Below are 72,089 nucleotides of genomic sequence, written 5' to 3'. Positions count from 1 at the left end.
TTGTATTGCAATTTACACTAATAAAATATGTTGGAAAAAAAAACCATGCATTAATATTCATGGAGATGCATAGATGAAAACCAATGTGCTAGTCAAAGCCTAGCATGGGTTAAGACAATCTTGTATTATCCTAAATTTACAGATTTAACCAGTATGAACTGTAAATGTTTTTATGCAACATATGTGCAGTGGTGTTTGCTACATAATTAGTGTAACCATTACCTGGGGAAAAAAAAATCCTCTCCCATGCAAAAAATAAATTATAGTAAAAGGTTTGTTTGTGCCTTAATTTTGTCATGAATTTTCTATTATAAGTTAGACGCATGGTGTTTCCTTCATAAGCCAACTTGTGACATTCAAACTTTTTTATTGTGATCTAGAAATGGAGATGTAGATATCTGTTGACAGTATTTTGAAAACTAATCTAATTCATTTTATGTTAATGATTAATAAATTATAATTAAAAACTTCTCTCAGAGGCCCCGATATTCAAAACATCGGCAAACTGTCAAGAAATTGCCTGTTTGGTTTGCCAGGCTATTTATTCAAATTAGTTAGTTTTCTGCATGAATTGGTCAAAAAATGTCATCTCATCTTCATCAAAGTCACAAGTATAGACAAACACAATGTGCTTAAGCTAACAACACACATCAATTATAATATCTAATTTATTTATTGAACACATCACATTAAACATTTACTGTGCTGTGGAAAAGTAAGTGGTAACTTGGATTTAATATCTAGTTGATCCTCCATTGGCACCAATAACCTCAACCAAGCATTTATAGTAGCTGCAGATTAGACCTGCACAACATTCAGGAGGAATTTTGGACCTCTTTTCCTTACAGAACTGCTTTTTTGGATGTCTGTAGTGAACAGCTCTCTAGACGTCATTTCACAGCATTTCTATGGGGTTAGTGTCTGGGCTCTGACTGGGTCACTCCAAATGTTGTTTTTTCTCTTTTTAAGTTATTCTGTATGAGATTTACATTGATGTTTAGGATTATTCTCCTGCTGCATCATCCAACTTCTACTAAGATTCAGCTGACACACAGCCACCCTGATATTATCCTGTAGGATATCTTGATGAACTTGGGAATTCATTTTTCCCTTGATGATGGCAAGTGGCCCATGCCCCGAAGCAGCAAAGAAGCCCTAAATCATGATTCTTCCTCCACCGTACTTGTCAGGGACCTACCACGCTCCAGGGCCAGCCTTTCCAGTCTCAGCAAATGCCAAGAATAGCTTCTTCATCTCGGCATCCCACGTAGAGGGACGCTGAGACGTTGCTGTGCACTGCCTAGATTTAAAGGGACCATGTCCTAATTAAAGGAACTCCCACATGACTCAGGTGTGGGAGTTCCTATAAAAGATCACCCAGCCCATCACTCTGGGCTGAGTCATTGCCTACCTACCTTGTTCACCTTGCTCCTGAGACCAAAGCATACTTACTTGATTCCTGTGTATGCTAACCTTTCTCCTGAGACCCATGCATACTTACCTGATACTTGTGTATGCTCTTCTTGCTCCAAGAGACTAAGCATACTTACCTGGTACATGCGTATGCCCACCTTGCTCTAGACACCATGCATACTTGCCTGAAACCTGTGCATGCTCACTATGTTCCTGAAGCTGTATCTATCTGGTATCCTGTGACAGTCTCACCAACAGAACCCAATGGGTAATATCTTGTGCCTGCTGGTAATCTTCACTAAGTTGTTCCAAAAAAAGCAGCCCAGTCGAAGTGGCAGAAGAACTAAGTGGCAGTCAGCAAAAAAGTTGATACGTTTAAAACAAATATCGGAGCTGTGTGTACAAAGTGCTACAGTGTAGCGTGTATCCTGATCAGCACCCTGCTCCGTGGCGTAAGGTGGGTGTGGCCTAACGCATTTCACAGAATAGTTCTGCTTCGTCAGAGGCTTTGTGTTATTTATATATATATATATATATATATATATATATATATATATTTGTATTAGGTTAAATTAACTAAAAAATTAAATAAAATATACAAAGGGTTTTATGTCCCAATGTGAACAAAAAATGAGCCGGCTTCTAAACTTACATTCTTGCATTTCAAATAAAGATAGCAAGAGAATTAAGAAAATTTGATAATAGGAGTAATTAGAAAGTTGCTTAAAATTGCATGCTCTATGTGAATCAAGAAAGATAAAATTTGAGTTCAGTGTCCCTTTAATACCAAAAGCATGTAAAGTATAAATGTGGTACTCACATGTGAGAAAACACTGTCAGGTAGTGCTGTGAAGGCAGACTAGGTATTGTAGTCACCAGCTGACTAGACTTGTTTGGTCTCCCAGGATGGTATGCTGTGATTCCTAGGTTTCAAGGTTTCTAATAGCAATCTAGTAGATACTACTAGAATAAATGTAATAATAAAATACAAATTATAACAATAAAAACAGATTAAAATAGAAACAGCTTGAAGCTGAGAAACGAGTTGCATATTTTAATTTGTTTTTATTGTTATACTTTGTAATTTATTATTAAATGTATTCTAGTAGTATCTGCCTTGTAATACTTTGGTTTCTACATTGCTATTGGAAACATTGGAACCTAGGAATCACATCATACCATCCTGAGAGACCAAACAAGTCTAGTAAGCTGGTGACTATAATACCCAATCAATAAAATCAATGAAGGCCCGCTCCAGCCACAAAACAACCTGGGTGGCATAGTAATAATAATAATGGAGTGTCCACAGATGAGCCTGTGGAATACGGAGGGCAGCCCCACAAACACAGCACGGCAAGAAACAAGGCAAATGCAAGTCCCCAAAGCAGCAGAACAAGGAAAACTTTGTTAACCCAGTTGGTTACTCCCCGCCCTTCGTAGCTGGAAATCAATGCTGCTGACAGGTTACTGCTTGTACATCCACTGAGGGGAATCCTCATCCAAGCGGCATCAAAAGTGGCAGCGATTCACCACTAGCTGCACAAGCCGTGTCTCTTCCAGGGTACTCAATATCGTCACGGACACTCCTTCACCATGTGACACGTCATGCTCCAATCAGCAACGGCTGAACCACTGAGGAGCTGAAAGGTGCCTGGTTGAAGGGAAATGTAGTCAACTGCAGCCACAAGAAAGTTAAGCTGGCACCCTTTCAGATAAAACATTGGATCTTTATTTAGGTCACATATAAAAACAGAAGATAAAGCCTAACATGTTTTGGCTGCATTGCCTTAGTCGTAAGCTTGATCTAAGTTAAAACATTTCAACAATTTATACCGTATCCTTAAGTCCCATTGGGTCTAAAGAATCATATGACTATATACAGATCTGGTATAAAGGTGGACTAAAGCTATTATAGGAATAAGTGGTCGAAAATTTAAACCTTAAACAACTAAAAGCAGCTAAAAAAGCTGGACATAATAGAATAAACACATGCTTATAGAAGATTTTGAGAGAAATTTTCAGGCAGAGAAGGATTTTAAGCGTAATACAATAAAATATTACCGGATCCAGTGATCAGACAAGAAACAAATTCATAAGTAAATCTCAATATAAATTCATATGACTTAATTAACTCAAAAGTTTTAATTGAAGAAACCACAATGAATAAATACATGTATACAGTGGGGAAAAAAAGTATTTAGTCAGCCACCAATTGTGCAAGTTCTCCCACTTAAGAAGATGAGAGAGGCCTGTAATTTTCATCATAGGTATACCTCAAATATGAGAGACAAAATGTGGAAACAAATCCAGACAATCACATTGTCTGATTTAGAAAGAATTTATTTGCATATTATGGTGGAAAATAAGTAATTGGTCACCTACAAACAAGCAAGATTTCTGGCTCTCACAGACCTGTATCTTCTTCTTTAAGAGGCTCCTCTGTCCTCCACTCATTACCTGTATTAATGGCACCTGTTTGAACTTGTTGTCAGTATAAAAGACACCTGTCCACAACCTCAAACAGTCACACTCCAAACTCCACTATGGTGAAGACCAAAGAGCTGTCGAAGGACACCAGAAACAAAATTGTAGACCTGCACCAGGCTGGGAAGACTGAATCTGCAATAGGCAAGCAGCTTGGTGTGAAGAAATCAACTGTGGGAGCAATAATTAGAAAATGGAAGACATACAAGACCACTGATAATTTCCCTCGATCTGGGGCTCCACGCAAGAACTCACCCCGTGGGGTCAAAATGATCACAAGAACGGTGAGCAAACATCCCAGAACCACATGGGGGGACCTAGTGAATGACCTGCATAGAGCTGGGACCAACGTAACAAAGGCTACCATCAGTAACACACTACGCCGACAGGGACTCAGATCCTGCAGTGCCAAACGTGTCCCCCTGCTTAAGCCAGTACATGTCCGGGCCTGTCTGAAGTATGCTAGATAGCATTTGGATGATCCAGAAGCGGTTTGGGAGAATGTCATATGGCCAGATGAAACCAAAGTAGAACTGTTTGGTAGAAACACAATTTGTCGTGTTTGGAGGAGAGAGAACACCATACGTACTGTGAAGCATGGGGGTTGAAACATCATGCTTTGGGGCTGTTTCTCTGCAAAGGGAACAGGATGACTGATCCGTGTACATGAAAGAATGAATGGGGCCATGTATCGTGAGATTTTGAGTGCAAACCTCCTTCCATCAGCAAGGGCATTGAAGATGAAACATGGATGGATCTTTCAGCATGACAATGATCCCAAACTCACCACCCGGGCAACGAAGGAGTGGCTTGGTAAGAAGCATTTCAAGGTCCTGGAGTGGCCTAGCCAGTCTCCAGATCTCAACCCCATAGAAAACCTTTGGAGGGAGTTGAAAGTCCGTTTTGCCCAGCGACAGCCCCAAAACATCACTGCTCTACTGTAGAGGAGATCTGCATGCAGGAATGGGCCAACATACCAGCAACAGTGTGTGACAACCTTGTGAAGACTTACAGAAAATGTTTGACCTCTTTCATTGCCAACAAAGGATATATAACAAAGTATTGAGATGAACTTTTGATATTGACCAAATACTTATTTTCCACCATAATTTGCAAATAAATTCTTTCCAAATCAGACAATGTGATTATCTGGATTTGTTTCCACATTTTGTCTCTCATAGTTGAGGTATACCTATGATGAAAATTACAGACCTCTCTCATCTTCTTAAGTGGGAGAACTTGCACAATTAGTGGCTGACTAAATACTTTTTTTCCCCACTGTATATTAATAATAGTAATAGTGCATACTTGCAAAAGTTAATAATGAGCAATAAAAATTAATTAATTAAAGGGACACTGAACCGAAATTTTTTTCTTTCGTGATTCAGATAGAGCATGCAATTTTAAACAACTTTCTAATTTACTCCTATTATCAATCTTTCTTCGTTCTCTTGCTTTCTTTATTTGAAAAAGAAGGCATCTAAGCTATTTTTTTGGTTCAGAAACAATGGAAAGCACTTGTTTGTTAGTAGGTGAATTTACCCATCAATCAGCAAGAACAAAACAGTGTGTTCACCAAAAATGGGCCTGCATTTAAACTTACATTCTTGCATTTCAAATAAAGATACCCAGAGAATGAAAAGAATTTGATAATAGGAGTAAATTAGAAAGTTGCTTAAAATTGCATGCTCTATCTGAATCATGATAGAAAAAATTTGGGTTCAGGGTCCCTTTAAATATTTAAATTTAAACATAGCTGTGTGATATATATATATATATATATATATATATATATATATATATATATATATATGAAGGCATAAGGGCATAAACCAAACCTACAGGTTAGAGTGACACTGATGTGAGAAGGGATGAACCTATCTGAGTGAAAAAGTTACTCCAAGATGTTTATTAAGTCAAAGGATTAATTGAAGCGTGTATCGATGGTAATTATCCTAAAAGGCTCTCATTTAAATAGGAATCTGTTAATGTTACCGCCTCACCTGGGATATTTTACTTTTTCAATAACAATCCATCTCAGGGTCACATTCACACTATTGTGTTCTAGAATGAAATGATTGTCCAGTTCTGAACAATTGTCCGATCTCTTTATGTTGGACAGATGTTCTCTGACCTCTCGTGCAGTGCAACCAATATACTGATTATTGTTACAAGTGCACCAGATCATGTACACAACATTTTTGGATCTGCAATTTACACAATCATCCAAGGTATATTGTAAGCCAGTCACATTGGATTCAAAGGTCTTATGCATATATCCAAAGCTGCACAGAATGCACTGACTGTAACCGCACTTGTGCATGCCTTTAACCTGTAGCCAAGAACTAGTGGGTTTGTAAGTCTTTAACTCACTAGGTGAGAGGACATTGCCTATCGAAGCACCTCGGCGATAGGAAAAATTGCAGCCTTGTCTGACTATATGTTGCAGATCATCATCTGCCAATAGCATAGGGAAATGTTTCCTGACAATGTTACAGATTTGGTAATAGTCAGATGAGAATTGAGTGACAAAATTAACTTGATTATGTTGATGGTTCATGTTTGTAGTGATGCCCTTAGGACTATCCCTTAAAAGGGCCTCTCTAGCTACTCCTTCAACCTCTTATCTTGCTCAAGAGATGATGTTCTTATTATAACCTCTGCTAAGAAGTCTATTGACCAAATCATTGTTTTTTGTTTCAAAGTCAGTTTGCTTACTGCAGTTTCACTTAATCCTGATGAATTGGCCTTTAGCTATAGAATAGGGGACTTGCTTAGGGTGATTGCTCTTCTCGTGAAGGAGAGTATTGCCTGATATGGGCTTCCTATAAATGTTGGTCTCTGCCTTATCTGTGTCATGATTGAACATCAAAGTAATGTCCAGATAGTTAATTTTTGAATTGTTAAACTCATAGGTAAAACTAAGACCAAGTGGGTTGTCTTTGAGATACAAAATTAAGTCAGGGATTTTTCTACAATCCCCTGACCAAACGGACAATAAATCATTAATGCACCGATGGTAGGTACGTATGTCATTTGCAAAGATGTTTCTATGTCCATAGATGTATAGGGATTCCCACCAGCCCATAGTTAAGTTTGCATAAGAGGGGGGCAATTTTTTCCCCTATGGCAGTCCCTCGAATTCGGAGCTAGAAATCATCTTTGAATTTAAAGAAGTTGTGCGTCAGTAAAAATTGGGTAACTTCAACTAGATAATTAACAAATTCCATAGTGTAAGTATAATTGATTAAAAAGTATTTTAAAGCTCTTAAACCCACCTGGTGGGGAATTGTGGAATAAAGGGAAACCACATCAACCGTCAGTCAACAGTCATTAGGATAACACTGAATGTTGTCAAATTTTTGTAGCACTTGCTTGGTATCCCTTAAGTAAATTGGGAGGGTGAGGACAAGAGGTTGGAAGATACTGTCCAACCACTCGGATAGCTTTTTTTTCCCACAGTGACCCAATGCCAGAGACAATGGGTCACCCTTTCACTTCTGTAAGGGATTAGTGGATTTTCGGAAGGACATGAAAAATCTGAATTACCAGTTGTTGAACCAACAAAAAGTCAAAGGTGTTTTGGTCTATATGTCCTTTAGAAAGTCCATCGTTTAGAAGTAGCCTAAGTTTAGATTTAAAGTTATTAGTGGGGTTATGGGTCAGCATCGTGTAGTCCTCCCTGTTGTTAAGTTGTATATGAGTTTACAGGGAGTGCAGAATTATTAGGCAAATGAGTATTTTGACCACATCATCCTCTTTATGCATGTTGTCTTACTCCAAGCTGTATAGGCTCGAAAGCCTACTACCAATTAAGCATATTAAGTGATGTGCATCTCTGTAATGAGAAGGGGTGTGGTCTAATGACATCAACACCCTATATCAGGTGTGCATAATTATTAGGCAACTTCCTTTCCTTTGGCAAAATGGGTCAAAAGAAGGACTTGACAGGCTCAGAAAAGTAAAAAATAGTGAGATATCTTGCAGAGGGATGCAGCACTCTTAAAATTGCAAAGCTTCTGAAGTGTGATCATCGAACAATCAAGCGTTTCATTCAAAATTGTCAACAGGGTCGCAAGAAGCGTGTGGAAAAACCAAGGCGCAAAATAACTGCCCATGAACTGAGAAAAGTCAAGCGTGCAGCTGCCAAGATGCCACTTGCCACCACTTTGGCCATATTTCAGAGCTGCAACATCACTGGAGTGCCCAAAAGCACAAGGTGTGCAATACTCAGAGACATGGCCAAGGTAAGAAAGGCTGAAAGACGACCACCACTGAACAAGACACACAAGCTGAAACATCAAGACTGGGCCAAGAAATATCTCAAGACTGATTTTTCTAAGGTTTTATGGACTGATGAAATGAGAGTGAGTCTTGATGGGCCAGATGGATGGGCCCGTGGCTGGATTGGTAAAGGGCAGAGAGCTCCAGTCCGACTCAGACGCCAGCAAGGTGGAGGTGGAGTACTGGTTTGGGCTGGTATCATCAAAGATGAGCTTGTGGGGCCTTTTCGGGTTGAGGATGGAGTCAAGCTCAACTCCCAGTCCTACTGCCAGTTTCTGGAAGACACCTTCTTCAAGCAGTGGTACAGGAAGAAGTCTGCATCCTTCAAGAAAAACATGATTTTCATGCAGGACAATGCTCCATCACACGCGTCCAAGTACTCCACAGCGTGGCTGGCAAGAAAGGGTATAAAAGAAGAAAATCTAATGACATGGCCTCCTTGTTCACCTGATCTGAACCCCATTGAGAACCTGTAGTCCATCATCAAATGTGAGATTTACAAGGAGGGAAAACAGTACACCTCTCTGAACAGTGTCTGGGAGGCTGTGGTTGCTGCTGCACGCAATGTTGATGGTGAACAGATCAAAACACTGACAGAATCCATGGATGGCAGGCTTTTGAGTGTCCTTGCAAAGAAAGGTGGCTATATTGGTCACTGATTTGTTTTTGTTTTGTTTTTGAATGTCAGAAATGTATATTTGTGAATGTTGAGATGTTATATTGGTTTCACTGGTAAAAATAAATAATTGAAATGGGTATATATTTGTTTTTTGTTAAGTTGCCTAATAATTATGCACAGTAATAGTCACCTGCACACACAGATATCCCCCTAAAATAGCTATAACTAAAAACAAACTAAAAACTACTTCCAAAACTATTCAGCTTTGATATTAATGAGTTTTTTGGGTTCATTGAGAACATGGTTGTTGTTCAATAATAAAATTAATCCTCAAAAATACAACTTGTCTAATAATTCTGCACTCCCTGTATATTCCATACAACAACACTCCCGCCCTTGTGCGCTGATTTAATTACCAGATCAGGATTTGCATTGAGTAATTCAAGGGACATTTTTTTATCCTTAGTGAGGTTACCTGTGACTTTCTTCAGTTGGAGTGATAGGTTCACCAAATCTGTTTCAATTTTCTTTGGTAATTTACTAAAATGTTACCTCTTAAGTGAATTGGGTAAAATATGGATTTAGGTTTAAAGAACCAGTCAACACAGTAGATTTGCATAATCAACAAATGCAAGATAACAAGACAATGCAATAGCACTTAGTCTGAACTTCACAGGAGTAGTAGATTTTTTTCTGACAATTTTAAAGTTATGTATTTTTCCACTCTCCCTGTACGATGTGACAGCCATCAGCCAATCACAAATGCATACACGTACCATGTGACAGCCATCAGCCAATCACAAATGCATACACGTACCATGTGACAGCCATCAGCCATTCACAAATGCATACACACTTTTTCTTGCACATGCTCAGTAGGAGCTGGTGACTCAAAAAGTTTAAATATAAAAAGACTGTGCACATTTTGTTAATAGAAGTAAATTGGAAAGTTGTTTAAAATGGCATGCTCTATCTGAATAATAAAAGTTTAATCTTGATTGAGCGTTCCTTTAAAACCTATGTGCGAATCTATCACTCCTAACTCCACATTGCTTTCAAGTCTCATTTCTGCCACACTATGCATATCTCTCAGTTCTCCAAAGTTAAACTCATCTTGCTTAGATGTGTGACTAGAGTTTGATAAGTGTGCCTCTGACTCATTAGAGTCTTGTGTTTGACTGGTAGAGAAGTGTTTCCTAAGTGTCAAATGTCAAATGAATTTATTAACATAAACCAATGTTTGAAAGAGATTGTAGGTACAAAGCCCAGACCATAGCTTAAGACTTTAATTTCCATTTTATTAAGCACATAATCAGTTAAGTTGATGACATTGGTGGTATGTGTGTGGTCAGTGGCAGTTACTGTACGTATTTGTTTTGTCCCCTTCTCAGGTGGTATCATACTTGGTTGTGTCTCCTCTTCCTGCCCCCCTCCTCCTCTTGTGGGGTTCATTGGGGGTAGGTGAAAAACCTGATCTATTTCTGATTGTTCGGTCACTTGTTTAGCTGCACCCTCTGTAGTGTTAAGTGTCACAGAGTATTTATTAAGGGGCGCTAGTTTTGGTAAACTGTTGGCCCTTGGTGTGTGTATTGGCAAACGCAACTGATTTTTTAATTGGTGCAGGTTTCAAAATTGGTTTCGGGGCAGTATCCCTAGAGTTACTTATGGTAGCTGTATTGGTTGTTAATCTCACTTTCTGAGTGACAATCTTCCCCTGAATCTGTATCTGCGTTCGTGTCCCTTGTTTCTGTTGCGTCTAAAGCCCTTGTCCGTAGATTTGCCCCTGTTTCTCCTCTGCCAGATATAAACTTTGCCTGTGTTGTAATCAGCCTGGTTCCTCATGCATTTGGCATGTTTAATTTCTGCAAGTTCTTTTTTTAATACTATAGTTTCTTTTAAAAGAATCAAACTCCTTATATTTACTTTCTATAGTGCACATATCTAGTTCAGATTGTAGCACTGTGATTTGTTCTCTTACTTTTAACAGCTGAATATCTTTATACTCAATTATGTAAGACATTAATTGGAAAGAACATTCAGACAGTGAATTATTCCAACGATCTATGAAATCTTTGACCTCAATCATAAAGGTTTGAAATTTTCTAATGTGTAACCCCCCTGGGTATGATCCTTAGACGAATGTACATTTGTCCCATTTCAGTTTTATTTCTTTAACCATCAGATATTCCATTTGTTGGAATTTGTCACCTAGTGGGGTTAACTAAGTAAATCTCAGAAAAAATATTTTCAGTCTTGCTCTAATACATCAAGATCTTCCATAGATGTAAGAGAGTAGAACTTGTTCTCCAGTTGGGAGTCTCTCAAATGTTGTGTCATGCTGATACTGTAAGGGCAAATAATAGGCTAAAGAAAAAATTAAAAGTGCACAAAAGAGAGATGCTAACAGTCCAATAATCCAGATGGAAAATAAACAGTGGTAGCATGGTCAGCGTCTCTCACGAACAACAGTGAGTAGTGAGCAGAGGCAATTTGTGTGAGCAAAAAAGGCCAAGTGCTATCAAGCTCCCAAATGCTTGAAGAAAGACCAATCAAGAAAAGCAATTAGGCCAGCTCCAGCCACAAAACTGCCTGGGTGGTATAGTAACAATAATAATGAAGTGTCCACAGATGAACCTGTAGAATACAGAGGGCAGCCCCACAAACACAGCACAGATGAAAGAAGGAATATGCAAGTCCCCAAAGCAGCAGAACAAGGTAAACTTTGTTAACACGGTTGGATGCTCACCGCCCTTCGTAGCTGGAAATCCATGCTGCTGACAGGTTACTGCTTGTGCATCCACTGAGGGGAATCCTCATCCAAGCGGCATCCAAAGTGGCAGCGATTCACCGCTAGCTCCACGAGGGTACTCGATATCGTCACAGACACTCCTCCACCATGTGACACGTCACGCTCCAATCAGCAACGGCTGAGTCACTGAGCAGCTGAAAGGTGCCTGGCTGATGGGAAATGAAATCAACTGCAGTCACAAGGAAGTATAGCCGGCACCCTTTCAGATAAAACATTGGATCTTTATTTAGGTCACATATAAAAACAGAAGATCACGCCTAACATGTTTCAGATACATTGCCTTAGTCGTAAGCGTGATCTGAATTAAAACATTTCAATAATTTATACCGTATAATTAAAGGTATCTACTAGAAATCTAATCCATACAACAAACAACCACTCAAAACAAGACAGTAAAAGATATAACACATTTTGTGCAGTCCACAAAACAAAAACATTTCAGAAACACTTGATCCAATAACATCAGCCAGAAAGCAAGACAGAATCAGCATAACAGTATATTTTTTCAAAAACACCCACATATATTTTTTAATCACTAAAGTGGTAATCAATACTGAGCGTTATTTGACCTTTCTACACCTTTGATCAATAAGTAACATTTTTGTTTCTGTCGTCATTGTAAGTATACTGAAATACAGCATCTACTTAACTTAACCCCTTAAGGACCAAGGCCATTTTTCAATTTCTTTCCCTTAAGGACCAGGGCTATTTTTACATTTCTCCAGTGTTTGTGTTTAGCTGTAATTTTCTTCTTGCGCATTTACTGTACCCACACATATTAAATACCGTTTTTCTCGCCACTAAATGGACTTTCTAAAGATACCATTATTTTCATCATATCTTATAATTTACTATTAAAAATATAAAATATGAGGAAAAAATGGAAAAAAACACACTTTTTCTAAATTTGACCCCCAAAATCTGTTACACATCTACAACCACCAAAAAACAACCATCCTAAATAGTTTCTAAATTTTTTTGCAAGTTATAGGGCAATAAATACAAGTAGCACTTTGCTATTTCAAAACCACTTTTTTTTCAAAATGAGCGCTAGTTACATTGGAACCCTGATATCTGTCAGGAATACCTGAATATCCCTTGACATGTATATATTTTTTTTTAGAAGACATCCCAAAGTATTGATCTAGGCCCATTTTGGTATATTTCATGCCACCATTTCACCGCCAAATGCGATCAAATAAAAAAAATGTTCACTTTTTCACAAATTTTTTCACAAACTTTAGGTTTCTCACAGAAATTATTTACAAACAACTTGTGCAATTATTGCAGAAATGGTTGTAAATGCTTCTCTGGGATCCCTTTTATTCAGAAATAGCAGACTTATATGGCTTTGGCGTTGCTTTTTGATAATTAGAAGGCTGCTAAATGCCACTGCGCATAACACGTGTATTATGGCCAGCAGTGATGGGGTTAATTAGGGAGGATGTAGGGAGCGTCTAGGGTTCATTTTAGCTTTAGTGTAGTGTAGTAGACAACCCCAAGTATTGATCTAGGCCCATCTTGGTATATTCCATGCTACCATTTCACCGCTAAATGCGATCAAATTAAAAAAAAAAGTAAAATATTTCACAATTTTAGGTTTCTCACTGAAATTATTTACAAATAACTTGTGCAATTATGGCATAAATGGTTGTAAATGCTTCTCTGGGATCCCCTTTGTTTAGAAATTGCAGACATATATGGCTTTGGCGTTGCTTTTTGGTAATTATAAGGCCGCTAAATGCTGCTGCGCACCACACATGTATTATGCCCAGCAGTGCAGGGGTTAATTAGGTAGCTTGTAGGGAGCTTGCAAGGTTAATTTTAGCTTTAGCATAGAGATCAGCCTCCCACCTGAAACATCACACCCTAGGATCCCTCCCAAACAGCTCTCTTCCCTCCCCCATCCCACAATTGTCCCCGCCATCTTAAGTACTGGCAGAAAGTCTGCCAGTAATAAAATAAAAGGTATATTTAAAAAAAAATGAAAAAATTGTATAGCATATTTACATATGCTGCTGTGTAGGATCCCCCCTTAGCCCCCAACCTCCCTGATCTCCCCCAAACAGCTCTCTAACCCTCCCCCTCTACCTTACTGGGAGTCATCTTAGGTACTGGCAGCTGTCTGCCAGTACCCAGTTTAGAAAAAAAATGCCTTTTTTTTATATATTTTTATTTTTTTTCTGTAGTGTAGCTTGACCCCCCATAGACAAACCACCACCCCCTCCCAGATCCCTTACAATAATTTTTCTGTTGATCCCCCCTATCTCCCACTTATCACCTTTTTCTGTAGTATAGCGGTTCCCACCCGCTCCCTCCCCGTGCACACGCCCCCGCCTGCCCGCCGCTCCCCGTGCACGTGCGCGCGTCCATGCGCGCTCCCGACATCCCCGCCCCCGATCCCGCCCCCTCTCTCTTCAATGCTCCATCGATGGCCGCCCACCCGCTTCCCACGTCAGCTCCCACCCACCAGGATCGCTTCCAGCCGCTTTAATCCCCAAAGTCGTACAGGGTACGTCGCTGGTCTTTAAAGACCAGGTTGTGTGCGACGTACCCTGTACGACTCGTGTCGTTAAGGGGTTAAAGTGATTGTAATATTAATAATTTTGCTGGCTGGTATATAAAAGTATTATTAAAATCAGGGGCACTTTCTTGATTAACATTTTTAGACGCTTCTTTTGTTAAATATTTACTATTTAGTGATGGTAAACATTGCGCCGTTCCTCCATCCGCATCTTATAAATTGTTTAGCTGAATGATGATGAATCCGTCTTTAGCCAATCATTACGTGCCCTACGAGCTGGACGCCAGGCCAATGAAAGTGCCCCTGATTTTAATAATACTTTTATAAACTAGCCAGCAATATATTAAACATTACAATCACTTTAAAGGGATACTGAACACATTTTTTTTTCTTTTATGATTCAGATAGAGCATGCAACCTTGTAATTTACTCCTATTATCAATTTTTATTCATTCTCTTGCTATCTTTATTTGAAAAGCAGGAATGTAAAGCTTAGGCGCATGGCCATTTTTGGTTTAGCATCCTGGATAGCACTTGCTTATTGGTGGCTACATTTAGCCAACAATCAGCAAGTGCTACCCAGGTGCTGACCCAAAAATGGACCGGCTCCTAAGCTTTAAATTTCTGCTTTTCAAATAAAGATAGCAATATAACGAAGAAAATTTGATAATAGGAGTAAATTAGAAAGTTGCTTAAATTGCATGCTTTATCTAAATTATTAAAGAAACAAATGTGGGTTTAGTATCCCTTTAGCTGCACTATTGTGTGTGTATAGAAGAATATCTATATAGATTATTTAAAAACTACTGTATCCAAGACCTTCTATTTAAATATGTAGGAATAAGTGTTTCAAACAGATGGCAAATAGAAGTACAGTATGCTTAGATTTATTGTTGCTTTTAAAGAAAGTGCTTATCAACAGAGACCAAGGCTTATAAATGTAAATGACAGTTTGCTTCCATAACATTGCTGTTATGAAGTTTTTTCTTTGTTCAATATATTGAGTTCTGATTTAAAACATTTTGACATGATTTGGTGTTAATTAACACATGAAATGGAAGTGATGGAATGGCTGTGTTAAACAGGAAGAAACATCATAGTTTTACTGTTTTTAATTTCTGAAAATTAGTTGCTAAGTGCTTGCAAGATAATCTGAAACAGATTAAAATTAGATCTCGAATCTCCGGGCCGTTATCTTGTAATTTCAGAACAATAAAAAAACAAAAAAACAATTAATTTATGATCTTGTAATGATGTGACAGATACTGCACACACACCCCCATACACCCCCACACTCACACACCCGAAGACACACACATCAGCCCACACACACAAATACAGACTTGCACACACACATACTCCCACATATACACACACATGCCCACACACATACGCACATGCACACACACATGCATACACACACACATACACATGCACACTCACACATATGCCCCCCACAGAAACTTACACATGCGCACTCACAGGTACACATACATGCCCCCCACACCTGTACACATGCACACTCACAAATATGCACACATGCCCCCCCACACACGTATACACATGCACACTTACACCTACACACAAATGCCCAACATACACGTACAAATTCATACCCACACATATACACACATGTCCCCCACACACACATACACATTCACACTCACATATACACACATATGCCTCCTTACAGACACATGCACACTCACAGGTACACACACATGCCCCCACACACATATAAACATGCACACTCATACATGCCCCACACACACATATACACACGCACACTCACACTTAGACACACACTTACACATACACACACCCCCACACACACACATACACATGCAAAGGAATCAAATAAAAAAAAGAAATAATCATAATGTACATTAAAATAAACCATAGTTTATCAATTTCTTTCTCAATACTATTTTAGGTGATTACATATTATATATTTACAGATTCAGAACAAAAGTTCTCAATCCAAAACAATCAATTCAACCAGCTAATTGTTTAGAAAATATGACCACTTATTGCCTTTATTTTATGTCAATTGCATCCATATTAGTTTGAGGCTCAATGATTGTCAATGGGTTAAAATAGATTTAATGTAACTATTCAACTAATGAGCTGGAAAGATGATGGGAAATAGCTACCGATCAGTCTTTAAATCATGCTCCTAGTCGTTGACTATTAAGTTCACCTTGGTAGAATACTCCTTCAGAAGTCACAGGCTGCTGGTTAGCTAGCACAGTTCAAGCTGATTGAACAGAAATGTCAATGAGAAGTAATGAGAAACAGAGAAAATCAATGCTCATCTTAACACAAGATTTTAACTTATTTCTAGTGTATTAGAGAAAGCCTTTGAGATTGAAAAATTATTGCATTGTCCCATGAATGCTCACATTAAATCATGACAACGAGCACACCAGATCTTTTCCTTTTTTTCAGTCTTTATTGTTTTATTTATTTATATGTATTCCTGTCACTAATTGTGATTAACCAATTAACATTAGTTAAAGAGAGCTTGGTAAATAAACACATAGGCCTCTAGTTATCAACGCGTCTACTTACCTGCCTTCGCCGCCCCAATACGCCCGCCTAAGTTCGCCTACCATGACCGCGCGGACCTGAAAAATCTTGCCAAAGTTATCAATAAAGCTGTCAAAAAGCCGTGCACCAAGTACTGTGATAGTTATCACTCATCCGATCTCGCTGCTCTTTTTTTTTTTGACAGCTTTATTGACATGCTGTCACTAAGCACCCACACTAACTATACTGTTCTACCCCCTATACCGGCGCCCCCGGAGCCCCCCGCAACTAAATAAAGTTATTAACCCCTAAACCGTCGCTCCTAGACCCCGCCGCAACTCTTATAAATGTATTAACCCCTAAACCGCCGCTCCATGACACCGCCACCACCTACATTATACCTAGTAACCCCTATCCTGCCCCCCTTATACTGCCGCCACCTATAATAAAGTTATTAACCCCTATCCTGCGGATCCCGGACCTCTGAAACAAAAAAAGAAAGGGCGCCTCCTAGTGTAGCCAGTATATATAAAGATAAATAGAATGAGATATAGATTTTGTACTCACATGTAGTGAAGGCAAAGATAATGCCTAGATAAGCAGTCTGGAAACTTATCAGTGTCCCAGTTGACTGTGCATTAGAATGCTAGGGCAGCTCCTCTTAGTAGATTTCCAAAATCATCTGAAAAGTAAGAAGATATACAGAGGGCGACTCCTAGTGTGGAATTAGTAAGCAGAGTGTGAACCCACCAGCTTTACCCTTCAGAGATATACTCACAAAGTATAGAGCACACTGTAGTGCTAATGAAGCAAGCTGGGTATATTAAAAGTGGCCCAGCGCACATACCACTCCGGTGAAAGATGGTCCAATGTATTCAGAAGGTTCAGATAAAAAATTCAGGAGACTCCAGATATATATAAAAAACACTTTATATAAAAATATAACAGTGTACAATAAAAATCAGTAGAATTCGCTACGCGTTTCTCAGAGCTACCACTCTGTTTCCTCAGGCAAGTTATACTCGCGGACCTCGGACCTCGGATCCCGGACCTCGCCGCAACTAAATAAATAGTTTAACCCCTAAACCGCTGCTCCCGGACCCCGCCGCAACCTATAATAAATTTATTAACCCCTAATCTGCCCCCCCTACACCGTCGCCACATATAATAAATTTATTAACCCCTATCCTGCCCCCCCTACACCGTCGCCACCTATAATAAATGAATTAACCCCTATCCTGCCCCCCCTACACCGCCGCCACTATAATAAAATTATTAACCCCTAAACCTAAGTCTAACACTAACCCTAACACCCCCCTAACTTAAATATTAATTAAATAAATCTAAATAATATTTCTCTTATTAACTAAATTAATCCTATTTAAAAATAAATACTTACCTTTAAAATAAACCCTAATATAGCTACAATATAAATAATAATTATATTGTAGCTATCTTAGGATTTTTTTTTTTTACAGGCAACTTTCAATTTATTTTAATTATGTACAATAGCTATTAAATAGTTATTAACTATTTAATAGCTACCTAGTTAAAATAAAGAGAAATTTTCCTGTAAAATAAAAACTAACCTAAGTTACAATTACACCTAACACTAAACTATACTTTAATAAATTATTCCTATTTAAAACTAAATACCTATAAAATAAACCCTAAGATAGCTACAATGTAATTAATAATTACATTGTAGCTATTTTAGGATTTATATTTATTTTACAGGTAACTTTGTATTTATTTTAGCTAGTTAGAATAGTTATTAAATAGTTATTAACTATTTAATAACTACCTAGCTAAAAGAAATACAAAATTAACTGTAAAATAAATCCTAACCTGAGTTACAATTAAACCTAACACTACACTATCATTAAATTAATTAAATAAATGACCTACAAATAACTACAATTAAATTCAATTAAATAAACTAACTAAAGTACAAAAAAAAAAAAAGCTAAGTTACAAAAAATAAAAAAAATAAGTTACTAACATTTCAAAAATATTACAACAATTTTAAGCTACTTACCCCTAATCTAAACCTCCTAATAAAATAACAAAGCCCCCCAACATAAAAAATGCCCTACCCTATTCTACATTAAAAAGTTACCAGCTCTATTACCTTACCAGCCCTTAAAAGGGCCTTTTGCGGGGCATACCCCAAAGAAAACAGCTCTTTTGCCTGTAAAATAAAAATACAACCCCCCCAACATTAAAACCCACCACCCACATACCCCTACTCTAACCCAAACCCCCCTTAAATAAACCTAACACTACCCCCCTGAAGATCATCCTACCTTTAGCCGTCTTCAGCCAGCTGACCACCGATGGAACCGAAGAGGTGATCCGCAGCGGCAGAAGTCATCATCCAAGAGGCGCTGAAGAAGTCTTCCATCCGATTGAAGTCTTTATCCAAGCGGAGTCTTCAATCTTCATCCATCCGGAGCGGAGCCATCTTCAGACGTGTCAGATATGTCAGAAGTATGTCACTTAGTATGAAGGGGATCGCAACTGTAGTTCAAGGTGACTTAAATGATGGATTGTTTCACTTGAGTCTCTGTGCTAATATAGGAAATATGCCCAGAATGACTGTAGTGAGTTTGATTTGTTTTCAAAATAATAGTTGCAAAAAGTTGTCTGGGAGTAAATGTTGCAGTTTATAAACTGAGGCTTAAAAACTAATTTAGAGTATAAGGTGTTAATGTCCAGTTCAAATCCCAGAAGTTACGGAAAATTATAATGTCAAAAAGGGTAATGAGCAAACGTAAAAGTAAAGTTCTGAGTTATCAAGAATTTTCAGGTTAATAGCAACAGCAAGTTCACTGTGTGAATGACACAATACAGTCAATGAAGTGTTATACAACAAGTGTTCAGGCAAAGTGTGTACAAGTTAGTAGCAGAGAGTTCAGATGCTGCAGCTTACAAGCCTGTCTCCTTGGTCTGTGTGTTGAGTGACAGCCTGTCTCACTCTAAACCAACCCAGAAGGGGCGTGGTCAATGTTTGTTACCGGAGCCGCTCAGAGTAAGTAGTAAACAGTAATGAGGAACTAGCAGCTTTAACTGTAGATGTTGTTCTGCCTTGCAGCGGTTCTATGGTGAATTAGAAACAGCATCTTGTAGTTTTGCTCAAAGCAGCAATAGCTTGTCACACAGAAACTCTTGCAGTATCAGAATTTAAAGCAGTAATTGATAAGTCTTCAAAATTATACCAGCACTATAGGTTATTTGGTCCTGGGATAGGTAAATCACAGGCCTTAGGCGTAGTATCTAGCTTGAAACAACAATAACTAAGCACATGTTTAAGGTGCACAGAAGCCTTAAATAGGGGAGTGGTGTAGCTGAGCTGGTATGTTTAGGTGAGAGAGAAATCCTGGAGTGGAATCCTGACAAGACGAGCCGACGCGGAGCCATCCTCTTCTTCCCGACAACTAACGACGAATGACGGTACCTTTAAGTGACGCCATCCAAGATGGCGTCCCTTCAATTCCTATTGGCTGATAGGATTCTATCAGCCAATCGGAATTAAGGTAGGAAAAATCTGATTGGCTGATTGAATCAGCCAATCAGATTGAAGTTCAATCCGATTGGCTGATCCAATCAGCCAATCAGATTGAGCTTGCATTCTATTGGCTGTTCCGATCAGCCAAAAGAATGCGAGCTCAATCTGATTTGCTGATTGGATCAGCCAATCGGATTGAAATTCAATCTGATTTTCTGATTCAATCAGCCAATCAGATTTTTCCTACCTTAATTCCGATTGGCTGATAGAATCCTATCAGCCAATCGGAATTGAAGGGACGCCATCTTGGATGACGTAACTTAAAGGTACCATCATTCGTCGTTAGTCGTCGGGAAGAAGAGGATGGCTCCGCGTCGGCTCGTCTGAAGATGGCTCCGCTCCGGATGGATGAAGATTGAAGACGCCGCTTGGATGAAGACTTCAATGGGATGGAAGACCTCTTCAGCGCCCCTTGGATGATGACTTCTGCCGCTGCGGATCTCCTCTTCGGTTCCATTGGTGGTCGGCTGGCTGAAGACAGCTAAAGATAGGATGATCTTCAAGGGGGTAGTAAAATAAATACAAAGTTACCTGTAAAATAAATATAAATCCTAAAATAGCTACAATGTAATTATTAATTACATTGTAGCTATCTTAGGGTTTATTTTACAGGTAAGTATTTAGTTTTAAATAGGAATAATTTATTAAAGTATAGTGTAGTGTTAGGTGTAATTGTAACTTAGGTTAGTTTTTATTTTACAGGAAAATTTCTCTTTATTTTAACTAGGTAGCTATTAAATAGTTAATAACTATTTAATAGCTATTGTACCTAGTTAAAATAAATTGAAAGTTGCCTGTAAAATAAAAATAAATCCTAAGATAGCTACAATATAATTATTATTTAGTTTTAAATAAGATTAATTTAGTTAATAAGAGAAATATTATTTAGATTTATTTAATTAATATTTAAGTTAGGGGGGTGTTAGGGTTAGTGTTAGACTTAGGTTTAGGGGTTAATAATTTTATTATAGTGGCGGCGGTGTAGGGGGGGCAGGATAGGGGTTAATTCATTTATTATAGGTGGCGACGGTGTAGGGGGGGCAGGATAGGGGTTAATAAATTTATTATAGGTGGCGACGGTGTAGGAGGGGCAGATTAGGGGTTAATAAATTTATTATAGGTTGCAGCGGGGTCCGGGAGCGGCTGTTTAGGGATTAAACTATTTATTTAGTTGCGGCGAGGTCCGGGATCTGCAGGATAGGGGTTAATAACTTTACTATAGGTGGCGGCGGTATAGGGGGGCAGGATAGGGGTTACTAGGTATAATGTAGGTGGCGGCGGTGTCAGGGAGCGGCAGTTTAGGGGTTAATACATTTATAAGAGTTGCGGCGGGGTCTAGGAGCGGCGGTTTAGGGGTTAATAACTTTATTTAGTTGCGGGGGGCTCCGGGGGCACCGGTATAGGGGGTAGAACAGTATAGTGTGGGTGCTTAGTGACAGCTTGTCAATAAAGCTGTCAAAAATCCGAAGAGCAGCGAGATCGGATGAGGGGGTAATACATTTATTTAGTTGCGTAGTGTAGGGGGGGGCAGATTAGGGGTGTTTAGACTCGGGGTACATGTTAGGGTGTTAGGTGTAGACAGCTCCCATAGGAATCAATGGGAGGTCGGGCAGCAGCAAACATGAACTTTCGCTATGGTCAGACTCCCATTGATTCCTATTGGATCTGCCGCCTCCAGGGCGGGAGTTTGAAAACCAGGTACGCTGGGCCGGAAAAGTGCTGAGCGTACCTGCTAGTTTTTTGATAACTAGCAAAAGTAGTCAGATTGTGCTGAACTTGTGTGCGGAACATCTGGAGTGACATAAGAATCGATCTGTGTCGGACTGAGTCCGGTGGATTGAAGCTTACGTCAATATATTCTACTTTTGCCGGTGTCTAGGGCTTGATAACTAAGGCGAATCAGCCTCGCCACAAATACGCTGCGGAATTCCAGCGTATTTGAGGTTGACGGCTTGATAACTAGGGGCCATAGGGTAAGATTACATAAGCGGCGTCGCCCGCAAAAGCCGGCGATGCCAGTTTTTATGTGGTTTTGGTATTACATATACGGCACCGCATATAAATGCGGCACATACAGTATATTTCACCGTAACCCCCGTAACTGGCTGAAAATATAAACTAACACCTAAAGCATGCGCAATATCTATCCATCTGTCAACCGCCAACCCCACCACAATAACTAATAAAACTATTAACCCCCTAATCCGCCATTCACCAACATCGCAATCCACCTAATAAAACTATTAACCCCTAATCCGCCATTAACACACATCGAAATAAACCTAATAAATGTATTAAACCCTAATCCGCCATTAACCCACATCACAATAAACCTAATAAATCTATTAACCCCTAAACCGCCAAACCCCACAATGCAATTAACCTAATTAAGCTATTAACTCCTAAACCACCAACCCCCCACAACGCAATTAACCTATTTAAATTACTAAGCCCCCTAACCTAACACCCCCTAAATGAACTCCAATTACCTAAGTTAAAAATACTAAGGTACAATTAAAAACCTAACGTTACTTTAAAAATAAAAAAAAACTAAGTTTAAATAAATCTAAAATTTCAAAAAATATAAAAGTCTAACATTACAGAAAATAATAAACCAAATTATCAAAAATAAAAAAATTCAACCGAATCCCTATGAAAATAAAAAAAGCCCCCAAAATAAAAGCACCCCCTATTCTAATACTAAACTACCAAAAGCCCTTAAACTGACTTTTTGTAGGGCATTGCCCTAAAAGTTAAACAGCTCTTCTGCATTAAACAAATTATAAGTCCCCCCCTAACAGTAAGAACCCCCACCCACCAAACCGCCAAAATTAAAAAAACTAACACTAAAAAATTTAAGCTACCGATTGCCTCTAAAGGGGCATTTGTATGGGCATTTAGCACTTTTACTGCCCTTAAAATGGCATTCAGCTCTTTAACAGTCCCCAAAATCCTGATTCTAAAAAAAAAAAACCCTAACTCTAAAATAGGTACTCACTGTTCCTGAAGTCCGGCGGAGAAAGTTTTCTTCCAAGCGACGTCTTCTATCTTCATCCAGGACCAAGCCGACGCTGAGCAGAGATGAGATAAGCATTAAACAGAAGACCAGCTACTGCAGATCCATCGAGCATGGAGATCCTCTTCGTAGGATCACCGCTGCACATTAAATTAAATTCAAGGTACACATTTAAATATGGGGTACCTTGCATTCCTATTGGCTGATTTGATTCTTTAAATTCAAATTAGCCAATAGAATGAGAGCTACTGAAATCCTATTGGCTGTTCAAATCAGCCAATAGGATTTCAGTAACTCTCATCCTATTGGCTGATTTGAATTTGAGGATCCAAATCAGCCAATATTATTAGTTGCGATGTGGGGGGATTGCGGATAAAAGGGTTTATACATGTCAGGGTTTTTTTTGGGAGGCGTGTTAGACTTTTATGGGAGATTTAAAAAAATATATATTTTCTTAAGCGCCGGCAGTTTCTAAAGTGACATAAGTCACTGGCGACTCCAGAAATTTGTATTTACGCACATTTCTGGACATCGCCAGTTTATTCTACTTACGGTACTTTATGAACTGCTAGTGCCGTATATGTGATTCCCTGATGTGCGAGGTGAAATTACGGGCGACGCAGGTTTCAGCAGTTACGCTGAAGCCTGTGCCACATTTGTAATCTCGCCCACAATATATAGTAGATAGATTAGATAGATGGATAGATGATAGACAGATAGATAGCATTGTACTATCCCTATTTTTATGTGTATATTTACTATAGGCATATAATCCCTTTTCAAAGTTATAAACATTTAAAACAATGGGCTAATGAATTGACATTTAAAAGACCATCATACTAATATTCTTATATATGCATAGTATATATAAGTAAATAAGAATTACAAAACATCTGTATACTAAATAAAAAAAAAAAAAAACATGTTAACTGTCATTTTGTTAGCATGGTTTGCATTGCTTTCCTGTCCAGGGAAAACCTTTTGAAAACCATCTATTGTATGTTTATCTTACATGCTGTGGCCTCTTAAAGACAGATATAAATAAGCAGCTGCACTGATTAAGCAATCACTTTGTAGAATGTAACAGGGTGAGGCTTCTGAAGTCTGGGGTATTTTCATCAACCTGTCATGGGAAGAAGAAAAAAGTGACAGTGTTTTTACTATGCATAATTAAACATTTGTATGGGGGATTCAGTTTGGGTTTTATGATTTTTTAAAACCCCCTATGCTTCTAAATCAATTCTCACTTTTGCTAAAGCCATTTGTACATTACATTTAAACATCAACTTTTTTTTTAATTATTATTATTCTGTAACAGTACTCACAAATCAGACTTTTTAGCAGAACATGCATTTAAGTAAATATCTTTAGTTTGTAAAATTACTTAACACTGTCATAAAGCCACTATATTTATTGCAAAAAATAGTCAAAAGAGCCATCTTCGCCAAAGACAACCCTGGGACCTAGTTGGGCAAATGATTGCGATTACTGTGTTAGTTACATGCAAAATTTAAAAGAGGGTAAATCCCTAACCCTAACGTAACCATAACCCTAAACCTAACACCCCCTAACTTTAACATAATAGTCTACACCAGAATATTTATTGTTTTAAAGATAGATAATCCATTTGTTACCCATTCCCCAGTTTTGCATAACCAACACAGGTATATTAATATACTTTTAACCTCTGTGATTATCTTGTATCTAAGCCTCTGCAAACTGCCCCTTTATTTCAGTTCTTTTGACAAACTTGCAGTTTAGCCAATCAGTACCTGCTCCCAGATAACTTCACGTGCACGAGCACAGTGTTATCTATATGAAACACATGAACTAACACCCTCTAGTGGTGAAAAACTGTTAAAATGCATTCTGAAAAGAGGTGGCCTTCAAGGTCTAAGAAATTAGCATATGAACCTCCTAGGTTAAGCTTTCAACTAAGAATACCAAGAGAACAAAGCAAAATTGGTGATAAAAGTAAATTGGAAAATTGTTTAAAATTACATGCCCTAACTGAATCATGAAATTTTATTTTGGCCTAGACTGTCCCTTTAATATAAAACTAAATACTGTACTTACCTGTGAAATAAAACCTAAGCTAGCTACAATATAACTAATAGTTATATTGTAGCTAGCTTAGGTTTTATTTTTATTTCAAAAAATAAAAAACCTACCATTACAAAAAATAACAAACACCAAAATTACTAAAAATTATTTCTATTCTAATACTCTTAAAAAAAAAAAAAAAACACCCCAAAATAAAAAAGCCTAATCTAGAATAAACTACCAAGGGCCCTTAAAAGGGCATTGTGTGGGTCCTTAAAAGGGCCTTTTGTAGGGCATTGCCCTAAAGTTAACAGCTCTTTTGCTACAAAACAAAACAAACACCCCCTAACAGTATACAAACTCCCAACCCCAAACCCACAAAATAAAAATAAAGTAAAACCTAATCTACCCATTGCCCTGAAAAGGGCATTTCCCTTAAAAAGGGCATTCAGCTCTTCTTTTTTTTTTGTAAATAATTTTTATTGAGGTTTTTCGTATGAAACAACAAAAAAGAGATCCATAAAGTTTGTCACAGATACAGTAAATAAAACGGGTATCTTAACTCTCACAGGTGAGTGCGCCTTTTGTTCAAGACAGCATAATGATCAGGAGAATAGGCGACCGGAAAACCCGGGCTAAGGGAAAAAATAGACAGGTATCCAAGTAGACATTCTTTACAACCTTTAGTTGTCGGTAAGATGTGAGATAAAAATAAAAATAAAAGAGTAAAATCTAAAACCCACAGAAATGAAACTGTACCAGCATAAATGAAACAAAAGTAGCTACTGTATTGGTCACTTTTGGGCCAATTTTATTAAGAATGTTAAGTCGAATGTAGTTACTCAGGTTCAATGTGTAAACATGTAATGCATGGTATACTAAAATGTGATATAGAGTATTAAGGAACAAAATGCAGCGGGCAAGAGCCGCTCGTATAATAGGGAAAGAGGGGTGGGAGAAAGAGAAAGAGGGGGGGGAGGGCGTGTCCCTCAAAATCCAGATGAGATAACTTTCAATAAGTCAAATGACTAGTGCTGAGTCTGAATATATAGGCATCCTAGACCTAGGTAGTGTAGATATGAATGACAGTTCCTATATTAAGTGTCATTATTCTAAGAGTAAATTATATTAATGAGTTCTCAACTATTAAATGGAGAGAGAAAAAAGTGATAGAGCAATTAACCCTACATAACATAATATATGTGAACTATATAATGTCTAAGGAAAGCCGCCTCAGCCATTTAAACCTAAGTTCTGTGTAAGTATAAGTGGGCAAACAATGTAGACAAACCTATAGCTATAACTAATTATTAAGGTGTTAAATATAACTGAGCCAGAATTTACTTTTCTCCCCAGAGTGAGGGGTGCAGCAGCGTTGCCTATAATAATTAAGCAAGATGGAGGTCATAAGATATATACACTAAGCTAGGGGTTATGAAGATCTCAGAACATAAGGCATCATATAATTTTAGAAATACCCCTACACAAGTTATGAAACTAAATACATAGGAATATACAAATTGTATATTATATGAATATGGGGGGTTGTAGTTATTGCTGCTCTTGCTGTGGATTGAATTAACAACTATATAACAGTGTATAACCCCTATTAGGAGCAAAAAGTCTGCTGAGCAGGTTTCTTATAGTAACAGTGTGACATAGAAAAAACTGATTAGGTTATATAAAATATATAAACATGGAAATTAGAGTGGGGCAAACACCCAAACAAGGAGTTGTCTAAGAGCCCCAAGGAGGAACGTGTGTCCATATAATTAGCCAATACCTCTTTTAAGAAAATGATCTAAGGCGGGTATATGAGTCAGAAGAGAGTCACAGGAGTGCTGAAAGTCAATCAGGCTTAATCAAATAAAGTCCGTGTGTTGAGGAACATGCGGTCCAAATATTGCGACGATCTCTGCCTCAGCCTTGATAGCGTGTTGTCGCAAGTCACTTTGACCCTTCTGTATTGTAAAACTATCCCCTATGTCAGACTGCTCCATTTCTTTGGCGCAGCTATGTTCCTGGGAGCCGACCACCCCTCCCCGGGCTATGGTCTGTGGAGTCACTGTAGCGCAATCCTGCCTGTAGTTAAAGGTGCTATAGCCCTCTCCCACATACAGAGCCCTAGATTTCTTGTGCGAATGTTGATCACTGGTAGTTGTGTGCCCATATCGGACCTAAGAGAGCTGTGAGGAGGGTCATGGGTGAAAGATCCAACTTTGGAATAATAAAACATAGGGTCTCTTGTGAATATGACAACTCTCTGTACTTCCAGTTTCTGCCTGGACTTGCTCTCGTTGTCGCCTGTAGACTCAGGAAGAGGGTGTAGTTCACCTGCTTTGGGTTCATTATGCTGTGTAGTAATATCTGCGGCCCCAGTAGCCATGCACGTATCTTGATTTTGTTTACTCCTTGCGCTCCTAGGATGTGGCTGAGATCGCCAAAGTTACTCAGAATCTGCAGCTCAAGATCTCTAAGTAGGAGTTTAATCTGTAGATAAATATCTTCCTCCATATTTGGGTGTGAGATGCCAAAAAGGGTTGTGGAATTTAACAGGATTTTGCTGCTTTACCCAGATAACAGACCCACCGGAGTGTGAGTAGTGCGATGGTAGTATTAGACCGCCGCTTTTAATCTCAGGCAGGCCAAAATAAGATTTCTGCTTATGGGAGCAGGGTAGTAGATATATCGGCGAGCTCCTTAGCTACTGCTTGATTCATACCCAAGGTTAGGTAGGAAGATGGCTCGTAAGGAGAGAGATAATCGAGAAATTATCACATTATATGAGGATCTCTCCCATTTTGCGGCTCATCGTGGCTGTGACTTGGACACACCCCCGGCATTCAGCTCTTTTATGAAATGCCCAAGCCCTAATCTAAAAATAAAAACCCACCCCAAAACAAAAAAAAATACATTACGCAAACTAATAAACAAATTATCAAAAATAATAAAAATTATTCCTATTCTAATACCCATTTAAAAAAAAAACACCCCAAAATAAAAAACCTAATCTAGAATAAACTACCAATAGCCCTGAAAGGGCCTTTTGTAGGGCATTGCCCTACGTTAAACAGCTCTTTTACCTGAAAAAAAAGACCAACTACCATTACAAAACCCCCACCCTCTCAAACCCACAAAATAAAAAAAACATATCTAAAAAAACCTAATCTACCCATTGCCTTGAAAAGGGCATTTGGATAGGCATTGCCCTTAAAAGGGCATTTAGCTCTTTTGCATTGCCCTGAAAAGGGCATTTCGCTATTTTATGAAAAGCCTAAACCCTAAACTAAAAAAAAATACACCCCAAAAAACCTAACACTAACCCCCGACAATCCACTTACAGTTTTTGAAGTCCCGCTTGAATGATCTTCATCCAGGCGGCGAAGTCCTCATCCAGGTGGCGGGAAGTTCATCCAGGCGGCGGGAAGTCTTCATCCAGACGGCCTCTTCTATCTTCATCCAGGCGGCAAAGTCCTCATCCAGGCAGAGAGGCGTCTTCATCCAGATGGCCTCTTCTATCTTCATCCAGGCAGCATCTTCTATCTTCATCCCGGTGGCGCGGGTCCATCCTGAAGACATCCGGCATGGAGCATCCTCTTCATACGGTCGCCGCCGTATACTGAATCTTCAATGCAAGGTACACGATTCAAAATGATATCCCTTGGAAATTCAAATCAGCCAATAGGATAAGAGCTACTGAAATCCTATTGGCTTTTCAAATCTATTGGTTTAGGGGTTAATAGGTAGTTTATGGGTGTTAGTGTACTTTGCAACACTTTAGTTATGAGTTTTATGTAACAGTTTTGTTGTGTAAAACTCATAACTACTGCTTTTAGATTGCGAAACGGATCTTGTCGAAATAGGCTGGAAAGCAAGCTTTTTAGCCTCACCGCAAAACTCGTAATGGCAGCACTATGGAATTCCCATGAAAAAACGTAATTATTACGAGTGTGGGACTGACGTTACAGGCTAAAAGGCTTGCGGTACAGCTATACCGACAAGACTTGTAATGTCTGCAGTGATGTTTTAACGCTGAAATTACCATTTTTTCAGCGTTAAAACCCGAACGCAAAACTCGTAATCTAGGTGTCTGTGTGATATCACATCCCAAGCCTAAGTATAGGTATAAACTTCAGTAGAAAATCATTCACCTGCGCTATTTGCACATTTGTCAGTCCTTTTGGATGTTCTCCATTTTATAATGTCATCATATACCCAGGTGACATATGTTAACCAACATCATTTCAATGTAAAATCTTCAATAGAAATGTGCTTACAAAATGTATACAAATCAATTTTTATTTTCTGTTTACCTTTTCTAGTTCTACAATATCTGCTTCTCTAGGACCTTTATAGTGACAATTAATAACATTTTAGAAGCTGAACCATATCATTAACTAGGTTGGTGTTTAACATTGTCTATCACTCAATCTGTTTTTCTGGCCAGACCAATATGCAAAATGATTAATATCAGATTTCAAATGTGACTTCTGTGTACAGTGAAATAGAATTTTTTGATTAGCTTATCTTCTCATTTTGTCTTAAACTCTAGACTGATATAAATCATTCAATCAAAATAAAATTGTATGTTGATCTACTATTGAAAAAAGCATCCGCACATGCTCTCTAAAAACATTTTTCTCTACTACGCATGTGTGAGTCACAATTAAATATTTCCATGTTGAAGCATTCGTTTTTCACCAAATATAGGTATAACACTCTGTTCCATGAGATGTATCTATGTGCCTAGTTTCATGATGTTGCAGTAGATTTTGCTGTAGCTTTCTCTGAAAATACTCATTTAAACAAACTGAAATAAAAACTAGCTTTTCACATCTAAATAATTATAAAAGCAATTAACTCATTTATTTAAATTGAGATATCCAAACATTGTAAAATTTTAAAAACACACCATTTTACATGTAGTGTACATTTTAATTTAAACTATAGCTACACTACCATGCAGATTTAAAGGGACATTAAACTCCCAAAAAATTATGATTTAGAAAGAGCATGCCATTTTAAACAACTTTCTAATTTACTTCTATTATTTAATTTACTTCATTCTCTTGATATCCTTTGCTGTAAAGCATATCTAGATAGGCTCAGTAGCTGCTGATTGGTGGCTGCACATAGATATCTTGTGTGATTGGCTCACCCATATGCATTGCTATTTATTCAACAAAGGATATCTAAAAAGTAAAGCAAATTAGATAATAGAAGTAAATTGGAATGTTGTTTAAAATTTTATTCTCACCATGAAAGAATCATGAAAGAAAAATTTGGGGTTTTGTGTCCCTTTAATAACCTATCAATATTTTGCTTTAAAGGTTAAATGCTTAGGAATCGAGCAAGCAGGACTTGGGCTTCTTTTCAATTTCTTTACTTTACAGCTTAGCACCAGAAACCCTTCCTCTACAGTAGTTAAACTGTGTTGTTCTTTTTTATGTACTGATTTTATTACAGGACAGGAGACTTCTATTTTGCTTTAACTTTCTTTAATACCAATGCAGTTATTAAAAGTATAACAGCACATAAACAGTTAATATTACAGAGAAAAGAAATGCCAGACATAGTGAACCAATGAGAGCATCTTCTTAACGAATGTAGAAAATAAGAACCAATCAGCTTTCTCATATCCACCATAAAGGGACCAATGACCACCAATAATTCCTCTTTTTTTGCTGCTACCAGAAAGATAAGAATTGCAGCTATTTTTTCTTTATATTGTATTACTATTTGTGTTTATTTTATTTTCTTAGTTCTGTTTTTATTTTTTCCCCCTTTTTGTTATATCAAAGTCATTTGCGCTCTCAGCGCTATCTTTTTTCAATAAAAAAATGTTTCTTTCCTTATGAATTTTTTAATGTCTCTTTCCTTTCCCCTTACCTTCCGTTTCTGTTTCGCTTTAGTTTCCTTATTTTACTTTGAGCCGTTTGCGGTCCAGCTCTCTTCCTTTCTCCTGTCACCAAAAACTCTGGTGGCCATTTTATTTTTTGTTCTAGCCCTATGACGTTGTTTTTCCCGCCCCCTTTTACCTCACAGCTCCGTTCAGCTCTCTATTCACTTCAATCAGCTGTCTTCTCATCATTGCAACATTGTACATTGCCACAAGATTTTTCCTGTTGTTTTAATTACTTAGTTATATTACCTTTATTTGTCAAAGGAACATATTTTATCTGTTTTTAATTTTATTTGAGGTACAATTCCTTTTTCCAGCATATGTTCCCCTCATAATAGCCCCCTTACAGGAAAATCTGTACAAGCTATGATTGACTCCTCTATGTCTAACATGTTTAACCATTTTAATTCCCAAATGGGAATATTATTAGAGGTTATTCAAGCTTCCCATCCTAAAAAGTCACGTAAAAGAAAATTAACTCCTGTTTCTAAAAAATCCAGAAAAGTTTGTCAATCTAAAAGTCTGCAAAAATCAGACTCCTCTTTTCCCAAAGGTGTGGAAACTAAAAATAATTCACCTTCTCCCTCAGGCTCAGAGGGAAAACTGATAAGCCATAAAAGAAAATTGCATAAATATTTAGACACTTCTGTTTCTCAAAGTGACAATGATTTTTCCTCGGAAGATCATTTTAGTCAGTCTAACTCTGATAATTATTCAGAAAACAAAAAAATTATTTCAGATAATGACTCCTATTCAGATAAATCCCCTGTTCCCAAAAGACACACACACAAAAAAAATTCTAACTCCAAATCCAATTCCATTTCACCTTGTAATTTTACTGACAAAGTTGGGAATCCTAGATTTAACCCTGATGAGCTCCAACATCCTCGCTCATCAGAGTGGTTTCCTTCTGAAGATGTTTCTGAATTTGTAGATTAGACGTCCCCTCAAAAGAGAAATTAGGAATAAGATGCGAGCGGAATGCCCTAGCCCTAATTTATCTATTAATACTGCTATTTCCCCGGAAGTGGACCCTAAAATAGTTAAATTTATTTCTACTCCAGGATTTAATGTAAAAAAGGGTCTTGACAGATCATGGAAGATTTGTCAGGATAAGCTCCTGGATTCCATTGGCCCCCTCACAAAAATTCTAGAACTTTCTGATGAAGCTTTAGAAAATAACTCTGCCCTAGACCCGGCATTGGTCAGTCAATGTCATATTGGTAACACTAACTCTGCTATTTCCATTGAGAGAAGGAAATATATTCTCAGAAAAATTGACCCCAAACTCACAGATATGGCTCTGTCTGAATCTGGTCCCTCTGCCAATGGCCTCCTTTTGGAAATGAGTTTATTAAAGAACTTCAATTATGTGAGCAACTTTTCTTCCCTCAACAAGGCTAAGACATCTATGAATTTTTTTTAAAATCCTAACCGTGTTTTTGACAGGCCCAGGAAAGGCAGGGGTCGCTTTCCAGGCAGATCCTATAAAACATACAGACCTCAATTTCAATATCAATACCAATCTCAATACAACAATCAGAGACACTTTCCTGAAAACTTTTCCTCAACATACGCTCAGTTCTTTCCATCCTGTTCCAGACCATGGCAGTCTAGAAGTTTTAAATCACGAACCCGCTCAAGAACACCTTCAGGTTAGTTTGCCTTTATCTCACAAAAATATGTCTCCCTCAGGAATAGGAGGAAGACTTTTTCTTTTTGTAAAAAATTGGGAGGTTATTTCCTCAGACCCTTGGGTTCTAAATACTATTCAAGGATTTCAAATAGGATTTTCTTCCCTTCCCATTCAGATTGTCTTACTTCATCCCATTAATTTATTTTACAAGATACGATGAGTCCACGGATTTCATCCTTACTTGTGAGATATCGCCTCTTGGTCAGCAGGAGGAGGCAAAGAGCACAACAGCAGAGCTGTATATATAGCTCCTCCCTTCCCTCCCACTCCAGTCATTCTCTTTGCCTGTGTTAGTGATAGGAAGAGGTAAAGTGAGGTGTTAGTTATAGATTCTTCAATCAAGAGTTTATTATTTTTAAAGTAGTGCCAAAGAGTGCTACTTTGTGCTAGGGTATAGCCTAGACCAGATCAGTCTCTTCAGTAAAAAGAGAAGCATTTGGTGGCTTTAGAGCAATGGGAGCTGGTGGGACATAATTCTCACTGCGCCTCCCATACTGATGCTGCCCTGACTAAGAAAACCTGAAGGAATTTTATTCAGAATTTTCGTTTCTTCCCAGGTCCATAGGAGGGAGAGTACCTCATACACCTGGGTACTGCCTTGCTGCCAGACAGACAATGAGGTGAGTGCTAACTTGTATTTTCTGGGGTACATACACAGAAATGCTGGCACTTTTCTATATACTACTAATGGACACAAGATGACATATCCTAGAAAGGGTTAAGTCATGGGCAGTTTCTGCAGGCACTGGGGACGTGGAGAAATGGCTCTTATGTTTTTTGTGTGTGGTGCAACAGGTTGTCAACTCCCAACAGCTTTACTTTAATTTAGCAGCCGATCGGGAGGTTTGTTTTCTAATTATGTTTAATATCTCCTTTTCCCAACGGCTTGTCTGTACTTCTAGCTGAATGGGAGGTTTATCTTGTTGCGCATCTAGTCCAGTTCTCTTTGCTGACAGCTCAATAGTCTAACCAAGATGTACCTAGGGAATGTGCATTTTGAATACAATGTGCGCCATGCGGTTCATGCTCCCGGCAGCTCTGTTTCTGACATGAGGGTTACCGCCGGAAGGTTTACATTTGTTACACCCATGATGGGCAGAGTTGGGCTACACGTCATTGCGCGCCTTTTTCCTACAATGGTCCGGAGGTTACCTTTGTTACGCCCACGATGGGCGGAGATAGTCTGCGCGACATTGCGTGCTTTTATCCCACATAGCCTGGAGGCTTAATGGTTATGCCCACGATGGGCGGAGATAGTCTGCACGACATTGCGCGCCTTTTTCACACATAGCCCGGAGGCTTAATGGTTCCGCCCACGATGGGCGGAGATAGTTTGCGCGACCTTGCGCGCTTTTTTCACATTTAGCCCGGAGGTTTAATGGTTACGCCCACGATGGGCTGAGATAGTCTGCGCGATATTGCGCGCCTTTATCACACATAGCTGACATTGTACTCATAAGCCCAAAGCCAGATATAACCTCGTAGGAATCGAGCAAGCAGGACTTGGGCTTCTTTTCAATTTCTTTATTTTACAGCTTAGCACCAGAAACCCTTCCTCTACAGTAGTTAAACTGTGTTGTTCTTTTTTATGTACTGATTTTATTACAGGACAGGAGACTTCTATTTTGCTTTAACTTTCTTTAATACCAATGCAGTTATTAAAAGTATAACAGCACATAAACAGTTAATATTACAGAGAAAAGAAATGCCAGACATAGTGAACCAATGAGAGCATCTTCTTAACGAATGTAGAAAATAAGAACCAATCAGCTTTCTCATATCCACCATAAAGGGACCAATGACCACCAATAATTCCTCTTTTTTTGCTGCTACCAGAAAGATAAGAATTGCAGCTATTTTTTCTTTATATTGTATTACTATTTGTGTTTATTTTATTTTCTTAGTTCTGTTTTTATTTTTTCCCCCTTTTTGTTATATCAAAGTCATTTGCGCTCTCAGCGCTATCTTTTTTCAATAAAAAAATGTTTCTTTCCTTATGAATTTTTTAATGTCTCTTTCCTTTCCCCTTACCTTCCGTTTCTGTTTCGCTTAAGTTTCCTTATTTTACTTTGAGCCGTTTGCGGTCCAGCTCTCTTCCTTTCTCCTGTCACCAAAAACTCTGGTGGCCATTTTATTTTTTGTTCTAGCCCTATGACGTTGTTTTTCCCGCCCCCTTTTACCTCACAGCTCCGTTCAGCTCTCTATTCACTTCAATCAGCTGTCTTCTCATCATTGCAACATTGTACATTGCCACAAGATTTTTCCTGTTGTTTTAATTACTTAGTTATATTACCTTTATTTGTCAAAGGAACATATTTTATCTGTTTTTAATTTTATTTGAGGTACAATTCCTTTTTCCAGCATATGTTCCCCTCATAATAGCCCCCTTACAGGAAAATCTGTACAAGCTATGATTGACTCCTCTATGTCTAACATGTTTAACCATTTTAATTCCCAAATGGGAATATTATTAGAGGTTATTCAAGCTTCCCATCCTAAAAAGTCACGTAAAAGAAAATTAACTCCTGTTTCTAAAAAATCCAGAAAAGTTTGTCAATCTAAAAGTCTGCAAAAATCAGACTCCTCTTTTCCCAAAGGTGTGGAAACTAAAAATAATTCACCTTCTCCCTCAGGCTCAGAGGGAAAACTGATAAGCCATAAAAGAAAATTGCATAAATATTTAGACACTTCTGTTTCTCAAAGTGACAATGATTTTTCCTCGGAAGATCATTTTAGTCAGTCTAACTCTGATAATTATTCAGAAAACAAAAAAAATATTTCAGATAATGACTCCTATTCAGATAAATCCCCTGTTCCCAAAAGACACACACACAAAAAAATTCTAACTCCAAATCCAATTCCATTTCACCTTGTAATTTTACTGACAAAGTTGGGAATCCTAGATTTAACCCTGATGAGCTCCAACATCCTCGCTCATCAGAGTGGTTTCCTTCTGAAGATGTTTCTGAATTTGTAGATTAGACGTCCCCTCAAAAGAGAAATTAGGAATAAGATGCGAGCGGAATGCCCTAGCCCTAATTTATCTATTAATACTGCTATTTCCCCGGAAGTGGACCCTAAAATAGTTAAATTTATTTCTACTCCAGGATTTAATGTAAAAAAGGGTCTTGACAGATCATGGAAGATTTGTCAGGATAAGCTCCTGGATTCCATTGGCCCCCTCACAAAAATTCTAGAACTTTCTGATGAAGCTTTAGAAAATAACTCTGCCCTAGACCCGGCATTGGTCAGTCAATGTCATATTGGTAACACTAACTCTGCTATTTCCATTGAGAGAAGGAAATATATTCTCAGAAAAATTGACCCCAAACTCACAGATATGGCTCTGTCTGAATCTGGTCCCTCTGCCAATGGCCTCCTTTTGGAAATGAGTTTATTAAAGAACTTCAATTATGTGAGCAACTTTTCTTCCCTCAACAAGGCTAAGACATCTATGAATTTTTTTTAAAATCCTAACCGTGTTTTTGACAGGCCCAGGAAAGGCAGGGGTCGCTTTCCAGGCAGATCCTATAAAACATACAGACCTCAATTTCAATATCAATACCAATCTCAATACAACAATCAGAGACACTTTCCTGAAAACTTTTCCTCAACATACGCTCAGTTCTTTCCATTCTGTTCCAGACCATGGCAGTCTAGAAGTTTTAAATCACGAACCCGCTCAAGAACACCTTCAGGTTAGTTTGCCTTTATCTCACAAAAATATGTCTCCCTCAGGAATAGGAGGAAGACTTTTTCTTTTTGTAAAAAATTGGGAGGTTATTTCCTCAGACCCTTGGGTTCTAAATACTATTCAAGGATTTCAAATAGGATTTTCTTCCCTTCCCACTCAGATTGTCTTACTTCATCCCATTAATTTATTTTACAAGATACGATGAGTCCACGGATTTCATCCTTACTTGTGAGATATCGCCTCTTGGTCAGCAGGAGGAGGCAAAGAGCACAACAGCAGAGCTGCATATATAGCTCATCCCTTCCCTCCCACTCCAGTCATTCTCTTTGCCTGTGTTAGTGATAGGAAGAGGTAAAGTGAGGTGTTAGTTATAGATTCTTCAATCAAGAGTTTATTATTTTTAAAGTAGTGCCAAAGAGTGCTACTTTGTGCTAGGGTATAGCCTAGACCAGATCAGTCTCTTCAGTAAAAAGAGAAGCATTTGGTGGCTTTAGAGCAATGGGAGCTGGTGGGACATAATTCTCACTGCGCCTCCCATACTGATGCTGCCCTGACTAAGAAAACCTGAAGGAATTTTATTCAGAATTTTCGTTTCTTCCCAGGTCCATAGGAGGGAGAGTACCTCATACACCTGGGTACTGCCTTGCTGCCAGACAGACAATGAGGTGAGTGCTAACTTGTATTTTCTGGGGTACATACACAGAAATGCTGGCACTTTTCTATATACTACTAATGGACACAAGATGACATATCCTAGAAAGGGTTAGGTCATGGGCAGTTTCTGCAGGCACTGGGGACGTGGAGAAATGGCTCTTATGTTTTTTGTGTGTGGTGCAACAGGTTGTCAACTCCCAACAGCTTTACTTTAATTTAGCAGCCGATCGGGAGGTTTGTTTTCTAATTATGTTTAATATCTCCTTTTCCCAACGGCTTGTCTGTACTTCTAGCTGAATGGGAGGTTTATCTTGTTGCGCATCTAGTCCAGTTCTCTTTGCTGACAGCTCAATAGTCTAACCAAGATGTACCTAGGGAATGTGCATTTTGAATACAATGTGCGCCATGCGGTTCATGCTCCCGGCAGCTCTGTTTCTGACATGAGGGTTACCGCCGGAAGGTTTACATTTGTTACACCCATGATGGGCAGAGTTGGGCTACACGTCACTGCGCGCCTTTTTCCTACAATGGTCCGGAGGTTACCTTTGTTACGCCCACGATGGGCGGAGATAGTCTGCGCGACATTGCGCGCTTTTATCCCACATAGCCTGGAGGCTTAATGGTTATGCCCACGATGGGCGGAGATAGTCTGCGCGACATTGCGCGCCTTTTTCACACATAGCCCGGAGGCTTAATGGTTCCGCCCACGATGGGCGGAGATAGTTTGCGCGACCTTGCGCGCTTTTTTCACATTTAGCCCGGAGGTTTAATGGTTACGCCCACGATGGGCTGAGATAGTCTGCGCGATATTGCGCGCCTTTATCACACATAGCTGACATTGTACTCATAAGCCCAAAGCCAGATATGTCAGCCGGTGACGATTGTTCTCCTCTGCTGTGTTTTGAGGATAGAGGATTATCTCTGTGTTTTTTAAGGGTTTCTTTATTATGAAGTCTGTCAAGCATTCCCAATATGCCTGCTGTTGGTACTTTCCTCTCTGTCGGTAGCCACACACCTCAGAAAGTTGAGCTGAGGTTTGGGGTTTTTTTTTTCCTTTATGGAATAAAAGTATTATTTATTTATTTTTTTCCCTAAAATAAAGCATTTTATTTTACTATTTAAAGTCACAGTGACATTAAAATTTTAGTTATAATTTTGGGATCACTGGTCCAAAAGTTTTCTTTATATGTTAATAAAGTTACTTTTAATTTAAAAAAAAAAAAACACAATATCTCTAGGATATTGTTTTTTTCTGTGATCAAAAATGTGAATAAGGATATTTCATATACTTTATGCTTTGCCAAACAAGACTTTCTATTCTGGGTTTTCCAGTTCAGAGAGATACCTCTTTATCAGAGCCGAAATTGTCTCAGATGCTGTTTAAGATGCATTCTGACAATTTTCAATTTTTTCTGCAGCCTTATCCTCAAGTGTCCTAAAATAAAAAAATAAAAATAAAAAAAACCACAAAAATTAGCGTCCATTCAACCAGTGTTCTGCGCTTCCTCCTCGACTCCTCCTGGAGTTACCTTGAAAGACATTGCTTCCTTCTCGTACTAGGTGGTACTGGATGCGTTGTTGGCTTTTCCTGTGCTGCAGGGAGAGCGCAAGAGGAAAACTAGACGTTCCATGAGCATGGTTTTATGTCACAGTTGTTGCTATCTCAGAGGTCCTTTTCCAGAAGCCTGAGGATACTTTGATAGCGCTTGAGAATAACGGTAGAATTCTCTTACTGATACTGCAGTGGTATCTTTTTAGTTTAAGCTAGAGCACCTCCGTCTATTACTTATGGAGGTTTTAGCTACTCTGGAACGACATTGTGGTTATTCTTATGACAGATTGTGATTTCTCAGATCATTCTACAGAATATTGAAAGAGCAGATTGCCTTAGCGGACTCCTCAGTGGAGTCTCCGCAGACAGTACACAGGGTGGATTGCTTTCCACGCTAGCCAGGAAACCTTCTATTCCCATAGAGGATAGTTGTTCCTTTAAGGAGCCCACGTATATAGGGGGGGTTGCTCAGGATGGCAACCTAGATTAATATGGATACCTTATGCGGCAGCATACTGGTTCATACATTATCTAAATCTATTCGGTCCAGGTATTCCTTTTGTGGAATTCCAAAATGAGTATTCTTTCTATTAGCTACTTCCCATCAAGTTTTAAATGGGAAGTCTGAGCTTTCAGGTTTGCCTTGTTGGCTCGAAAATCTTACTGGTTAAGATCTTGATTTTAGGATATGTCATCTACGACTAGTCTAGCAATTCCTTTTTTTGGGCCTAGGTGTCTGGAGGTGAAGGTCATCCCTACCTCTACCTAAGATTTATTTTCAGAACTTTTTCTACTCTTCCTACGAGCTGGAGGGTAGTTCAGTTCTCGAGACTATCTGTAGACCAGACAAGGTGAGAGGTGTTCTTGCTCTGTGTAAGAGACCTCTCCGACAGGGGAGTGATAGTTCCTGTTCTGATACAGGAACAGGGTCTGGGATTTTACTCCCTTTGTTTGTGGTTCCCGAAAAGAGAGGGGACCTTAGTTCCAATTTAGAAGAAGTTGATCGGAGTCCCATTATTATAGATGGAAACTATTCACTCCATTCTCCCTTGATCCAAGAGGGTCAATTTATGTCAACAGTGGATTTAAAGGACGCGTACCTGTATGTTCCCTTTCACAGGGATCATCCTAAGGTTTGCCTTTTTTGACAATCACTACCTGTTTGTCGCTTTTCCTTCAGTCTTGCCTCAACTTCCAGGATTTTCACAAAGGTTCTGGGATCGCTGTTGGCGGTGCTGCCATTCCGGGGCATTACAGTGGCTCCCTCTTTGGACGACATCCTAGTCCAGGTGCAATCATTTTATCAAACAAGGTTTCGCCAAGGAAGGTAAATCTCGATGTTACCCTTCTTGGAAACTATATTAGATTCCCCATCTATGATGATTTTTTTGACAAGGGTTAGGAAATAAAATTTATCTATATTTGTCTAGTCCTTCAGTCCACTACTCGGCCATCAGTGGCTCAGTGCGTTGAGGTAATCGGACTGATGGTGGCAAGGACATCATCCCGTTTGCTCGGTTCCATCTCAATCCTCTGCAGTTAAACATGTTCAGGCAATGGAACGGAGATTATGCGGATTTGTATCCTCGAATTCTACTTGTTTCTGGATCATCTTTCCTAGGGAAATTGCTTTCACAGACCTTCTTGGGTGATTGTGACAACAGCCGCCAGTCTTCTAGGGTTAGGAGCAGTCTGGAGTTCCCTACTGGCTCAGGGAGTTTGGATTCAGTCGGAGTCTGTTCTACCTATAAACATTCTAGGGACTGAGAGCGAAATGTAATGCTCTTCTGGACTGGCCTCAGCTAGCCTCGGTTCAGTTTATCAGGTTCCAGTTGGACAACATAACTTCTATGGCTTACATTTATCATCAGGAAGGAACGAGGGGCTCCTTAGCGATGACAGAGATGGCCAACATTATTTGGTGGGCGGAGGCCCATTTTTGCCATCTGTCAGCGTTCTATATCCCAGGGGTGGATAACTGGGAGGCAGACTTTTTAAGCAGACAGATTTTTCATCCAGAAATGTTCTTCAACCTGATTCTCAAATGGGGTTGGCCGGAGTTGGATCTCATAGCCAAGTATATAGTATATATAGTGTATATAGTATGCCAAGCTCCCGAGCTATGGGTCGAGGTCTAGGGATCCCCAGGCAGCACTGATAGATGCTCTGGCAGTTCCTTGGTCTTTCTATCTTGCATACCTATTTCCTCCGTTTGGCTTCTTCCTCGAGTCATTGTTCGAATCAAACGGGAGAGGGCATCAGTGATCCACATTGCTCCTGCATGGCCTTATAGGAGTTGGTATGCAGATCTGTTGGAAATTTCATCACTGCCACCTTGGAAACTTCCGTTGAGGAAGGACCTTCTCATTCAAGGGTCCTTCCGTTACTTAAATCTAGTTTATCTGAAGCTGACTGCTTGGAGATTGAACGCTGGATTTTTCTGATTTGGTCATAGAGACCTTGATTCAGGCGCGTACGCCTGTGACTAGAAGGGTTTACCATAAGATATAGCGTAAATATCTTTATTGGTGTGAATCCAAGAACTACTCTTGGAGTGGAGTTAGGTTTCCCAGAATTTTGTCTTTTCTCCAAGAAAGCTGGGAGAAGGGTTTATCGGCAGTTTCCCTAAAGGGTCAGATTTCTGCCTTATCTTTTTTGTTGCTTAAATGTCTGGCGGATGTTCCAGACGTTCAATCCTTTTGTCAGGCCTTGATTAAGGATCAGACCTGTGTTTAATCAAATTACTCCTCCATGGAGTCTGAATTTAGTTCATAAAGTTCTTCATGGGGTTCCGTTTGAGTCTATGGATTCCTTAGATATTACGTTGTTATCTTGGAAGGTTTTTCTTTCTTGTTGCCATTTCTTCAACTCGAAGAGTGTCTGAACTTTCGGCATTACCATCCAATTCTCCTTACCTTATTTTCATTTGGATGAGGTTGTTTTAAATTCTAACCTAGGGTTCCTTCCTAGTGTTGTTTCAAACAGGAATATTAATCAGGAGATTGTTGTTCCTTCCTTGCGTCCTAATCCTTCTTCTCAGAAGGAGAGACTTCTACATAATTTGGACGTAGTCAGTGTGTTGATGTTTTACTTACAAGCAACTGAAGACTTTCGTCAGTCTTCTTCTCTGTTTGTAGTTTTTTTCTGGAAAACGTAGGGGTCAGAAAGCTACGGCTACCTCTCTTTCTTTTTGGTTGAGGAGAATTATCCACTTTGCATCTGAGACTGCTGGACAGCACCCTCCTGAAAGAGTTACGACTCATTCCGCTAGGGCTGTTGCTTCCTCATGAGCATTCCAAGATGAAGCTTCTGTAGAACAGATTTGCAAGGTTGCAACTTGGTCCTCTCTTCTCATTTTTTTTCCGGAATTTTTCAAATTTGATACTTTTGCCTCGGTTGAGGCTGTTTTTAGGAGGAAAGTTTTTCAAGCAGTGGTGCCTTCCGTTTAGGTTCCCTATCTTGTCCCTCCCTTTTCATCCGTGTACTATAGCTTTGGTATTGTATCCCACAAGTAAGGATGAAATCTGTGGACTAATCGTATCTTGTAAAAGAAAAGGAAATGTATTCTTACCTGATAAATTTGGTTCTTTTACAATACGGCCCACCCTGTTTTTCTAAGGCAGGTCTTTATTTTTGTTACACTTCAGTCACCTCTGTACCTTGGCTTTTCCTTTCTCTTCCTAACTTCGGTCGAATGACTGGAGTAGGAGGGAAGGGAGGAGCTATATATACAGCTCTGCTGTGGTGCTCTTTGCCTCCTCCTGCTGACCAGGAGGCGATATCCCACAAGTAAGGATGAAATCTGTGGACTCATCGTATCGTAAAAGAAACAAATTTATCAGGTAAGAATAAATTTCCTTTTTTCCCTTCAAGACAAACAACTCTTACACTCAGAAGTAAACAATCTTATTAATAAACAGGCCATAGAGCTATCTCCCTGTCCTTTTCGAAGGCTTTCTAAGCAATCTCTTTTTGGTAAAAAAAGAAAAACGGCAAATGAACCAAGATCATCATTCTTTTCTTCAACAACTACGTCTCACAGTCAACCTCCTTTCCAATTTAGGTTTTCTCATCAATCGGGAAAAATCAGAACTCATTCCTTCCTAATCTCTTACTTTTCTAGGTTTTCTTATAAACACAAAATCCTCTACCCTCAGTCTTCCAAAAGACAAAATAAAAAATATAAGGAAGGAAATTTCTTGTACTTTATCAAAGGATTTTTATTCCCTCAGGACGGGTGCTCAGATTGTAGGGTTACTATCATCCTTGATTTAAGCCATTTATCCTGCTTTCCTTCACTATCGGGCCCTTCAAAGATTAAAAATATTTTACCTTCAAAAAGGTTTCCCTTACTCTCACAGAATTCCTCTCTCTCTCAAAGCCAAACAAGAACTCTCTTAGTCGCTCAATCATATAGAAGCCTAGAATGGGAGAGCCATTTTTGGTGCTATCCCAGATTTATTCATTGAATCAGATGCCAGTCTTTCTGGCTGGGGTGCCAGATGTGGTCCTTCCATTACAGGTGGGAAATGGTCCTCCAAAGAGAAATCTCTTCTCATAAACTGTCTCGAGCTTCTTGCTGGATCTTTTGCCATCAAGAGTTTCTCTCACTTCAACCATCCTACATCCATTCTTTATAGGATGGACAATGTTTCAGTGGTTCAGTATCTGAATCGTCTTGGAGGTACCAAGTCAAAGTTTCTTTCAGATATTATAAAGGATTTCATTCATTTTTGCCTAGCTCAGAACATTATGGTGAAAGCCGAATATCTTCCCGGACTTTTGAATTCCGCGGCAGATTGGGGTTCCAGATTCCTCAAAGACTCGAGCGACTGGAAACTCAATCAATTGATTTTCCTTTGCCTCCTTCATGCCAGGGTGCCAGGAATCAGACTGACACGAGAAGTGCAAAAATAATCACACCTTTATTAATAGCAAAAAATAATAAAAAGTCCACAAGTCAAATAACAAGCCAGGAGTCAAAACCAGAGCTGGTAGTCAGACGAAACGAGTCAGGAGCCAAAGTGAATAGTCAGACGAGCCGGAATCAGGAACAAGGAAACAGCAGAATCAGGAACAAGCCAGGGATCAAGAACCAGGAAGGACGTCAGGCAGCCAGGTAATACACAGGAACTCTCACAAACAGGTCTGAGACAACAAAAAGGCAAAGCATACTGAACAGAGGCCCTTTAAATAATATGTGATGACATCATAATTCTGAGACTGCATCCTGTCTCACATGGATGATGCACACCAGTCTGGCCACAAAAGGAAGTGCAGGAAATGAGCAGCATCCCCCACAATGCACCATAGTCAGGAAGAGAGGTGAGTAAAATGGCTGCCAGCAGCACATGGCAAACACAACAGGGAGAAAACCCTGACAGTACCATCCCCTCAACGACCCCTCCCCCACGGGAGGACAAAAGGCTTATTGGGGAAACGGGCATGGAAGGCACGGAGGAGGGCAGGAGCATGAACATCAGAGGAGGGAACCCAAGAATGCTCCTCCGGACCGTAGCCCCTCCAGTGAACCAAATACTGTACACGGCCCCTGGATATAGGAGAGTCAATAATGCTGCTGACCTCATACTCCTCATGGTTGTTAACAAAGATAGGATGGGGATGAGGCAACACAGTGGTAAACTGATTACAAACCAATGGTTTAATGAGGCAGACATGAAAAACATCGGAGATGTGCATAGCAGGAGGAAGGTCAAGAGCGTAGGCCACAGGTTTAACCCGTAGGAGTATTAAGAAAGAACCAACATAACGGGGAGCCAATTTATTGGAAGGCACATGAAGGTTAAAGTTGTGGGAGGACAGCCAAACTCTCTCACCAACCTGGTAGGAAGGTGCGGGCAGATGCCTACGATCAGCCTGGAACTTTTGGCGCTGCATAGAACAGTGAAGGCAATCCTGAATCTGCACCCACGTGGAACGGAGTTGCCGGAGATGCTCCTCCAAAGCCGGAATACCCTGAGACATGAATGAATCGGGCAACAAGGATGGTTGAATCCCATAATTCGACATGAACGGGGATAACTTGGAGGAAGCATTAATAGCACTATTATGAGCAAACTCTGCCCAAGGTAACAGTTCAGACCAATTATTGTGGTGATCTGAGACATAGCAATGGAGGAACTGTTCCAGAGCTTGATTAGACCATTCCGCAGCCCCATTGGATTGAGGGTGATATGCCGAGGAGAAGGAATGCTGGATCCCCATTTGAGCACAAAAGGAACACCAAAATCTGGAGACAAACTGGCTACCCCGGTCTGACACTATCTCCTTGGGTAACCCATGTAAACGGAAGACCTCCCGGGCAAAAATTGAAGCAAGCTCCTGAGCGGTAGGCAGCTTCATCAAGGGAATGCAATGTGACATTTTAGAAAAACGGTCAACCACCATAAGGATAACAGTATTGCCATTGGAAACAGGGAGCTCGACAATGAAGTCCATGGAAAGATGTGTCCAAGGATGCTCACCATTAGCAATAGGTTGAAGAAGACGCACAGGAAGACGTCGAGGAGTCTTATTCTGTGCACAAACTGAGCAGGAGGCAACATACGCAGCAACATCAGAACGAAGACCTGGCGACCAGAATTGTCGAGTGACAGACCAAATCATTTGGTTCTTGCCTGGGTGACCTGTGGCTTTAGGATAGTGGTAAGTGTGCAAAAGTTTATTTCGAAGATTCTCAGGAACAAAACACTAGCGGCTAGATTTGGAGTTTGGCGGTAAAAGGGCTGTTAACGCTCCGCGGGTTTTTTTCTGGCCGCACCATAAATTTAACTCTGGTATCGAGAGTTCAAACAAATGCTGCGTTAGGCTCCAAAAAAGGAGCGTAGAGCATATTTAGCGCAAATGCAACTCTCGATACCAGAGTTGCTTACGGACGCGGCCGGCCTCAAAAACGTGCTCGTGCACGATTCTCCCATAGGAAACAATGGGGCTGTTTGAGCTGAAAAAAAACCTAACACCTGCAAAAAAGCAGCGTTCAGCTCCTAACGCAGCCCCATTGTTTCCTATGGGGAAACACTTCCTACGTCTGCACCTAACACTCTAACATGTACCCCGAGTCTAAACACCCCTAGCCTTACACTTATTAACCCCTAATCTGCCGCCCCCGCTATCGCTGACCCCTGCATTACACTTTTAACCCCTAATCTGCCGCTCCGTAAACCGCCGCCACCTACGTTATCCCTATGTACCCCTAATCTGCTGCCCTAACATCGCCGACCCCTATGTTATATTTATTAACCCCTAATCTGCCCCCCACAACGTCGCCGACACCTACCTACACTTATTAACCCCTAATCTGCCGAGCGGACCTGAGCGCTACTATAATAAAGTTATTAACCCCTAATCCGCCTCACTAACCCTATCATAAATAGTATTAACCCCTAATCTGCCCTCCCTAACATCGCCGACACCTACCTTCAATTATTAACCCCTAATCTGCCGACCGGAGCTCACCGCTATTCTAATAAATGTATTAACCCCTAAAGCTAAGTCTAACCCTAACACTAACACCCCCCTAAGTTAAATATAATTTTTATCTAACGAAATAAATTAACTCTTATTAAATAAATGATTCCTATTTAAAGCTAAATACTTACCTGTAAAATAAACCCTAATATAGCTACAATATAAATTACATTTATATTATAGCTATTTTAGGATTAATATTTATTTTACAGGTAACTTTGTATTTATTTTAACCAGGTACAATAGCTATTAAATAGTTAAGAACTATTTAATAGTTACCTAGTTAAAATAATTACAAATTTACCTGTAAAATAAATCCTAACCTAAGATATAATTAAACCTAACACTACCCTATCAATAAAATAATTAAATAAACTACCTACAATTACCTACAATTAACCTAACACTACACTATCAATAAATTAATTAAACACAATTGCTACAAATAAATACAATTAAATAAACTATCTAAAGTACAAAAAATAAAAAAGAACTAAGTTACAGAAAATAAAAAAATATTTACAAACATAAGAAAAATATTACAACAATTTTAAACTAATTACACCTACTCTAAGCCCCCTAATAAAATAACAAAGACCCCCAAAATAAAAAATTCCCTACCCTATTCTAAAATACAAAAATTACAAGCTCTTTTACCTTACCAGCCCTGAACAGGGCCCTTTGCGGGGCATGCCCCAAGAATTTCAGCTCTTTTGCCTGTAAAAAAAAACATACAATACCCCCCCCCCAACATTACAACCCACCACCCACATACCCCTAATCTAACCCAAACCCCCTTAAATAAACCTAACACTAATCCCCTGAAGATCTTCCTACCTTGTCTTCACCATCCAGGTATCACCGATCCGTCCTGGCTCCAAGATCTTCATCCAACCCAAGCGGGGGTTGGCGATCCATAATCCGGTGCTCCAAAGTCTTCCTCCTATCCGGCAAGAAGAGGACATCCGGACCGGCAAACATCTTCTCCAAGCGGCATCTTCTATGTTCTTCCATCCGATGACGACCGGCTCCATCTTGAAGACCTCCAGCGCGGATCCATCCTCTTCTTCCGACGACTAGACGACGAATGACGGTTCCTTTAAGGGACGCCATCCAAGATGGCGTCCCTCGAATTCCGATTGGCTGATAGGATTCTATCAGCCAATCGGAATTAAGGTAGGAATATTCTGATTGGCTGATGGAATCAGCCAATCAGAATCAAGTTCAATCCGATTGGCTGATCCAATCAGCCAATCAGATTGAGCTCGCATTCTATTGGCTGATCGGAACAGCCAATAGAATGCGAGCTCAATCTGATTGGCTGATTGGATCAGCCAATCGGATTGAACTTGATTCTGATTGGCTGATTCCATCAGCCAATCAGAAAATTCCTACCTTAATTCCGATTGGCTGATAGAATCCTATCAGCCAATCGGAATTCGAGGGACGCCATCTTGGATGACGTCCCTTAAAGGAACCGTCATTCGTCGTCTAGTCGTCGGAAGAAGAGGATGGATCCGCGCTGGAGGTCTTCAAGATGGAGCCGGTCGTCATCGGATGGAAGAACATAGAAGATGCCGCTTGGAGAAGATGTTTGCCGGTCCGGATGTCCTCTTCTTGCCGGATAGGAGGAAGACTTTGGAGCACCGGATTATGGATCGCCAACCCCCGCTTGGGTTGGATGAAGATCTTGGAGCCAGGACGGATCGGTGATACCTGGATGGTGAAGACAAGGTAGGAAGATCTTCAGGGGATTAGTGTTAGGTTTATTTAAGGGGGTTTGGGTTAGATTAGGGGTATGTGGGTGGTGGGTTGTAATGTTGGGGGGGGGGTATTGTATGTTTTTTTTTACAGGCAAAAGAGCTGAAATTCTTGGGGCATGCCCCGCAAAGGGCCCTGTTCAGGGCTGGTAAGGTAAAAGAGCTTGTAATTTTTGTATTTTAGAATAGGGTAGGGAATTTTTTATTTTGGGGGTCTTTGTTATTTTATTAGGGGGCTTAGAGTAGGTGTAATTAGTTTAAAATTGTTGTAATATTTTTCTTATGTTTGTAAATATTTTTTTATTTTCTGTAACTTAGTTCTTTTTTATTTTTTGTACTTTAGCTAGTTTATTTAATTGTATTTATTTGTAGGAATTGTGTTTAATTAATTTATTGATAGTGTAGTGTTAGGTTAATTGTAGGTAATTGTAGGTAGTTTATTTAATTATTTTATTGATAGGGTAGTGTTAGGTTTAATTATATCTTAGGTTAGGATTTATTTTACAGGTAAATTTGTAATTATTTTAACTAGGTAACTATTAAATAGTTCTTAACTATTTAATAGCTATTGTACCTGGTTAAAATAAATACAAAGTTACCTGTAAAATAAATATTAATCCTAAAATAGCTATAATATAAATGTAATTTATATTGTAGCTATATTAGGATTTATTTTACAGGTAAGTATTTAGCTTTAAATAGGAATCATTTATTTAATAAGAGTTAATTTATTTCGTTAGATAAAAATTATATTTAACTTAGGGGGGTGTTAGTGTTAGGGTTAGACTTAGCTTTAGGGGTTAATACATTTATTAGAATAGCGGTGAGCTCCGGTCGGCAGATTAGGGGTTAATAATTGAAGGTAGGTGTCGGCGATGTTAGGGAGGGCAGATTAGGGGTTAATACTATTTATGATAGGGTTAGTGAGGCGGATTAGGGGTTAATAACTTTATTATAGTAGCGCTCAGGTCCGCTCGGCAGATTAGGGGTTAATAAGTGTAGGTAGGTGTCGGCGACGTTGTGGGGGGCAGATTAGGGGTTAATAAATATAACATAGGGGTCGGCGATGTTAGGGGCAGCAGATTAGGGGTACATAGGGATAACGTAGGTGGCGGTCGGCAGATTAGGGGTTAAAAATTTTAATCGAGTGGCGGCGATGTGGGGGGACCTCGGTTTAGGGGTACATAGGTAGTTTATGGGTGTAAGTGTACTTTAGGGTACAGTAGTTAAGAGCTTTATAAACCGGCGTTAGCCAGAAAGCTCTTAACTCCTGCTTTTTTCAGGCGGCTGGAATCTTGTCGTTAGAGCTCTAACGCTCACTGCAGAAACGACTCTAAATACCAGCGTTAGAAAGATCCCATTGAAAAGATAGGCTACGCAAATGGCGTAGGGGGATCTGCGGTATGGAAAAGTCGCGGCTGTAAAGTGAGCGTTAGACCCTTTAATCACTGACTCCAAATACCAGCGGGCGGCCAAAACCAGCGTTAGGAGCCTCTAACGCTGGTTTTGACGGCTACCGCCGAACTCTAAATCTAGGCCTAGGTTTCTCAGGAGGTGCATTGGTTTGTGCAGCCAGGATCTCCTCCCCCAAGGGAGAAGTCAAATTAGTATGTATGGTAGCCAAAATATGGTCAGGAGGTATAACAGGAGTAGGTACAGACTCCTCCTTGGACAGAGGCGAAAAATGTCTAGAGAGGGCATCAGCCCTAACATTCTTACTACCAGGCAGGTAGGAGACCACATAATTAAACCGAGACAAAAATAGCGCCCATCTGGCCAGTCGGGGCGACAAACATTTTGCTTCAGATACAGGGAGTGCAGAATTATTAGGCAAATGAGTATTTTGACCACATCATCATCTTTATGCATGTTGTCTTACTCCAAGCTGTATAGGCTCGAAAGCCTACTACCAATTAAGCATATTAGGTGATGTGCATCTCTGTAATGAGAAGGGGTGTGGTCTAATGACATCAACACCCTATATCAGGTTTGCCTTTCCTTTGGCAAAATTGGTCAAAAGAAGGACTTGACAGGCTCAGAAAAGTAAAAAATAGTGAGATATCTTGCAGAGGGATGCAGCACTCTTAAAATTGCAAAGCTTCTGAAGCGTGATCATCGAACAATCAAGCGTTTCATTCAAAATAGTCAACAGGGTCGCAAGAAGCGTGTGGAAAAACCAAGGCGCAAAATAACTGCCCATGAACTGAGAAAAGTCAAGCGTGCAGCTGCCAAGATGCCACTTGCCACCAGTTTGGCCATATTTCAGAGCTGCAACATCACTGGAGTGCCCAAAAGCACAAGGTGTGCAATACTCAGAGACATGGCCAAGGTAAGAAAGGCTGAAAGACGACCACCACTGAACAAGACACACAAGCTGAAACGTCAAGACTGGGCCAAGAAATATCTCAAGACTGATTTTTCTAAGGTTTTATGGACTGATGAAATGAGAGTGAGTCTTAATGGGCCAGATGGATGGGCCCGTGGCTGGATTGGTAAAGGGCAGAGAGCTCCAGTCTGACTCAGACTCCAGCAAGGTGGAGGTAGAGTACTGGTTTGGGCTGGTATCATCAAAGATGAGCTTGTGGGGCCTTTTCGGGTTGAGGATGGAGTCAAGCTCAACTCCCAGTCCTACTGCCAGTTTCTGGAAGACACCTTCTTCAAGCAGTGGTACAGGAAGAAGTCTGTATCCTTCAAGAAAAACATGATTTTCATGCAGGACAATGCTCCATCACACGCGTCCAAGTACTCCACAGCGTGGCTGGCAAGAAAGGGTATAAAAGAAGAAAATCTAATGACAAGGCCTCCTTGTTCACCTGATCTGAACCCCATTGAGAACCTGTGGTCCATCATCAAATGTGAGATTTACAAGGAGGGAAAACAGTACACCTCTCTGAACAGTATCTGGGAGGCTGTGGTTGCTGCTGCACGCAATATTGATGGTGAACAGATCAAAACACTGACAGAATCCATGGATGACAGGCTTTTGAGTGTCCTTGCAAAGAAAGGTGGCTATATTGGTCACTGATTTTTATTTTTATTTTTTTTGAATGTCAGAAATGTATATTTGTGAATGTTGAGATGTTATATTGGTTTCACTGGTAAAAATAAATAATTGAAATGGGTATATATTTGTTTTTTGTTAAGTTGCCTAATAATTATGCACAGTAATATTCACCTGCACACACAGATATCCCCCTAAAATAGCTATAACTAAAAACAAACTAAAAACTACTTCCAAAACTATTCATCTTTGATATTAATGAGTTTTTTGGGTTCATTGAGAACATGGTTGTTGTTCAATAATAAAATTAATCCTCAAAAATACAACTTGCCTAATAATTCTGCACTCCCTGTAGATAAGTTAAATTCTTGAGGTCAGTAAGAATGAGCACTGGCACGCTAGTACCCTCGAGAAGATGCCTCCATTCCTTAAGTGCCAAAATTATGGCCAGTAATTCCCTGTCACCAATTTCATAATTGCACTCCGCTGTAGACAATTTCTTAGAGAAGAAACCACATGGATGCAAGGAACCGTCAGGCGTAGGACATTGAGACAAGAGGGCACCTACTCCAGTCTCAGACGCATCGACCTCAAGAACAAAAGGCAGGACAGGGTTAGGATGAGCCAGAACTGGAGAGGCAGCAAAGGCATTCTTAAGACTATTAATGGCAGTAGGTGACCAATGGAGTGGATCATTCTCTTTACGGGTCATGACTGTGATAGGTTTGACCAAGGAAGAAAAGTTTTTAATAAACCTTCTATAGTAATTGGTGAACCCCAAAAAACGTTGAATAGACTGAAGACCAACTGGGCAAGGCCACTGCAGAACTGCAGATAACTTGTCAGGATCCATGGAGAACCCTGCAACGGAGATAACATAACCTAGGAAGGTTACTTGAGTCTGATGGAACTCATATTTCTCGAGTTTACAAAACAGGCCTTTCTCACATAGTCTCTGAAGAACTCTTGTAACATCAGAACGATGAGCCTCAAGTGTGGATAAGTATATGAGGATGTCGTCTAAGTACACCACAACACACTGTTGCAACATATCTCGTAGGACATCATTAATAAATTCCTGAAAAACAGCAGGAGCATTACATAGGCCAAAGGGCATTACAAGATACTCAAAATGCCTGCTCCTGGTGTAAAATGCTGTTTTCCATTCGTGGCCCTCCTTAATCCTAATGAGATTGTACGCTCCTCTCAAATCAAGTTTAGTAAAGACCGTAGCTCCCTTGAGGCGGTCAAAGAGTTCCGTAATAAGCGGAATAGGGTAAGCATTCTTAATGGTAAGACGATTAAGACCCCTATAATCGATAGATGGTCTTAACTCGCCACCCTTTTTCTTCACAAAGAAGAAGCCAGCCCCTGCAGGAGAGAAGGATTTGTGAATAATCCCCCACGACAGAGCATCGGCAACATACTCCTCCATAGCACAATTCTCTGCAACAGACAGAGGGTACACCCGGCCCCGAGGAGTAATGGCTTCAGGTTGCAGGTCTATGGTAAAATCGTAAGACCGGTGAGGAGGCAGCGTACTGGCACGCACCTTGTCAAACACGTCTAGGAACTCTCGGTACTCCTCTGGGAATTGAGAAACTGAAGAAGTGCACAAGACTTTAACTGGTTTCCGAAGACAAGTGGAAATACATTGTGGGGACCACAACAATATTTTGGACCTGCGCCAGTCGAGACTGGGATTGTGCTTTTGGAGCCAGGGATAACCCAGAACAACCGGAAAATGTGGAGAGTTTATCACCTGGAACTGGAGGGTTTCAAAATGGAGAGCCCCAACAGCCATGGACAACAGAGCAGTTTCGTGAGTAACGAGTGCGGGATGAAGGGGCCTGCCATCAATGGCCTCAATAGCAAGCAGAACAGACCGAGGCAAAACAGGAATGGAGTGCTTTGATACAAAAGCACTGTCAATGAAATAGCCCGCAGCACTGGAGTCAACAAGAGCCTAGTGACTATGGAGGAGTCCACCCAAGAAAGGACAACCATGACCAAAGGTTTCTCCTGAAGCGGTTCCAGGGATGAGGATAAACCACCCAAGGTCTGCCCCGACAGGACCTTAGGTGTGAGTGTTTCCTAGCCGTGTGGGACAAGACTTCAAAAGGTGGCCCTGTAACCCACAATAGAGGCAGAGCCCCTCCCTCCTCCTAAAGACCCTTTCCTCTGTGGAGAGACGCATGAATCCCAGCTGCATTGGCTCAGCAGTACCTGATGACTCGGGACCAGGAGGCATGGGAGGAGAGGGAGGCATGGGTGGGAACGGACATGTTGGAGACAACAGAACAGGAGGCTTCAACAAGCGCTCCTTGAAAGAGGGCCTCTCTCTGAGTCTGATGTCAATTAGGATCAAAAAAGACACCAATGCCTCGAGATCCTCTGGTAAATCTCTGGCAGCAACTTCGTCTTTAATCGCATCAGAGAGCCCATGAAAGAAGGTGGCAACAAGGGCTTCATTGTTCCAACCTACCTCTGCAGCAAGCGTACGGAACTCAATAGCATACTGAGCAACAGATCTTGTACCTTGCTGAATGGACATGAGTCGTTTAACAGCAGAGGAGGAGCGAGCCGGAACATCAAATACCCTTCAAAAGGAGGCCACAAATTCAGGGTAATTTCACAGGTTAATCACAGGTTTATTAGTCTCCCACAAGGGATTAGCCCAGGCAAGAGCTGTGTCAGAGAGTAACGAGATGAGAAATCCCATCTTAGCTCTGTCAGAGGGAAATGCCTGAGGTAACATCTCAAAGAAAATGCCCACCTGGTTCAAAAACCCACAGCACTGAATAGGATCGCCTCCATATTGCTTAGGTAGAGATGCAGAACCAGACATGCTCCTGGTAGGACTAGGTGCAGCAGCAGAAACAGGAGCAGCCATAACTTGCGGGACACTTTGGTCCAAATGTGCAGTGCGAGTCAGCAGGGTTTGCAGGGCTAGTGCAAATTGATCCAAGAGGTGATCCTGTTCATCCATCCTGGAAATGATGGCAGGTAAAGGTGGATTATTAGCACCATAAGGATTCATGGCCTTTGCGTAATGTCAGGGTGCCAGGTAATACACAGGAACTCTCACAAACAGATCTGAGACAACAAAAAGGCAAAACATACTGAACAGAGGCCCTTTAAATAATAAGTGATGACATCACAATTCTGAGACTGCATCCTGTCTCACTTGGATGATGCACACCAGTCTGGCCATAAAAGGAAGTGCAGGAAATGAGCAGCATCCCCACAATGCACCATAGTCAGGAAGAGAGGTGAGTAAAATGGCTGCCAGCAGCACATGGCAAACACAACAGGGAGAAAACCCTGACACTTAATCTCCGAGGTCCCTTTTCGATAGACCTGTTTGCATCTTGCCTCAATTGTCAGATTTGCCCATTCTTCAGTTGGCGTCCGGATCCGGAAGCTCAAGCTACGGATGCTTTTCTCCAACCTTGGCCTCTGTCCAGAGCTTATGCTTCCATCCTTTTGTCATGATTCCCAGCATCCTCTACAGAGTTTGTAGCGAATCCCTCTCCCTTTTCCTAATTACTCCCTTTTGGCCTTCCCAACCATGGTTTCCATACCTCTTGGAGATGACAATAGAACTCCCCCTTCTTCTCCCATCAATTCCAGATCTCCTCTTAGATCCAAACGACAAACCTCACAGCCTAGTCCTCCAAGGATCCCTTCATCTTTTAGCCTGGAAGATATCAGGTATTCCTTCCCTGTCTCTGTCCTTTCGTCAGGGGCTTTACAATTATTATGAGAGTCCCTGGCTCCGGGTACCCATAGATCCTATTCATCAGCCTGGTCCAAATGGAATCGTTGGTGCTTGGAAAGGAACTTGGATTCCTTTTCAGCTCCTCTAGCCCAAATTATCAATTTTCTATCCTCCCTTTTTGAGTCTGGTCTCTCATAAAAAAAACTATTAATGTAATGTAGAATTCTCAAAGCCATCAGAATTAAACGTCCTCCTATTCCCAAACATTCTTAATTTTGGGACGTAGATTTGGTTCTTTCCTTTTTTAACTCTTGGCCCTCTAATGATCTTCTCTCTTTAAAGCAACTCACTTGCAAACTTACTACCCTTTTTTGCCTTATTTCTTTTAGAAGAGTCTTGGATGTCAGAGCTATTGATTTCAATTCTATTTCTTTCTCTCCTGAAGGTTTAACCTTTTTCATCTCTCGTAGGACTAAAACTTTTTCTTCCACCTAATTTTATCCTTATTTTCCTTCTTTTCCCAAACTTTGTGTGGTTATCTGTTTTAAAGAATACCTCAAAAGAACTAGACCCTTTTGTTCTCCTTTATCATCTGATCAACTTCTTTTATTTTTCGTTCCTCCTGTTACATCTGCCTCCATAGCTCGCTGGGTTAAGTGGATCATGAAAGAAGCTGGAATGGACTCCATATTTTCTGCCCACTCTGTTTGAGGTACTGCTGCCTCTAAAGCCTTTGTCAATTCATCTTCTCTTCAGGATATACTTAACAACGCAGATTGGTCCTTCTGCTTCCTTTTTGCCTCTGCATTAAAATAACAAAATAGGAGTCTCCTGTCCTTTAATAAAATTGGGATTATCCTAGCTAAAGTTTAGGTATAATCTAGATTTTATTAAGGACAAGGAGACGAGTATTTTCCCTACCATAATTCAATACATTTTCCCTCCCCCAAGATATTTTTTCATATGTCTTTATATCTTACTAATTATTGTGTTTATTCACCTAGCTCCAGGATTCTAAGATATCTCCACACTTCAAGAATCTGCATTCCTCTACAGGATCCTCCTTTCCTTCAACTTGGTTATCTATGTTTCAAGTTTCATCTCATGCATCATCCATACTTCAACTGAATGGTTTTTCTTCATCCTCCTCGATTGACTTCGGATTGAAATGTTTCTTCGGTTTCACCTTTATGTTTGGACTGTTCCTGTTTATTCTGTTTTTCAATGACTTTTTCCTGTTTCATCTCAGTAGCAAATCCGAAAAAGAGGAATTATTGGGGGTCATTGGTCCCTTTATGGTGGATATGAGAAAGCTGATTGGTTCTTCTTTTCTACATTCGTTAAGAAGATGCTCTCATTGGTTCAATATGTCTGGCATTTCTTTTCTCTGTAATATTAACTGTTTTTGTTCTGTTATACTTTTAGTGACTGCATTGTTAGTAGTAAAGAAAGTTAAAGCAAAATGCTCATTTCCTTGTCCTTAATAAAATCTATATTATACCTACACTTTAGCTAGAATAATCCTAATTATTATCCACAATAAAATAAAGTCAAACTGTGATATCACATAACCATTTAAATCAACTGACAATCATTATTCTGTAAAATTTAAGCATTTGTTTTGCAATAAAATATGGTTAAAAATTTTTAATACAAATCAGCATGGTAGATTGTCTTCTGCAAAGATCAAGCAACATAATACTAGCCAAAAGAAAACGTTTAGTTGTGATGCATTGCACCAGTGAAATCAGAACAAATGTGAGGATTACATTGATCTGATAGCTAAAGAAAAGCAAAATATTTTGCTTGATTACATTATGTCGATTTGAGACATTTTGACTCTTGCTATAGAACTATATTGTATGATTAAAATTTTTTATTATGAGCTGGTTAAATCAATGTTCCGAAACATTATAGATGTGTTAGGTTTGGTTAGACAAATAACTTTAAACTTTAAGTTTATTTATTGTTTTTGGATTATGGTGCATTTTTAATAGAGATTTAGAGATTCTAATCATGTGTCGGATTTGCAGGGTCATCATATCCGTGTGGTGCATTATTTGGAACAGCATTATTAACTATTGAGGTGCAGGAAGGTTTTTTCTCCTACACACACTATGATCTGACTAGGGTAAAATTGTTTAAGCATGGGACACAGTTTAGGAGCATACATTTTATATCTCTGAGCTGCAGGTGGTACTGTATAATGTAAAATCACCAGACCCTAAACTCTGTACAACAGAAATTAGGGAATCATAAAAAATTGCTGAGAGAAAGAACAAAAAATGAACAAACAAAAAAAAGAGGAAAATAAGGAATAGCACTGTTGTATGTATGTCTGATGGGATGTAGAAAATCAGTATTTTATATGTTTCTGAAAGGTTGAGGATGAATCTGTTCCTGGAAAATGAGGTTTATTACTGCTGTATATTTATATATTACTTTATCTGTATATATCAAGCAGGATTAGGTTAAACAAATGTATCAGGAAGGATAGTGGTTAACACTGCTCCTTATTTGACTGATAGGGAAGTAGTGAATAACTGCTGTACCTGTATAAAGCATGATGGAAATTAATCAGTGACATATATCTCCAAGGCTGGAGGGAGATTACTCACTGGTTTGTATGTATCAAGTAAAAAAAGGATTTTAGAAATGATCTGTATGTGTCAGGTAGTATAGGATATGATCTGTGCTATGTTGAAGCATTAGTTTTTCACCAAATATAGGTATAACACTCTGTTCCATGAGATTTATCTATGTGCCTAGTTTCATGATGTTGCAGTAGATTTTGCTGTAGCTTTCTCTGAAAATACTCATTTAAACATACTGAAATGAAAAATAGCTTTTCACATCTTAATAATTATAAAAGAAATGAACTAATTTATTTAAATTGAGATATCCAAACATTGTAAAGTTTTATAAACACACCATTTTACACGTAGTGCACATTTGAATGTAATCTATAGCTACATTACCTAATAACCCTACAGTAAACTATAACCCTACTGTAAACTATAGCTACATTACCTAATCAGCCCCAGGGCCGGATTTCCCATTAGGCACAGTAGGCATGTGCCTACAGGCGCCTTGCAGTGAGGGGCGCCTGCCTGTCAATAATAAAAAAAAAAAAAAAAAAAAAAAAAATTTTTTTTTTTTTTTTTTTTTTTTTTTTTATGAGGGCATTTATTTTAGTAAGAATTGTGCTGCCAGGTGCCTACAAAGTCGAGTGTTTCATTGGGAATATGTTACAGCAGTTGAGGGAGCCATGAAGGAGAGAGGGGCAAAGATTAAAACTAAACCCCTCCCATTGAATTTCTAAATTCTAATTTTAAACACATTTGTTGACCCCTGGATTACATATAATCTACAACATTCCATGTTTTCCTTTGAGAGCAACATCATATGATATTTATATTTCAGAACAAAATAAATGTAACATCTGTGTGTGTTTGTACCAAAAATATCAGAGTTTACAAGATTTTTTTCCCTACATTTTATATTTTCTTCCACTGGCTGCACAGGTTGTTGATGGTGATGAGCTTGCATGCTGCTAGTTTTAATATTGCTATTGTTTACACAAAACTGTGTTTGACTCCAACAAAATGTTAAGCACATAGTCAAAGTCATCTCCAGAAAAGCAATACACTAATGGCTTGTCAATAAACATGTCCTATGAGCCCATCTGGGTCTGCACAGATGTGTATTGCTGTCTCAGAACTGACATTGACTATGTGTTTAACTCTTTTGCAAGAGGCTAACACACTTCTCTGCAAGCACTAGTGCAATAATAAAATGCCCAGCAAACTGTCACATTTGATGTCCCTTTAAATAGGGTTTTCTTTAGAATATTTTGCATTAAAAGTTTAACATGATTTGTTTTTGTTATACATAATAGAAATTGTATGGCCATTTGAGTCAAGTGAATATTGATTTTTGGTGTAGCTTCCATTACAACAAATATTGCAATTGGTGTGTGTATTTGTGTATCTCCATAAAAGGGAAAATGTAATTTTACATCTAATATTTATTTTTAGTTGTCCTAAATAATAATAAAAAAAAGTCCTCATTTTTTCCACTTTTTTCTAGGGGGGGTGGGGGGGTGGGGGGGGGGCGCTTCAGGTTTTTGTGCCTACAGGCACCTGAGATGTAAATCCGGCCCTGATCAGCCCTACAGTAAAGGAAAAGATTGTACAGCAAATTACATTATATAAATACATTGTATAACTCGTTCAGCCGCTTTGTGCTACAATGTAACTACAGGACCCACCATTGTGACATGCTAAAAGAACTAAACTGGCTGACGCTGGAATCCAGAGGCACCCTCCATCTTTCCTGCCTTGTGTTTAAGAGCCTTTCTGGGAAGCTCCCACCCTACCTGAGCAGAATGCTCTCCCCGGCTATTCCCACCTCCTATAACCTCCGATCCAGTACCAGCACATTATTTAGCTTGCTTCAATACAAAAAGAAAGCAGCTCGATCCTCCTTTTCCTACCGAGCGCCACAGTTATGGAATGACCTCCCGCACACTTTCAAACCTTCCCCAAGCCTAGAATCCTTTAAGAGATCCCTCTCTACATATCAAAACAGAATGCACCTGTCATGGTTGATTATATATTTCTTACCTGCTCTATGTAAAATGTTTGTATCTATTGTGTATTATTATTGTTTTTGAATTTTATTGTACCCTATTATATCAATGCAATGTTTTGTGGACCCAGGACATACTTGAAAACGAGAGAAATCTCAATGTATCCTTCCTGGTAAAATATTTTATAAATAAATAAAATAAATAAATAACCTGTCAATATTTTGCCTTAAAGGTTAAATGCTTTGGAATCGAGCAAGCAGGACTTGGGCTTCTTTCCAATTCCTTTACTTTACAGCTTAGCACCAGAAACCCTTCCTCTACAGTAGTTAAGCTGTGTTGTTCTTTTTTATGTACTTAGATCACAGTGCATATAGGTCTTACACCCTTGATTATTATCCACAATAAAATAAAGTCAAACTGTGATATCACATGACCATTTGAAGCAACTGACAATCATCATTCTGTAACATTTAAGCATTTGTTGTGCAATAAAATATGGTTAACAATTTTTATTACAAATCAGCATGGTAGATTATTTGTCTTCTGCAAAGATCAAGCAACATAATACTAGTCAAGAGAAAAAAGATTAGTTGTGATGCATTGCACCAGTGAAATCAGAACAAATGTGAGGATTACATTGATCTGATAGCTAAAGAAAAGCAAAATATTTTGCTTGATTCCATTAAGCCGATTTGAGAAAATGTAACTCTTGCTATAGAACTATATTTTTATTGTATGATCAAACTATTTTATTATGAGCTGGTTAAATACATTTTCAGACGAAATATAGATGTGTTAGGTTAGACAAATGACTCAACTTTAAAAGTATATTCATCTTTATATTTTTGGATTATGGAGCATTTTCAATAGAGATTTAGAGATTCTAATCATGTGTTGGATTTGCAGGGTCATCATATCCGTGTGGTGCATTATTTGGAACAGCATTATTAACTATTGAGGTGCAGGAAGGTTTTTTTCTCTTACACACACTATGATCCTACTAGGGTAAAATTGTGTGAGCATGGGACACAGTTTGGCACAGTTTAGGAGCATACATTTTATATCTCTGAGCTGCAGGTGGTACTGTATAATGTAAAATCACAAGCCTCTAAACCCTGTACAACAGAAATTAGGGAAGCATAAAAAATTGCCGAGACTTTGGGCAAAGGAGAGAAAGAACAAAAAATGAACAAACAAAAAAGAAGGAAAATAAGGAATAGCACTGTTGTATATATGTCTGATGGGATGTAGAAAATCAGTATTTTATATGTTTCTGAAAGGTTGAGGATGAATCTGAGGTTTATCACTGCTGTATATTTATATATTACTGTATCTGTATATATCAAGCAGGATTAGGTAAAACAAATGTATCAGGAAGGATAGTGGTTAACACTGCTCCTTATTTGTCTGATAGGGAAGTAGTGAATACCTGCTGTACCTGTATAAAGCATGATGGAAATTAATCAGTGACATATATCTCTATGGCAGGAAGAAGTATGTATCAAGTAAAAAAATGATTTTATCAATGATCTGTATGAGGCAACACAGTGGTAAACTGATTACAAACCAATGGTTTAATGAGGCAGACATGAAAAACATCGGAGATGTGCATAGCAGGAGGAAGGTCAAGAGCGTAGGCCACAGGTTTAACCCGTAGGAGTATTAAGAAAGAACCAACATAACGGGGAGCCAATTTATTGGAAGGCACATGAAGGTTAAAGTTGTGGGAGGACAGCCAAACTCTCTCACCAACCTGGTAGGAAGGTGCGGGCAGATGCCTACGATCAGCCTGGAACTTTTGGCGCTGCATAGAACAGTGAAGGCAATCCTGAATCTGCACCCACGTGGAACGGAGTTGCCGGAGATGCTCCTCCAAAGCCGGAATACCCTGAGACATGAATGAATCGGGCAACAAGGATGGTTGAATCCCATAATTCGACATGAACGGGGATAACTTGGAGGAAGCATTAATAGCACTATTATGAGCAAACTCTGCCCAAGGTAACAGTTCAGACCAATTATTGTGGTGATCTGAGACATAGCAATGGAGGAACTGTTCCAGAGCTTGATTAGACCATTCCGCAGCCCCATTGGATTGAGGGTGATATGCCGAGGAGAAGGAATGCTGGATCCCCATTTGAGCACAAAAGGAACACCAAAATCTGGAGACAAACTGGCTACCCCGGTCTGACACTATCTCCTTGGGTAACCCATGTAAACGGAAGACCTCCCGGGCAAAAATTGAAGCAAGCTCCTGAGCGGTAGGCAGCTTCATCAAGGGAATGCAATGTGACATTTTAGAAAAACGGTCAACCACCATAAGGATAACAGTATTGCCATTGGAAACAGGGAGCTCGACAATGAAGTCCATGGAAAGATGTGTCCAAGGATGCTCACCATTAGCAATAGGTTGAAGAAGACCCACAGGAAGACGTCGAGGAGTTTTATTCTGTGCACAAACTGAGCAGGAGGCAACATACGCAGCAACATCAGAACGAAGACCTGGCGACCAGAATTGTCGAGTGACAGACCAAATCATTTGGTTCTTGCCTGGGTGACCTGTGGCTTTAGGATAGTGGTAAGTGTGCAAAAGTTTATTTCGAAGATTCTCAGGAACAAAACACTAGGTTTCTCAGGAGGTGCATTGGTTTGTGCAGCCAGGATCTCCTCCCCCAAGGGAGAAGTCAAATTAGTATGTATGGTAGCCAAAATATGGTCAGGAGGTATAACAGGAGTAGGTACAGACTCCTCCTTGGACAGAGGCGAAAAATGTCTAGAGAGGGCATCAGCCCTAACATTCTTACTACCAGGCAGGTAGGAGACCACATAATTAAACCGAGACAAAAATAGCGCCCATCTGGCCAGTCGGGGCGACAAACGTTTTGCTTCAGATACAGGGAGTGCAGAATTATTAGGCAAATGAGTATTTTGACCACATCATCATCTTTATGCATGTTGTCTTACTCCAAGCTGTATAGGCTCGAAAGCCTACTACCAATTAAGCATATTAGGTGATGTGCATCTCTGTAATGAGAAGGGGTGTGGTCTAATGACATCAACACCCTATATCAGGTTTGCCTTTCCTTTGGCAAAATTGGTCAAAAGAAGGACTTGACAGGCTCAGAAAAGTAAAAAATAGTGAGATATCTTGCAGAGGGATGCAGCACTCTTAAAATTGCAAAGCTTCTGAAGCGTGATCATCGAACAATCAAGCGTTTCATTCAAAATAGTCAACAGGGTCGCAAGAAGCGTGTGGAAAAACCAAGGCGCAAAATAACTGCCCATGAACTGAGAAAAGTCAAGCGTGCAGCTGCCAAGATGCCACTTGCCACCAGTTTGGCCATATTTCAGAGCTGCAACATCACTGGAGTGCCCAAAAGCACAAGGTGTGCAATACTCAGAGACATGGCCAAGGTAAGAAAGGCTGAAAGACGACCACCACTGAACAAGACACACAAGCTGAAACGTCAAGACTGGGCCAAGAAATATCTCAAGACTGATTTTTCTAAGGTTTTATGGACTGATGAAATGAGAGTGAGTCTTAATGGGCCAGATGGATGGGCCCGTGGCTGGATTGGTAAAGGGCAGAGAGCTCCAGTCTGACTCAGACGCCAGCAAGGTGGAGGTAGAGTACTGGTTTGGGCTGGTATCATCAAAGATGAGCTTGTGGGGCCTTTTCGGGTTGAGGATGGAGTCAAGCTCAACTCCCAGTCCTACTGCCAGTTTCTGGAAGACACCTTCTTCAAGCAGTGGTACAGGAAGAAGTCTGTATCCTTCAAGAAAAACATGATTTTCATGCAGGACAATGCTCCATCACACGCGTCCAAGTACTCCACAGCGTGGCTGGCAAGAAAGGGTATAAAAGAAGAAAATCTAATGACAAGGCCTCCTTGTTCACCTGATCTGAACCCCATTGAGAACCTGTGGTCCATCATCAAATGTGAGATTTACAAGGAGGGAAAACAGTACACCTCTCTGAACAGTATCTGGGAGGCTGTGGTTGCTGCTGCACGCAATATTGATGGTGAACAGATCAAAACACTGACAGAATCCATGGATGACAGGCTTTTGAGTGTCCTTGCAAAGAAAGGTGGCTATATTGGTCACTGATTTTTATTTTTATTTTTTTTGAATGTCAGAAATGTATATTTGTGAATGTTGAGATGTTATATTGGTTTCACTGGTAAAAATAAATAATTGAAATGGGTATATATTTGTTTTTTGTTAAGTTGCCTAATAATTATGCACAGTAATATTCACCTGCACACACAGATATCCCCCTAAAATAGCTATAACTAAAAACAAACTAAAAACTACTTCCAAAACTATTCATCTTTGATATTAATGAGTTTTTTGGGTTCATTGAGAACATGGTTGTTGTTCAATAATAAAATTAATCCTCAAAAATACAACTTGCCTAATAATTCTGCACTCCCTGTAGATAAGTTAAATTCTTGAGGTCAGTAAGAATGAGCACTGGCACGCTAGTACCCTCGAGAAGATGCCTCCATTCCTTAAGTGCCAAAATTATGGCCAGTAATTCCCTGTCACCAATTTCATAATTGCACTCCGCTGTAGACAATTTCTTAGAGAAGAAACCACATGGATGCAAGGAACCGTCAGGCGTAGGACATTGAGACAAGAGGGCACCTACTCCAGTCTCAGACGCATCGACCTCAAGAACAAAAGGTAGGACAGGGTTAGGATGAGCCAGAACTGGAGAGGCAGCAAAGGCATTCTTAAGACTATTAATGGCAGTAGGTGACCAATGGAGTGGATCATTCTCTTTACGGGTCATGACTGTGATAGGTTTGACCAAGGAAGAAAAGTTTTTAATAAACCTTCTATAGTAATTGGCGAACCCCAAAAAACATTGAATAGACTGAAGACCAACTGGGCAAGGCCACTGCAGAACTGCAGATAACTTGTCAGGATCCATGGAGAACCCTGCAACGGAGATAACATAACCTAGGAAGGTTACTTGAGTCTGATGGAACTCATATTTCTCGAGTTTACAAAACAGGCCTTTCTCACATAGTCTCTGAAGAACTCTTGTAACATCAGAACGATGAGCCTCAAGTGTGGATAAGTATATGAGGATGTCGTCTAAGTACACCACAACACACTGTTGCAACATATCTCGTAGGACATCATTAATAAATTCCTGAAAAACAGCAGGAGCATTACATAGGCCAAAGGGCATTACAAGATACTCAAAATGCCTGCTCCTGGTGTAAAATGCTGTTTTCCATTCGTGGCCCTCCTTAATCCTAATGAGATTGTACGCTCCTCTCAAATCAAGTTTAGTAAAGACCGTAGCTCCCTTGAGGCGGTCAAAGAGTTCCGTAATAAGCGGAATAGGGTAAGCATTCTTAATGGTAAGACGATTAAGACCCCTATAATCGATAGATGGTCTTAACTCGCCACCCTTTTTCTTCACAAAGAAGAAGCCAGCCCCTGCAGGAGAGAAGGATTTGTGAATAATCCCCCACGACAGAGCATCGGCAACATACTCCTCCATAGCACAATTCTCTGCAACAGACAGAGGGTACACCCGGCCCCGAGGAGTAATGGCTTCAGGTTGCAGGTCTATGGTAAAATCGTAAGACCGGTGAGGAGGCAGCGTACTGGCACGCACCTTGTCAAACACGTCTAGGAACTCTCGGTACTCCTCTGGGAATTGAGAAACTGAAGAAGTGCACAAGACTTTAACTGGTTTCCGAAGACAAGTGGAAATACATTGTGGGGACCACAACAATATTTTGGACCTGCGCCAGTCGAGACTGGGATTGTGCTTTTGGAGCCAGGGATAACCCAGAACAACCGGAAAATGTGGAGAGTTTATCACCTGGAACTGGAGGGTTTCAAAATGGAGAGCCCCAACAGCCATGGACAACAGAGCAGTTTCGTGAGTAACGAGTGCGGGATGAAGGGGCCTGCCATCAATGGCCTCAATAGCAAGCAGAACAGACCGAGGCAAAACAGGAATGGAGTGCTTTGATACAAAAGCACTGTCAATGAAATAGCCCGCAGCACTGGAGTCAACAAGAGCCTAGTGACTATGGAGGAGTCCACCCAAGAAAGGACAACCATGACCAAAGGTTTCTCCTGAAGCGGTTCCAGGGATGAGGATAAACCACCCAAGGTCTGCCCCGACAGGACCTTAGGTGTGAGTGTTTCCTAGCCGTGTGGGACAAGACTTCAAAAGGTGGCCCTGTAACCCACAATAGAGGCAGAGCCCCTCCCTCCTCCTAAAGACCCTTTCCTCTGTGGAGAGACGCATGAATCCCAGCTGCATTGGCTCAGCAGTACCTGATGACTCGGGACCAGGAGGCATGGGAGGAGAGGGAGGCATGGGTGGGAACGGACATGTTGGAGACAACAGAACAGGAGGCTTCAACAAGCGCTCCTTGAAAGAGGGCCTCTCTCTGAGTCTGATGTCAATTAGGATCAAAAAAGACACCAATGCCTCGAGATCCTCTGGTAAATCTCTGGCAGCAACTTCGTCTTTAATCGCATCAGAGAGCCCATGAAAGAAGGTGGCAACAAGGGCTTCATTGTTCCAACCTACCTCTGCAGCAAGCGTACGGAACTCAATAGCATACTGAGCAACAGATCTTGTACCTTGCTGAATGGACATGAGTCGTTTAACAGCAGAGGAGGAGCGAGCCGGAACATCAAATACCCTTCAAAAGGAGGCCACAAATTCAGGGTAATTTCACAGGTTAATCACAGGTTTATTAGTCTCCCACAAGGGATTAGCCCAGGCAAGAGCTGTGTCAGAGAGTAACGAGATGAGAAATCCCATCTTAGCTCTGTCAGAGGGAAATGCCTGAGGTAACATCTCAAAGAAAATGCCCACCTGGTTCAAAAACCCACAGCACTGAATAGGATCGCCTCCATATCGCTTAGGTAGAGATGCAGAACCAGACATGCTCCTGGTAGGACTAGGTGCAGCAGCAGAAACAGGAGCAGCCATAACTTGCGGGACACTTTGGTCCAAATGTGCAGTGCGAGTCAGCAGGGTTTGCAGGGCTAGTGCAAATTGATCCAAGAGGTGATCCTGTTCATCCATCCTGGAAATGATGGCAGGTAAAGGTGGATTATTAGCACCATAAGGATTCATGGCCTTTGCGTAATGTCAGGGTGCCAGGTAATACACAGGAACTCTCACAAACAGATCTGAGACAACAAAAAGGCAAAACATACTGAACAGAGGCCCTTTAAATAATAAGTGATGACATCACAATTCTGAGACTGCATCCTGTCTCACTTGGATGATGCACACCAGTCTGGCCATAAAAGGAAGTGCAGGAAATGAGCAGCATCCCCACAATGCACCATAGTCAGGAAGAGAGGTGAGTAAAATGGCTGCCAGCAGCACATGGCAAACACAACAGGGAGAAAACCCTGACACTTAATCTCCGAGGTCCCTTTTCGATAGACCTGTTTGCATCTTGCCTCAATTGTCAGATTTGCCCATTCTTCAGTTGGCGTCCGGATCCGGAAGCTCAAGCTACGGATGCTTTTCTCCAACCTTGGCCTCTGTCCAGAGCTTATGCTTCCATCCTTTTGTCATGATTCCCAGCATCCTCTACAGAGTTTGTAGCGAATCCCTCTCCCTTTTCCTAATTACTCCCTTTTGGCCTTCCCAACCATGGTTTCCATACCTCTTGGAGATGACAATAGAACTCCCCCTTCTTCTCCCATCAATTCCAGATCTCCTCTTAGATCCAAACGACAAACCTCACAGCCTAGTCCTCCAAGGATCCCTTCATCTTTTAGCCTGGAAGATATCAGGTATTCCTTCCCTGTCTCTGTCCTTTCGTCAGGGGCTTTACAATTATTATGAGAGTCCCTGGCTCCGGGTACCCATAGATCCTATTCATCAGCCTGGTCCAAATGGAATCGTTGGTGCTTGGAAAGGAACTTGGATTCCTTTTCAGCTCCTCTAGCCCAAATTATCAATTTTCTATCCTCCCTTTTTGAGTCTGGTCTCTCATAAAAAAAACTATTAATGTAATGTAGAATTCTCAAAGCCATCAGAATTAAACGTCCTCCTATTCCCAAACATTCTTAATTTTGGGACGTAGATTTGGTTCTTTCCTTTTTTAACTCTTGGCCCTCTAATGATCTTCTCTCTTTAAAGCAACTCACTTGCAAACTTACTACCCTTCTTTGCCTTATTTCTTTTAGAAGAGTCTTGGATGTCAGAGCTATTGATTTCAATTCTATTTCTTTCTCTCCTGAAGGTTTAACCTTTTTCATCTCTCGTAGGACTAAAACTTTTTCTTCCACCTAATTTTATCCTTATTTTCCTTCTTTTCCCAAACTTTGTGTGGTTATCTGTTTTAAAGAATACCTCAAAAGAACTAGACCCTTTTGTTCTCCTTTATCATCTGATCAACTTCTTTTATTTTTCGTTCCTCCTGTTACATCTGCCTCCATAGCTCGCTGGGTTAAGTGGATCATGAAAGAAGCTGGAATGGACTCCATATTTTCTGCCCACTCTGTTTGAGGTACTGCTGCCTCTAAAGCCTTTGTCAATTCATCTTCTCTTCAGGATATACTTAACAACGCAGATTGGTCCTTCTGCTTCCTTTTTGCCTCTGCATTAAAATAACAAAATAGGAGTCTCCTGTCCTTTAATAAAATTGGGATTATCCTAGCTAAAGTTTAGGTATAATCTAGATTTTATTAAGGACAAGGAGACGAGTATTTTCCCTACCATAATTCAATACATTTTCCCTCCCCCAAGATATTTTTTCATATGTCTTTATATCTTACTAATTATTGTGTTTATTCACCTAGCTCCAGGATTCTAAGATATCTCCACACTTCAAGAATCTGCATTCCTCTACAGGATCCTCCTTTCCTTCAACTTGGTTATCTATGTTTCAAGTTTCATCTCATGCATCATCCATACTTCAACTGAATGGTTTTTCTTCATCCTCCTCGATTGACTTCGGATTGAAATGTTTCTTCGGTTTCACCTTTATGTTTGGACTGTTCCTGTTTATTCTGTTTTTCAATGACTTTTTCCTGTTTCATCTCAGTAGCAAATCCGAAAAAGAGGAATTATTGGGGGTCATTGGTCCCTTTATGGTGGATATGAGAAAGCTGATTGGTTCTTCTTTTCTACATTCGTTAAGAAGATGCTCTCATTGGTTCAATATGTCTGGCATTTCTTTTCTCTGTAATATTAACTGTTTTTGTTCTGTTATACTTTTAGTGACTGCATTGTTAGTAGTAAAGAAAGTTAAAGCAAAATGCTCATTTCCTTGTCCTTAATAAAATCTATATTATACCTACACTTTAGCTAGAATAATCCTAATTATTATCCACAATAAAATAAAGTCAAACTGTGATATCACATAACCATTTAAATCAACTGACAATCATTATTCTGTAAAATTTAAGCATTTGTTTTGCAATAAAATATGGTTAAAAATTTTTAATACAAATCAGCATGGTAGATTGTCTTCTGCAAAGATCAAGCAACATAATACTAGCCAAAAGAAAACGTTTAGTTGTGATGCATTGCACCAGTGAAATCAGAACAAATGTGAGGATTACATTGATCTGATAGCTAAAGAAAAGCAAAATATTTTGCTTGATTACATTATGTCGATTTGAGACATTTTGACTCTTGCTATAGAACTATATTGTATGATTAAAAATTTTTATTATGAGCTGGTTAAATCAATGTTCCGAAACATTATAGATGTGTTAGGTTTGGTTAGACAAATAACTTTAAACTTTAAGTTTATTTATTGTTTTTGGATTATGGTGCATTTTTAATAGAGATTTAGAGATTCTAATCATGTGTCGGATTTGCAGGGTCATCATATCCGTGTGGTGCATTATTTGGAACAGCATTATTAACTATTGAGGTGCAGGAAGGTTTTTTCTCCTACACACACTATGATCTGACTAGGGTAAAATTGTTTAAGCATGGGACACAGTTTAGGAGCATACATTTTATATCTCTGAGCTGCAGGTGGTACTGTATAATGTAAAATCACCAGACCCTAAACTCTGTACAACAGAAATTAGGGAATCATAAAAAATTGCTGAGAGAAAGAACAAAAAATGAACAAACAAAAAAAAGAGGAAAATAAGGAATAGCACTGTTGTATGTATGTCTGATGGGATGTAGAAAATCAGTATTTTATATGTTTCTGAAAGGTTGAGGATGAATCTGTTCCTGGAAAATGAGGTTTATTACTGCTGTATATTTATATATTACTTTATCTGTATATATCAAGCAGGATTAGGTTAAACAAATGTATCAGGAAGGATAGTGGTTAACACTGCTCCTTATTTGACTGATAGGGAAGTAGTGAATAACTGCTGTACCTGTATAAAGCATGATGGAAATTAATCAGTGACATATATCTCCAAGGCTGGAGGGAGATTACTCACTGGTTTGTATGTATCAAGTAAAAAAAGGATTTTAGAAATGATCTGTATGTGTCAGGTAGTATAGGATATGATCTGTGCTATGTTGAAGCATTAGTTTTTCACCAAATATAGGTATAACACTCTGTTCCATGAGATTTATCTATGTGCCTAGTTTCATGATGTTGCAGTAGATTTTGCTGTAGCTTTCTCTGAAAATACTCATTTAAACATACTGAAATGAAAAATAGCTTTTCACATCTTAATAATTATAAAAGAAATGAACTAATTTATTTAAATTGAGATATCCAAACATTGTAAAGTTTTATAAACACACCATTTTACACGTAGTGCACATTTGAATGTAATCTATAGCTACATTACCTAATAACCCTACAGTAAACTATAACCCTACTGTAAACTATAGCTACATTACCTAATCAGCCCTACAGTAAAGGAAAAGATTGTACAGCAAATTACATTATATAAATACATTGTATAACTCGTTCAGCCGCTTTGTGCTACAATGTAACTACAGGACCCACCATTGTGACATGCTAAAAGAACTAAACTGGCTGACGCTGGAATCCAGAGGCACCCTCCATCTTTCCTGCCTTGTGTTTAAGAGCCTTTCTGGGAAGCTCCCACCCTACCTGAGCAGAATGCTCTCCCCGGCTATTCCCACCTCCTATAACCTCCGATCCAGTACCAGCACATTATTTAGCTTGCTTCAATACAAAAAGAAAGCAGCTCGATCCTCCTTTTCCTACCGAGCGCCACAGTTATGGAATGACCTCCCGCACACTTTCAAACCTTCCCCAAGCCTAGAATCCTTTAAGAGATCCCTCTCTACATATCAAAACAGAATGCACCTGTCATGGTTGATTATATATTTCTTACCTGCTCTATGTAAAATGTTTGTATCTATTGTGTATTATTATTGTTTTTGAATTTTATTGTACCCTATTATATCAATGCAATGTTTTGTGGACCCAGGACATACTTGAAAACGAGAGAAATCTCAATGTATCCTTCCTGGTAAAATATTTTATAAATAAATAAAATAAATAAATAACCTGTCAATATTTTGCCTTAAAGGTTAAATGCTTTGGAATCGAGCAAGCAGGACTTGGGCTTCTTTCCAATTCCTTTACTTTACAGCTTAGCACCAGAAACCCTTCCTCTACAGTAGTTAAGCTGTGTTGTTCTTTTTTATGTACTTAGATCACAGTGCATATAGGTCTTACACCCTTGATTATTATCCACAATAAAATAAAGTCAAACTGTGATATCACATGACCATTTGAAGCAACTGACAATCATCATTCTGTAACATTTAAGCATTTGTTGTGCAATAAAATATGGTTAACAATTTTTATTACAAATCAGCATGGTAGATTATTTGTCTTCTGCAAAGATCAAGCAACATAATACTAGTCAAGAGAAAAAAGATTAGTTGTGATGCATTGCACCAGTGAAATCAGAACAAATGTGAGGATTACATTGATCTGATAGCTAAAGAAAAGCAAAATATTTTGCTTGATTCCATTAAGCCGATTTGAGAAAATGTAACTCTTGCTATAGAACTATATTTTTATTGTATGATCAAACTATTTTATTATGAGCTGGTTAAATACATTTTCAGACGAAATATAGATGTGTTAGGTTAGACAAATGACTCAACTTTAAAAGTATATTCATCTTTATATTTTTGGATTATGGAGCATTTTCAATAGAGATTTAGAGATTCTAATCATGTGTTGGATTTGCAGGGTCATCATATCCGTGTGGTGCATTATTTGGAACAGCATTATTAACTATTGAGGTGCAGGAAGGTTTTTTTCTCTTACACACACTATGATCCTACTAGGGTAAAATTGTGTGAGCATGGGACACAGTTTGGCACAGTTTAGGAGCATACATTTTATATCTCTGAGCTGCAGGTGGTACTGTATAATGTAAAATCACAAGCCTCTAAACCCTGTACAACAGAAATTAGGGAAGCATAAAAAATTGCCGAGACTTTGGGCAAAGGAGAGAAAGAACAAAAAATGAACAAACAAAAAAGAAGGAAAATAAGGAATAGCACTGTTGTATATATGTCTGATGGGATGTAGAAAATCAGTATTTTATATGTTTCTGAAAGGTTGAGGATGAATCTGAGGTTTATCACTGCTGTATATTTATATATTACTGTATCTGTATATATCAAGCAGGATTAGGTAAAACAAATGTATCAGGAAGGATAGTGGTTAACACTGCTCCTTATTTGTCTGATAGGGAAGTAGTGAATACCTGCTGTACCTGTATAAAGCATGATGGAAATTAATCAGTGACATA

General features: G+C 39.6%; 1 pseudogene; it reads right to left on the bottom strand.

Moving 5' to 3' along the window:
• Positions 1–44,164: 44,164 nt before the first annotated feature.
• On the bottom strand, positions 44,165–44,633 carry LOC128647755 (histone-lysine N-methyltransferase SUV39H1-A-like; annotated as a pseudogene).
• Positions 44,634–72,089: the final 27,456 nt, after the last annotated feature.

Source organism: Bombina bombina, chromosome 2 (genome assembly GCF_027579735.1).
Source record: "Bombina bombina isolate aBomBom1 chromosome 2, aBomBom1.pri, whole genome shotgun sequence".
Lineage (NCBI taxonomy): Eukaryota > Metazoa > Chordata > Amphibia > Anura > Bombinatoridae > Bombina > Bombina bombina.
This window is presented reverse-complemented; position numbering and strand designations above follow the sequence as displayed.